At 39.7% G+C, this 70,986-nt stretch overlaps 6 protein-coding genes and 1 non-coding gene across 8 annotated transcripts; 3 read left to right on the top strand and 4 right to left on the bottom strand.

Moving 5' to 3' along the window:
- The first annotated feature begins 3,478 nt into the window (after positions 1-3,478).
- Positions 3,479-4,876, top strand: LOC122656299 (E3 ubiquitin-protein ligase ATL42). Its single transcript, XM_043850783.1, has one exon. It carries the CDS (start codon positions 3,485-3,487, stop codon positions 4,874-4,876), a length of 1,392 nt encoding a protein of 463 aa, XP_043706718.1. The 5' UTR covers positions 3,479-3,484.
- A 6,128-nt stretch (positions 4,877-11,004) lies between these two features.
- On the bottom strand, positions 11,005-13,878 carry LOC122656509 (ankyrin repeat-containing protein ITN1-like). Its single transcript, XM_043851062.1, has 3 exons — positions 13,428-13,878; positions 12,052-12,467; positions 11,005-11,961 (listed from the first exon to the last, which is right to left on the bottom strand). The coding sequence occupies exons 1-3, from the start codon at positions 13,876-13,878 to the stop codon at positions 11,005-11,007; spliced, it is 1,824 nt and encodes a 607-aa protein (XP_043706997.1).
- Positions 13,879-15,111: 1,233 nt separating this feature from the next.
- On the top strand, positions 15,112-19,049 carry LOC122656082 (photosynthetic NDH subunit of subcomplex B 3, chloroplastic). The gene is made up of 7 exons (XM_043850518.1): positions 15,112-15,116; positions 16,963-17,212; positions 17,351-17,461; positions 17,657-17,713; positions 17,856-17,918; positions 18,027-18,089; positions 18,889-19,049. The coding sequence occupies exons 2-7, from the start codon at positions 16,973-16,975 to the stop codon at positions 18,958-18,960; spliced, it is 606 nt and encodes a 201-aa protein (XP_043706453.1). The 5' UTR covers positions 15,112-15,116; positions 16,963-16,972; the 3' UTR covers positions 18,961-19,049.
- On the bottom strand, positions 17,523-17,594 carry TRNAC-GCA. The gene has a single exon. It is a non-coding gene; the product is annotated as a tRNA-Cys (tRNA).
- Positions 19,050-28,966: 9,917 nt separating the features above from the next.
- Positions 28,967-30,361, top strand: LOC122654023 (protein JINGUBANG-like). The gene has a single exon (XM_043847995.1). The coding sequence runs from the start codon at positions 29,018-29,020 to the stop codon at positions 30,350-30,352; it is 1,335 nt and encodes a 444-aa protein (XP_043703930.1). The 5' UTR covers positions 28,967-29,017; the 3' UTR covers positions 30,353-30,361.
- A 597-nt stretch (positions 30,362-30,958) lies between these two features.
- On the bottom strand, positions 30,959-51,041 carry LOC122656107 (protein phosphatase 2C and cyclic nucleotide-binding/kinase domain-containing protein). Of its 2 annotated transcripts, XM_043850551.1 has the most exons (15): positions 49,812-51,032; positions 46,489-46,620; positions 46,169-46,393; positions 45,898-46,023; positions 41,333-41,395; positions 41,083-41,165; positions 40,475-40,706; positions 40,002-40,318; positions 39,702-39,789; positions 39,449-39,515; positions 38,971-39,248; positions 38,770-38,835; positions 38,463-38,584; positions 31,703-31,859; positions 30,959-31,605 (listed from the first exon to the last, which is right to left on the bottom strand). In XM_043850551.1, the coding sequence occupies exons 1-15, from the start codon at positions 50,844-50,846 to the stop codon at positions 31,360-31,362; spliced, it is 3,237 nt and encodes a 1,078-aa protein (XP_043706486.1). In that variant the 5' UTR covers positions 50,847-51,032; the 3' UTR covers positions 30,959-31,359. The 2 variants fall into 2 exon arrangements, with proteins under 2 accessions (XP_043706486.1, XP_043706487.1); XM_043850552.1 differs by lacking the exon at positions 30,959-31,605 and having other exon boundaries at positions 31,720-31,859; positions 38,760-38,835; positions 49,812-51,041.
- A 5,779-nt stretch (positions 51,042-56,820) lies between these two features.
- LOC122654897 lies at positions 56,821-70,291 on the bottom strand. Its single transcript, XM_043849160.1, has 11 exons — positions 70,183-70,291; positions 69,700-69,763; positions 69,354-69,501; positions 67,875-68,389; positions 62,704-63,040; positions 62,310-62,422; positions 62,170-62,235; positions 61,908-61,998; positions 61,687-61,754; positions 57,254-57,291; positions 56,821-57,122 (listed from the first exon to the last, which is right to left on the bottom strand). Exons 1-11 carry the CDS (start codon positions 70,212-70,214, stop codon positions 56,936-56,938), a joined length of 1,659 nt encoding a protein of 552 aa, XP_043705095.1. The 5' UTR covers positions 70,215-70,291; the 3' UTR covers positions 56,821-56,935.
- Between the last annotated feature and the right edge of the window lie 695 nt (positions 70,292-70,986).

The raw sequence follows: 70,986 nt of genomic DNA, 5'->3' as shown, positions 1-70,986 counted from the left end.
GGACGTCTAGTAGTCAAGCTACTTTTATAGGCAGGCTTATCCATAGGGTACTGCCCACATAGCAAAGGGAAATTATAATTTTGAAAAGAGGTAGATCCAAAGGTCTTCTATTTACAGGTAAAGTTTTGGCCTAATTAGGGTTGACCAGGCCGCAAAATAAAGCTTTCAATAATGCAAGGCTGCCCAGATTGGGTGTATGGCAATAAATGATAGATATATGATCAAGTTTAAATATGGAATTTGGCAAGTGATTGATCCAAATGATTCTCTAGATATCCAATACATAGAATTGCCGCATCATCATCCACATCATGGGTGTTGTATGGTGTGACCATCCATAACCTTCTGATCTTTTTAAAGAAAAGAGGATTATTTTGGCATAGTAGTCCTTTTATTTTGGCATCATACACACCCAAAGCGGGAGGAGAGAGGCTTCTGTGGGTGTTAAACCACATATAGTATAGAGGTTCACATCAAATGAGGAGAGGGGTTATGTGAAGGGGAATGTATACAGGCGGTCAAGTGCTCGCTTTTTCCCTAATTTTGGGGAAAGTTTTTCTCCACACATAAACGACGATTCACCTACCATCCTAGGTTTCACAAACCCTTATAGGGTTGTAGAATGTTTCCAAAATACCCTTCTGATGCCTTCCCCTGCCTTCTCCAATGGGTGAAGGAAAGCCCGATCCAATTTTATTTATGAATATTACAAATTAATTATGTTTAAATTGAGTTTTCTTCATCCATTAATCCTCTTACCATTACTAGGAAGAGATGTTTTGAATTTGTACAATAAGGGTGGAAGTTTATGATAACATATAGTTTGATCACAAGGCAAAATCACCGGGGGGTGTGGGGGAGATTTCTTCCTCCACAGATGAAGAAAAACTTTCACCATAATCCGTGTTGCAGGTACATGGGGGTGGGTGCAATGACCACCCTGCCCCCTTGCATAAACTGCCCATGTGCCTAGACACAAGTTGCGCAGCGGCATAGAGAACATTCCTCCTTTAAATATATTGGGAGTTGTTATATTCAAAAGCGTATAAGATAATCAACCTTGACTTTTGTGGACAACACACCTAAATGTCTCATTTGACATTTTAGGGTTGTAATAGAGTAGGGTCCAGAACTCCAGGCTAAGCTAAGATTGCCCTATTCCATGACCCAAAAGTCCAAAGCCTTTTTAATCTTTACCATTGGAAACTGAGCATCAATAGGATGATACCTCCACAGGTGGGGCAGGGCAAGGATTTAAATTATGGAATCGTGGATTGCATCTGATCATGGTTTGAGATAGTGACATCGTATCGTTCGTATCGGGTGATATGGTTTTGCAAGTGATCGATCCCAATATTGTGTCAATATCGTATTGATGATACAGTATGAACAAGAGGTAAAATGATAAAAAAAAAAAAAACCTATTTATAAAGGAGAATTAGGGGTAAATTTGTCTGATATGATTGATCCATGTTGATTCCAATCTAATACCATATCAGTTTTCGAGTTGACTGATACCATGCACTAAAACCATGGATCCGATCCAATCCCGATTAAAAGGCTGAGTTGATCTAGGACTAGTTGAGTTTGGGCATACCAACGATTATAAACAGGCCTTGTCAACCAATTTTTCGACGGATTTGTGTCGGATTCATTGATCGGACTTGCCTGATCCTAAGTTGACCTAGTGATATGCCACTTGGATTTAAAAAAAAAAAGCCTTTATTCAAACGCACGGTCACCCATAATTACATCAACATGTATATTTTTTGTCACTAAGAAAAATGATGTGGTAATTCTGATCATTGAATGTTTAAAAAATGATGTATATATAAAAAAATTGATGTAGATTAATTGCATTTTAATTCTAGAACAAAATTGAATTGGCATATCTTCAATTCTTCATGTGTATGTCATGCATCCTAGGGTAATTCATTTGTATTATTTTTCCTTGGGTTTCGTCACTCGACAATCTTAGATCAGATTGAAATTTTATATATGAATAGAAAACTTCAGAATCTATGTATAAAAAATTTTAGTCTCATCTGAATTGGAATGTAACAATGTTTAGTATATGATCGTGTCATATCAAAATATATCAACGCAAGTCAACTCTTTAGATTGTTGGAATAAAAAACTATGTAAGGACGTGGGCAGCTGTTATATGACCATGAAGGTCTTTAGATTGGAATCTGATCTGATATGTTCAACTTGTTTGTAATTTAGTCAATTGCTCCCGTAATCCTTACTAAAACTGGAAATTTTGAAAGCTTCGATGCGACCTCCCTAAGTCTTATTTTTCCCCCCTTTTTTCACGGAACCTCCTCAAGTCCATTGAAGGTTGCTTGTAGGGCACAAATGACAGCCAAAATCCGCAAGGAAATTTTTTTTTTTTTTTTCCTATTATCAATCCATAAACCACCCTCACCAGTTGGGTGTAGATGGGTAAGGTACATGTGGGAATATGCTCATATCCTTCCATACATGGATTGAAGTATTGGTATCATATTTCTACCAAAATAAAAAGTATCGATATCATATTGGTCGATATAAATTGATGTCGTTAGATCATTTCGGACACTCGAAAGTAATTATTCCATTTATATGATGTATTGTACATTATGTATTACTCTGTTACCACATACTCTGTTAGGTAGTTTTAGGTAAGGTGGACGAAAGGAACCCTTTCCATGGAAGATTGAGTAAAAGCAAAGCAACCTCAACATGTAAGCTCTAGAGAAGTGGTGGCCACAGTTTTAGAATCGTAACTTGATTAAAAATGGTGTTTTGATGTTGTATCATGTCAATATCGTTCAATATGGCCAAAACATATCAATTTTGATATTAGTATCATCGGTTATCAATACTGGTGTCGATATTGTGAACTACATCCATGGCGGTGGTCCTTTGTATTCCTTGTGGCCCCCACTAGATGCCTAAGTATCTTAGTAGGTGCCGTTTGGTTGTACTCCCACTGAGTGTTCCTATTGTTCTTTTGTTCCACAAGAACAGAAGTGTTGTCAAAGGAGAGTCCGGACATCTAAATCAAAATGGACAAGAGAGCAATCCCAATTCTGATTAATCCATGAACACAAGGGTTATGTGTGTAGATCCATAACCCTGACTCCCTGAGTCCGATCCTCTCCAACGCACCAATGAGTGCAGTGAGAATAGGGCAGTTAGAGCTGTCCTTGAGCACGTGTCAGACCCGGGATCCGGATCAGATTCCGGGTTTTAAATCCTGAATTCAATGTTCCATTGTTTTCCTTTTAATATTACAGTAATTTGTTGATTACTATGGTATTAGAGTTTTTAATTAAATTATTATGGTATTAGTCGGCTGCAAATATAAAACGTCAAAATCCAAAGCTTTTGAAATTCTCTACTAATCGCGTTCTTAAAAGTAATTCCCTGGCGATATGTTTTTAGCCAATTTATGTTAGAGAATTTCCGCGAAGTTTGATTCTTCTCTTCTCGAATCGCTATGGGTAATTTGGTTTCGATCACCACCATCATCAACATCTTGGTTCCTTTCTTCTTCCTCTTCATCGATGCTGAAGCGCAATCTCCGGGGAGCTACAACTACGACAACATGGAGAATGGGTTCCGGCCAAGTCTCGCCGTCGTCATTGGAATCCTCTCCATAATGTTCTCTTTGACCTTTCTCCTTTTAGTCTATGCCAAATTCTGTCACAGACCACTCCCTTCCGACCTTATCGTTGGCGGCGCTGATCAAGGTCGCTTTGGTAACCGTGGGATACTGAGGTCAAGCTCAAGCTCTCGCTTCTCCGGTATCGACAAGACGGTGATCGAATCGCTCCCTTACTTCCGCTTCTCTACTTTGGAAGGAGCAAGAGAAGGCCTAGAGTGCGCCGTTTGCCTTTCCAAATTCGAAGATATCGAGATTCTTAGATTGTTGCCTAAATGCAAGCATGCTTTCCACATCGATTGTGTCGATCGCTGGCTCGAGAATCACTCTAGCTGTCCTCTGTGCAGGCACAGGGTCGACCCTTCCGACATCACCATCTTCACCACTTCCAACAGTTTAAGAATCTCTCGGAATCCCTCTGATCTCACCGATGATCACAATATCGAACTCTTTGTACGGAGAGAGCAAGATCCTGATAATAATCAAGTGGGCTCATCGTCTTCCAGGTTTAGCATCGGTAGCAGCTTTCGAAGAATCGAAAAGGGCCAGAAAGGGGAAGAATTGCCAATCCAGGAAGAAAAACCCGTTATCAACGGCGAATATGGTGGGGATAACGATGCTGATGATCGTAACTTGCTGGTTAAATTCAATCGTAGTATTATAGTCTCCGACGTCGTCTTCAAGAATCGATGGAGCGATGTCAATTCTTCTGATCTCAGCCAGTTGAATTCTGAGATGTTGAGAGTGATGTCGAGCAGGGGATTCTCACCCTTGGCTTCGAGTAGCGAGCGATTCAGTACTCCTGTGACGGCATTATCCGACAATGGGTCTTCATCAAATGAGAGAATTCTGAAAATTAAGGAAGAGATAGAGAGGAAGAAGGTGTTCGAGAATAAGCTCAATAAGATCAAGACGAACTATTCGTTTTCTTCCAACTCAAACTTCCCTTCTACTTCGGGGTCCGAATCAAATCCAAGAGTTCCACCAGGTCTATTGGTTCCGTCAGAGGCCAGATCGGTGTCCGAGATTAACCTCTCGAGATTTCCAGATTACAGAGTGAAGAACAGAATTAGAGAGTCTTTGAATCATAACGGGAAAGACGAGAGGTTGAGGAAGGTTTGGATACCCATTGCGAGACGGACGGTTCAGTGGTTTGCGGGTCGGGAGAACAGGTCACAGCAGCAGCAGCAGCACCAATCTCATCCTCAGCACACATCTAACGTATAGACGAAATAGTAGAATGAAACGATCTCTCTGCAACTGCGAAGGTTAGTTTTTTTGACGCCATTAATGTTTTGTAGTTGGAACTCCCAAGTCCCAAGGCCTTGGTGGGTTGCTGCAATGGCGAATCTCAGACAGACCCAGTGAAGTGACCAGGGAATATACTCAGATTGGAGGTGGGGAAAAAGGTTTCGTTTGTCGAGTACGTAGATTCTACTTAGATACAGACCCAAGGCGAAAATTATGAAGGAGATTAGAAACAGAGAGAGAGAGAGAGAACAAATTTTCATTTTATCCATTAAAAAACTGTTCTTATACATTTTATCAACTCTGTGTCTTACGAATTGTGCCTGAAAGTGAAACTGAATCACTACTACTCACAAATTGGGTTGTGAATTCGACTGTGCCGTTGCCATTTCCCTGCACAAGAGAAGAGAGAAGAAGAGGGTAGACCTCGGAGTTCGGAGAATGCGATCGGGTATTTCTGATTGCAGGAGTTGTTGGGGAATGTATGATTGATTGTGTGTACGTCGAGTGGGCTTTCGTGTTCGGCAGATGAAATTCTTGCAAGACATGTGGCAAGCAGGTAAACAACTTCAGTTGAGGTCCCCCAAAGAAGAAGAAGAAGTCTACAAAATCCATTAAAGCTGGAAGTCTTAACTGCTTGTCTGCCATGTTTTTGCTTGTAGGTCCATAAGAGAATTGGGGTTTAGAGTTTTGTGAGCTGAAAACATTATTCCTGTAAAGGAGTATTGTTCAAATTAGGGTTGTAATCGGGATTGATTTTGTAATTTGTACTGTAATTAGGATTAAAATAGAAAGTTATACTGGCAAGCATTTTTTTATTTTTAAAAAAAGAAATCTGTCCGGGAGCCAACACTCCCATGAGTCTATCTCTCTCATCTTTATGTGAAAAGACATTTCTCTACTTTTGTTTTGAGGAGAGAGATAGACACATGGGAGTGATTGGTTCCATATGGCATCACTAATATCCGATATCATCTTGATATTGGATACAAATAGATATAGTATTGGGAAAAAGTTGGTTTTGTTCTTGAATTGGCGCATGATATGGGTAAATGTTAGCTGATCTATATAGTTACCGTATCAATATCGACGGTCACCAATACGAGCACCGATACTAATACCTAAAACCATGCTCCCTCTATATGTTGAAGATCCAAAATGTCATTTACTCCCTAACATCCATCCAAGTACAATGATGGTCTCTACCAAAAAAAAGAAGTACAATGATGGTCATTGGTTAAAGTTTCTGATACGAGTTTGAGAGAACTCAATCCTATAAACCGGTTTACAAAGTGAAGAAGGAACCCAAGAACTTATCAACCCAATTGATGTGAGACAGATAAATGTGATCGTAATATTCCACCACGCTTTGCAAGCTCGGCGCCCATGCTGGCTAGCTTTGCACTAACTATTAGTCTTGGCCGAACACTGCAACATCGACGTCGTCATCCGCGCTGCATGTTTGCACCTGAGAGATATGGTGCTTGCTCTAATACCATTGATATGAGTTTGGGAGAACTCAATCCTCTAAACCGACTTATAAGGTAAGGGAACCCAAGAACTTATCAATCCAATCGATGTGAGATAGATAAATGTGACTGTAAGAGTTTCTCCTTCATTGTTATTTAAGGAAAAATATTATCAAATTGGATCCTAAAAATTATGTCAATGTTCTCTTTTCCCGTTTTGGCTAAGCTAGAAAAGACTTCAATATTCACTACATAGTTTCAATACCAAAATGCATTTATTACAAACTTTAGACATAAGTAGCCATTGGTGGGAAGATACGAATCATAGGGTTTCTCATATTGCAAACTTCCATGTATAAAATTTAATAGTGCATATTGATATGCATCCTACGTATATCATGCATACTTGCGATTCTTCGACTATTATTTTAACTTTAGATTTTCAAAGCTATATTTTGTCATATGGCGAATTCTAATGGATCCGAAACTTAACAGTCTATTTGTCCATAAAATTTTGATCCATACGTGAACTACAACATGGCAATTGTTGACATTCAAAGTAAACGTATAAGAAAGAATCCTACCATGGGTTTGTAGATAGTAGGCTCTCTATGAGCCTCTATTTAATTACTTGACTGTTCAAATTAACTGGAATCATCCATTCATAGAGCTATTAGTTGTAGGGTTTTAAGAATCGAATTGTTATTGGTTGATCCTCCCTTATCTAGTACAGGAAAACCCTAGATACCTGAAATATACTGATTCCAAGGTCAATCGAAACCAATTCAGGCCGATTCCAATCTCATTCAATTTGAATCAGAATTGACCAAAATAATCCGGATCCCGATTCCGGGTTGAAAGACCAGAGGCATTGACTCCAATACTTCCATAGCACCATTTATTTCATTTTTTTTTTGAGCGGTGGTGGTGGGTGGTGGTAGTTGTAGTGACGTAGTGATGCAAAGAAACATATAAAATAAAGAAAGTGACAATTAGAAAAACGAAGGGGTTGAGAAATTAATGGATTAGAGAAACTTTCTTTGCCGTCCTAATAATGTTATTAAATCAGTTAATAATTGATTTTTTTTCTCATTTGAATTCTCACGTGGGAGGCAAACACATCCACAGAATAATCTCCTTGTGACCGTTGCAATTGTATATAACAAATTGATTGGTAGTTGATGGGAAAAGAAAACCATAAATAATTAACATCATAATTTAGATTAAAAACTTTCATCTCTCATTGCTCATGTAGTCAATTTTATATGGTAGAGGGATTCTCACGTTGGTATATATTATTAGAAAGAATCTTCTACGCCACACCAATGACAGTATATAGAATGGGTATCTTTCATAAGAATCCACAATGATCAGAGACGTAAGAAAATTTGATAATTTTGTCATCATCATATATATATGAGAAAAGATTCTTTGAACCGTTAGGGTAGGTGCGTTAGCACCTCTGTGTTTACCTATCTCCCAGTCATATGAATCACTTCGCTGCCTTTTAATGTACGATACTATTTTGTCTCACCTCATTGGTGTGCTACTCTATGCCACTTGCTCGTAGAACCCTCTCCATATATATGTTAGTTATTCATTTTTTCGTCCTAGTTCCAATCTGTCTCCATCTACCGTATACGACTCATCAAGTAGAGAATGGGAAATAAAAATAACAGAAAACAATTTTAACATGTTAAACAAATGGAGCAAAGGATTCCATGGACCCAATTCATCATTAGAGAAGCTTAATTTCTATCATTTTTTGAGATGCTTCATTAGTTAATTAATTACAAGAAAAAGACGGATTAATAATCACTGTTGATCGGTTGGCGATGTCCATAGTGGGTAGAGCCCAGCTAGGGTGTCACTCTCACCTCTCTCTTTCTTTCATGAAGAATAAAACTACCTTGTGATTAGGACCTCATTTATTTTTCGGGGTTTGTTGGGAGAGAAAATTGAGGAATTAGGCCCCACATGTTGGAAGGATGAATGTCAGGGATAGCAAAAGACAGCGACATAGTAGTGCCATGCAAAAAATGTCAAATTTATACTAAAAAATCAGATGGGAAATTAGCTTCTTTAAGGAATTACGAAAGTATGGATTACTGACCATGGCTAAGGCAGAAGAGATTGACAATCCTTGAGTAGTGCTTGTAGAATTAGATTGAAGGAATATATTTCTGAATCCATTGCAATTTTTATAAGTCCGAATATTATCTGGGACTCGGAGAAGTTCCTAAATTTTTTAAGATATAAAGTCAATAAGAACATATGTCCCGCCTTATCCCAACCAATGAAAAAATAATCACTCTCAACTCGAAACCAAATCACCTCACCCTTTCCCACCACGAAATAAGGGGCACGCAGTTTGAAAGGCCCATAGGTCAGCTTGTAGGTTGGTATTGTGATGGAGGCCTACATATATAAGCCCAAGCAAAGGTTTCCTTGATATTTTGGATTAGACCACTGGCACCCAGTGGGCATGGTTTCCAGTGGAAGCACTACTTGTTTTTAGGTTAAACCAGCGAGGTAGAGGGGGTTTTCATTTAATCCAACTAATTAACTAATGGAATGTTTTGTATTATAGAAACCACTCTGGTAATCCTTAGGGAGATTAATATAAAAGGAAAAAAAATTAAAACTAGTATTAAACTGATGTTCATGGAAAACAAATTTGTTTGTCACTACCAAAACCTAAAATTGGCTCACGATGTTTTCATTAGGAGTTTTAGGACTTTAGGATAACAAAATAACATGGTAGGTTTAATTTTAGAAGATATGACTTATCCATAAATCAATCGTCATAATTACCTACCCCCATATGTAGGAGGTCTGTGTTGGAAGTGTGTCCATCAAATCCAATAATTAATATATGTATTAACGAGCTATGATTGTCCTTAGGTTTTTACCTATAAGTACTCACAACTAGAGATGAAATTGGGCATTCCATTCATACAACTGTCATACAGTGTGATCTCTAAAATGAGGATTTCAAGGCACAAGTGTGAATGTACATATTTGTGTACATTGGACTGATCACTTGAAAATTTTGAATGAAATACTACCGAATCTTTAAGCAATAAGATTCTAATAGGTAGCTTACGATTAGTCCCCTAACTTAAGAGGTCCTTATCTTAGTAATTAGGCATTTGAGTTTTGGTGTACCAACAATTGATGTCTCTTGACCTATATATTGATGCTTTGGATTCATGGTGTCGAGCTCTGTACAAAAGAGATGTTGAACTCAAAATCCACTTCTTGTAATAGAGAATATTAGAGAGAAAAAAAGTCTATACATGATTAGCTGAAATCCTAATCCAACGGCATGTTTTGTAAATAATTTACAAAATTAATTAGTATTAATTTATTTTGTAAATATTTTTTGAATTATTTTAGTGGTCCAATCAAGAATACAGATTCTCTATACATGGAATTAAGATAGTCTAGATTGGTGACAATGTATATTATCATATCCCAAGGACTATTCTGTGATATTGTGAGAGAACGTGGAGGAACATAGCCGTATTTATCTATTATCCTGGGAGAAATAAGAGTTATTTTACCTTTGATATGGAGGTTTGACTAGGAGTGTCAACCGATCGGGTTCAGTCGGGTTCGGTCAGGCCTAGCTAGGCCTCACAGTGCTTATAACTTGCACCGTGACCGCCCATTTTAAGTATTTGAGCCTGGCCTGGTCGGGTTAGGTCGGGCTTCGGGCTATAATCGGGCCTTAATCGGACCTTAAACGGTGCAGAACCGGGTTATGGGCCTATTTAAATATAATCAGGCTTTAAATGGTATAGCCCATCAAAACTGAATATTTTAATTTTACAAAGAAGTTACCATCTTACTACCTCTTTTCTGTCTTTTCCCATCAAATTGAATATTCCAACCGTTTGAACATGACTAATTTGTTAGACATATGCTGAAATAGTGTAACTCGTGCTGGCTCATGTACCATGATATAAATTTAAGCTAAAAAAATATCATAAAAATATACCCAATACATTAGGCCCAGCCCAACAGAAAGTTAATATCATAAATAGATTTGGACCAATAAATAAACAGGGCCCAAGCCTATAGGAAAATTTACAAGTTAAAAGGTCGGGTTGTAACCGATTGGGTTAGGTCGAGCCTGGCATCGGTAGGTCTGGTTGGGCGCCTGACGGGCTAGGACCCTACACCTGGACCACCTGGTTAGTAAACATTCTGGGGCCAGGCTTTAGTCTGGCAAGCTCGATCGTGTCTACTGGGCCGGGCCTGGAATTGATGCCCCTAGACTTGACGTTAAGTTTCGTTTCTTGAAAAAAAAATACAGTTTTGTCATGAAGATAAACAATTTGGATCCTCTACTGCCGGTCATTTCTCGCATTGCTTTGTCTGCACAGCACAGTCCTGTCGGGCAGCTCGGCAGTAGAGGATCTGGATCCGAAAATATACAGGAAAATTCGTTACAAACCATGGGGAGCCAATCCAAACTCCTATTATATAGTTACAAACTTACAACTAACAATTTCATCAAAAACTTACAACTAACAACCGAGAGTGGTTACACAGAGTAAAATTAAAAGTAGAACTGTAAAACCTAATAGTAAATTAATGGATCTGCTGATGGAGTCTCAAGCACTTGAGAATTTAAAATGGGTGTATACCTTCCTTCTCCGAGCTCTCAATGTCAGAGTTACTGGAGTAATAGGTACCTTTCCTACTGAAGTAACTCAACTCCTCTTCTACCCGACTTAAGCTACTATTAGGGCTCTCCTTCCTCCTCCTCTCTCTCTCCTTCCTCCATTCCACCTTCCTCAACCAATGCCTTGTTAATGTAACCATAAGTCCCACAAATATGGACATCACACACCCTCCTCCAATCGATAGTAAAGCCACTAGAAGCCACCTCGTTCCCTTACCATTTGGTGTCTCCACCCACATAGCTGCTATGTAGGCTGCCGCCATGAATGACACCGAAACCCACATTACCTTGTGTGTGGCCACCAGAAGATTCATCATCGATTTCCTTCGAAAAGGAATGACACTTACCAAGACGATCACTATTCCCAGTGAAGAGAACAATGCCACGTTGTTGCACACCACAAACACCTTAAAAGCAGTTTTCTTTCCGACCGCGTACTTACCAATCAGTGGTCCTTCTTCACCTTGGTGAACGCCGCCGGGAGGGTTGACACCGGCGGCGAATGTCACGGTGGCTATTAGAACAGACACAATTGTTATGGTATTCCGAGCATTTTTCAGGCCTTCGATGTGGAGCTCGTGTTGCTTTTCTCGGTGGTCACTGTGGTGTCGCCGCCGCCGGCGGTGATGCAGGTTGGTAGGAGAACCCATAGCCATGGTTGTGGTTGGCCATGAAGAAGGAGGACCTCTTCTTTCATCTAATATTGATATTTCATGATTGTTATTTGGTGAACACGGTGGCAATTGGTCGGATCTTTTACCGCCGGCATCCTTTAATGTGGGTACAATCTGGAGAGCACCGGAGCTGCTACCACTGGCTTCCACAACGTCAAGTGCCGTGAAACCTTTCCGATTCAAAGCGTTGATGTCGAGATTTGCCTTGTTGACTAGGCATGTAACCATCTGTAATGATGAAATGGTAGTAAAATTTTAGGGCCAAACAGAGCTTTATTAAGCAAAGAAGAAACTTGATTTCCGTTCAAGAGGTCTTACCGCCGTGAGTTTTCCGGCGGTTGCGAGATGCAAGATGGTGTTGCCGTCTTTGTCGGGTAAGTTTAGGAGGTTGGTGATGTTGAACGTATCCATCAAGTACCTAACGGCTTCGTATTGATTGTTCTTGACGGCGAGATGTAGAACCGTCTCTCCTTGTAAGGTTACTATCTCGGCGGAAGAGAGGCTTGTGGAGAGGATCTCGTCGAGGATGTTGACCCTTCCTTTGATTGCCGCCGAATGAAGCGGTGTCTTACCATCGTTGTCTTGTAAGGAACACAGGTCTGGGTCTAACCTTAGAAGCTCTCTCGTTATCTCTAAGTGTCCTTTGCTACAAGCAAAATGCAAGGGAGAGCATCCATGACTGTCCTTTCTCCATGCAAAGTCTGGGCGTCCTTTCACTATTTCCTTAACAATCTCTGATACATAATTAATTGCAGTAACCTTGCATGTGTTAAGAATTAACAACGCAACAGAACAATGATTACCAAACGAAAAAAATGAAAAAAAATCGCACACAGAGAACACAGATTTATGTAGGTCACCCGAGAAACTCCATTGATAATGATTGAAAAAAAAGAAAAAAGGATCACACACAATGATTAACAAAAGAAAAAATGAAAAAGAGATCTCACACAAATCTAATAACCTGGGCCTAGCGTCTAATGATTACCAGAGCTTCCACTATTTTGATGTAGAAATTATAAAAACCTTCAAGGGTGTGGGAGACCCACGCCCCATGGAGGGGTTAGATCTGTCCCCACCCGTCTCCATGTGGGTAGCTGATCTGAATTTGTGTTGAGTTTAGATCTGAACTCTCCATAGGGGCGTGGGACAAGCCTCTTGGGTGTGGGATCCACGCCCCATGGAGGGGTCAGATCTGTCCCCATCCGCCCCCATGTGGGTAGCTGGTTCAGATTCGTGTTGAGTTCAGATTTGAACCCTCCATGGATAGCAAATCTAAACTCAACACCAGAAACTTTAATCCTTGAAAGTACAAAATTGTCCCCAATATAAACGACTCTCAAAAACAATACTAAGAAGTTACAACAGTACTTCCTCAATTAAACCGAGATCAGCCTTCACCAATAACAATTTTAATATGTGTGTGTGACCTGAGGCCAGGCTTAGTCGAAGAAAGGGAAATTAAAAATTAAGAAGAAAGTTCTTTGTAGGGGAAGTGTACTGCCCATGCCCAAACACAGAGGGGTGAAATGAGCGCCCTGCCTTATAAAAGGCCAAAATCCTGCCCCCATGATACCATCACGCACGCTCTCATTAGCCCTTGTACACTCCCCCCCCCCCCCCCGCGGCACCCCCACCCACACACACACAGAGAACACCGACCCTAAAAGGTAATAAGAAGAGATGGTAGTTACCTAAATGGCCTCCAGAGGCAGCGACATGAAGGGAAGTAGTGAGTTTGTCATCCTCCAACATGAGCAGCCATAAATGGTGAGGCAATAGCAACTCAACTACATGGAACTGCCCACGACAACAGGCCACAAAGAGAACACTCTCGTTGTGAAGATTAAGCTTATAAACAACTCGAGGGTCAGTTCTAAACAACAACTCTATCACCTCCACATGCCCTTCTCTACATGCTTCGTGCAATGGAGTTTCCATCTTCTCGTTCACCCTCAACACCATCTCCGGTTGAAGTTTGACGATCTCAGTAGCCAAGTCAAGATGCCCAAACTTTGCAGCTATGTTTAAGACAGAATTGAATGTTTGAAAGGTGTGCTTAATGAGTTCTTCATCTTCTTTAATCAGATCGAGGAAGGCAGAAACGTCGCCTCGTAGACATGCCTCATGAAGTTTCCGGTCCATATTATATATGTCCAGAGCAGCTCCGGCGAGATTAATTAGGTTCAAAGAAGAAGAGGGATTCACAGGGCAGGGCAGAGGAGGAGATGGGTGGTCACTGGTTAATGTGGAGAAGAGGAGGAGGGAAGCTCCTTGTATAGATAAGGAGAGAGGAGAGCTACAATTTTCCACAACTGTGGCCGCCAAGGAGTTTCATGAAAGCGCGTGTGAAATTATGTGGGCTTTGATTTTTTGTCTCTTTGCCATTGAGAAGTCAAGCACGGACCGCACGGTATGTTCCCTTTCTTCCCTAACTAAACGTTGCAAAAATTCATTTATGGAAAGATTTATGTAGTAATCATATTCAATTTTGACGCAAAGGGGTCTTATGTTGGAGTTTCTGATTGGTGTTCTCTTCTCTTATTAGGTAAAAACTATATCTTTGGGGTTGTTTCCCTATATATATATTTGCAATCTCTGTTTAAGCTTAGCCTTTTATTGTGGCTTTTATTGTATCTGGTCAAGGTCATCCTCCTTATTTCTTCTCTATTTCTCTAATAAATTCTCTTTGGTTCTGTAACTTCTGTTCGTTTTCATGTGAAAAACGAAGAAAATATATGGGGCAATTACTATCACTACCCTACACTTAACTTATATTTATGAAAACTATCCTACCTAAAACTTCTTTTCTGATACCACCCTATTTTTAAACTTTTATATCTCCTTTTACCCTCATATTTTTAAATACCCAGATTACCCTTCCTTGTCACTTGGTGAACTGCTAATCTATTTAACCTACCATTCATCTTCTATTTTTTATTTTTTTGTGTCATTAAAATAGTAAAAAATGAAACCACCCACCCACTTCTCTCTCTCGTTTTATTTATTTTTGTATTTTTTCTTCAATTTTTCTATTTAATTATTTTTTTATTTAACATTTCATAATCATCGTTCTTCTTCAAAGTTCGAACAGATTATGGTTCTAAGTATTGGTATTGTATCGCCTGTGTTGGGCGATACGTACTTATTTTGCTAGTCATTGATACCGATACCGTGCCAATACCATATCGATAGCACGGTACGGACAAAGGCTAAAATGGTCAAAAAACTTATTTTTACCCAATACAGCCAATCCAGGCTGATACCGTAACGGTATCATATTGGTTTTGTAGGTTACCAATACCCGTTCCAATATCGTGCATTAAAACCATGGAATAAATTGAAGAAAAAACAAAAAAATAATAAAACGGGAGAGAGAAGAAGTGGGTGGGTGCTTTCATTTTTCACTATTTTAATGACACAAAAAGTAAAAAGTAGAAGATGAATGGTAGGTTAAATAGATTAGCAGGTTACTAGGTGAAAAGGAAGGGCAATCTGGGTATTTAAAAATATGAGGGTATAAGGAGATGTAAAAATTTAAAAGCAGGGTAGTATCAGAAAAGAAGTTTAAGGTAGGCTAGTTTTAATAAATATAGGCTAAGTGTAGGGTAGTGATAGTAATTGCCCCAAAATACATCCATTTTTCTGTTCGTTTACATGTGAAAAAACTACTAGAAAGACCAACACGTAGTACAGTACTTTTAAAGAAAAGTAAGGAAGAAAAAAAAAAAATTATACTGCAGGAGTTGCAAGTTTGGCCCTGTCGCCTGAGCCCACCCTGAGCCTGAATAGGCCCTAGACTGAGACAATTTGGATCGTATATGGCGCAATCGCCTTACCCCTGCTCGAGCGCCTTGCCCGAGTGGAGATAAAGCAGTCTTTGCGCGCGGCCCTATGTCTATGAGGCACAGGTAGGACGGGCAGCTGCGCCGTAGACAATCTGGATCCAGACTGAGATACGCTTGTCCTGAGGGGGTTATGCAGGCTTGAGAATTTCTGTCCACGGTTAGTGCTAGGGTTGAGCGAGCCCGGTCCAACCTAGCCCTATTTTTTTTTTTTTTGCCTTTTCTTCTTCTTCTCCATGGCCTGGCCAGACCTTGCACATCTCCCTTTCCTCTCCCAAGGGTCAAGGCTAATCAAGATCAGCCCGGTCCGACCGTAAGGGGGGGGGGTCAGGTTAGACCTTGAGTTAGGATTGAGTCGGGCGACTCGGGCCTTGGCCCAGCTAAGGGGGCTTAGGGTTGAGTTGGGGTTTTAAAGCCCAGCTCAACCTAAACTTGTTGCAGCACTAGTACTGCACAATACAGAATGATTATTGTTGGGCAGACCATGGTTTAAGGTATCGGTATTGACACCTTTACTGGCCTCAGTCAATATTGATACCGATGCCAATATCGATATGTATCAATTTTTATCAAAAATTGATAAAAAGATAGCTTATGCTTTGAAGTGGCTCTCAACCTTACGACCTGTGCGCAAGACAATCAGGATGTATTTTCTCAAAATATATAAGCAGGTTTCTTTTCTTCCATCAGAAAAAAAAAAAATGATACGGCTGGTATAAGTCATTTTTTGGGATTAAACATTGTATCGGTTACTGCATTGGCTGTAAAATAACAAAAACCTTAAATTCCAAAAATTTATAAGAATATATGTATCGGCCAATACGCTCGATATGATACGCATACTTTCAACCATGAATTGTAGGTTTTTACCCATATCGGGTCAACATGGCTGATCTGACCGATACGCCCGTGATCAACCATGCAGGTATCGACTGGGTGCTGGCAATATCGTAGGGGCCGATATGATACCGATACTTAAAACAATGGTGTGGCAGGCTAGAGGGTTGCTTTGAGCGGGATTTGGGGAGGGTTACCCCTGCTTTCGCAAAGAGGCTATTTTCAGACTCAACCCACGTGACCACTTGATCACAATGGAGCAACCTTTACCCTTGCACCTATGAGCGCAACTTCGTCATGGTTCTTAATTATACAGTTACATACTGATATACCCTATATTCCCACTTATCTGTGAAATTAGGAAATGACCAATATGTACACTACACAATACCACCTGACCTTTACAATATCGGATAAGAGAAAATGAGGGCCACAGAAGAGAAAACACAATCATCATAAACAGAAGAACAAGAACAACAACACAGTCCGAAGCTACAAAGGCTCTAAACCCTTCTTTCCAAGTTGAAACCTTACTTTTTAGCCAAAGAAAAAAGGAAATGAGAATTCTTCACTTGAACTCCCATGCTCTATCTTCTCTCTCACTCTCTTCTTCCAGCTGCAACTTCATTCAAGACTCTAAAGCCCACAAAGCCAGCCTTAAAGCCTGTGAGCATCTAAACTTCCGTCGAGGGAAGATCAGAGCTGTAGAGACGGTAGTCTCCTCCTCCGGCGCCGGTGAATCAGAAGCTATCGTTTCATCAGAAGAACCTCCTTCCGTCGATTTTGCATTCGTCAGTGTAAGTTACAACAGATGCCTTCTCAATTCTTACTTTTAATTATAAATACTGAAAGAAGCCAAGATTAATCCATTAATTACTTAGGTGATGAGGTGAATGACCTCTGATTTTGAAGGTGCATTGTGACGTTTCTTGCAGTCCGTATTATTTCCCGATGGAACGCCGGATTTACACATTCGTTCAGCCCGTGGTGGCCAGAAACTTAGAGATATAATGCTCGACAACCATATTGACCTCTATGGACCTTCTGTAAGACTCTCTCTCTCTAGAACAAAATTGTAAATAAGTTGCAAAAAACGAGAAGAAAAATAGGGCCCAACCGGGTTCGAACCGGTGACCTCTTGATCTGCAGTCAAATGCTCTACCACTGAGCTATGGACCCGTGTGGCGTTGTCTTATTATTTTTTAAATACTAATTAATGTTTTAATTGAAAAAATTATCAGGCTAGGCCTCTTTTAAACTGTGCCGGAGGAGGAACATGTGGAACATGTATCGTGGAGGTGATATGATTTTATTTCTTAAAGTATAGTTTGGTAATTTTTATCACATATATAAGCATCACCATTATCTACATGTTGATTCGAAATCAACGGCTAGAAAGAATTGGCCTTTGTAAATCTTTGCTTCAATCATCTCTGACAGGTTGTTGAGGGGAAGGAACTACTTAACCCTCGTACAGACAAAGAGAAGCAACTCCTCAAGAGGGTACCTCTATTCCCCTACAAGATCATCTCTTCCCAGATTCATCTTTTTCTGGAAATTTATATGTTCAATTTCTTAATCTTGCTTATGGCATGAAACTGCTAATTGCAGAATCCAAAGAACTGGAGACTTGCTTGCCAAACCATAGTTGGGAAAGAAGATTCAAGGGGAGAGGTCTGTAATCTCCTTTTTTTGTTTCCCCTGTACTCTCCTCAAAAGACAATTACTAGTGCAGGGGCCACGCAGCCCGGCAGGGATCCCCTCCCATACCTATATAACTATATTATACAACCCACCCCTCCTCCCCAACAAAAAAAAAAAAAAAAGAGTCATTACAAGAGATGATAAGAGAGACATAGAGGTGCTAGCAAACCCTATCCCAATGGCTTTGAGAACATTTTCCCTATTTTCATTTTAAGAGCGAAAACTTTTCCCATGATGCTAGGGTACTATATCCTTCTCACATGCATGGGGTTCTTTATTGTTTTTTCTCTCCTACACTGATCATGTAAACCTCGATCATGTGGACGATACTATTCTTTACACCACCATTGGTGTAACGTGTAGATCCTTCCCCCCCCCCCCCACCCCACCTGACCCCACCCCACCCCACAAACTAGGAAACCCTCTCTCATATATTGAAGTCTGTTGAATCATCTGTCATTAAATGTTTTAAGGGTATTGCTCAAACAGTTGTGGAATCATCTCCTCTAAGATCTTTATCCTCTCAGGGTCCCTGTCCGGTACAGTTCATCTGGTTCCTCTCATAGGGGGACAGAAATAACCACCTTATCCCTTGCCCAGGTTGGGGGCCACCCCTTCTTATTAGAGGCACCAGGAAACTGTACCAGGCAGAGAACCTGAGAGGATAATTTTACACCATACAATGCCTCTTAATTTCTTCCTCACCTCAAATAATTGGGTAGGGTCTTTCCTCTTGATTCTCACCCTTCTCTCTCTCAAAAATTTGCAGGTGGTCATTCAACAGTTGCCGGAGTGGAAGGCTCATGAATGGTCGTACCCTCGTGCTGATAAACCAAGCTGAGGCAAGCATTGGTTTAGATTAGACACATTCAAATTCAAAGCTAAGCCCAGTGACAAACATCCTCATCAGAGATGTTTTGATTGCTTTGTAACTGAGGAGTTTCTACTGGTAATAAGTTTCTTTTGTACTTTCTTATACAAGGCTGGCCTGGAAGCCCATCAGCTAATTCAACCATTAAACGGTGTGAAAATTGTTAATTTTCTTTTAGACCTAGTTCTTTAACCCATGGTGAAGAGAAAATCTCTTCATCCATATGGGATCTGACCCACTGATTATACTGGAAAAAGGGTATCTCAAATCACCATGGGTGAAGAGATTCTGTCTGTCTTCACCTATGACGAACAAAAACTATATCCTTTGTGTTTTTTTTTTTTTTTTTTCAAGTAGCATGAAAAGTTTTTTGAAGGAATGGGCTTGGATTGGCTGGCAAGTATCACTTGCGAAAATCCAATGTTGGAGAAGAAAATCATCAATGTAAGCAATTCTCCTGTTTAAGGCTAGCTAGTATGAAAAATGTAAATCTAATTAAATTAGTATAGGGCCCTAATTATGGACCTAGAACAACTATAACCCAAATTCAGCTTAGTTACTGTCGAGCTACGCTTGGGTTTCTTGTTTGGGCCGTAAATATTTAACATGTATTTAACTTGGGCCTAACTCATATATGCTGGCCATGGGCTACATTGGGTAAGCTAAGAGTTCATTAGTGTAGAGTGTCATGGGAAACTCAATTTAATTTGAAGTCACCGGAATTGCCTCAAAAAAATGAAATCTACCAACCAAAAAAATGGCCTAATCAACTTTATAATGAAAAATATCTAGTACGCCTCTCTTTATAATCAATATGTTACAAACTTTGATAGGTTATAGCAATTGCTTGACTAAAATTAATTAGGGAGAAAGAATGCTACCTGGTCGTGTGCGCTGTGAGCCCTTGTGCCTATATACAGGGCATGTAAAATTACTGTCACTCCCCCAGGAATTTCCACTTTTCCATGGGCTCGTCTGACGAAGAGGCCGTGCCGCATGTGACCAGGTAGTATTCTCTTTCCCAATTAATTGTAAGAAGGCCTACTTTTATGTGGGTTTAATCATAACATGCCTGATGCCTCCTGTGACTGCCTTAAGAGAGGAAAGAAGCAACGATGGAACTAACTAGATAGCTGAGCAATCTAGTAGAAGATACCTCTGAGGATCAGGGTTGTAGTAATTAGTATCAGGATCGGTTCATATCGATTTGAATCGGACAGATATAGCTTTGTTTTCATCAAAAAATTGGATTTTTTTTTTTACAATTTTACCCTTGATCTGTACTGATCTATAGATACAGGATTGGCCAGGAATCCGCAGATCCAATTGATCCAATACCAATTACTCAAAATGTGGTGAGTATGGTGACCTACCCACCAAGAGCCCAATTTAGCTCGTCTCTCCAGGGAGCCCAACATGCCCATGGTGCATCCAGTCGTTGGGCTGTGCCGCCCACATCCCTAGGCATGAGTTGAGATGTGTGCGGCACAGCTCAACCGCTGGATGCCCCCTGGGCGCTGGGCTCCCTGGAGACGATCCTAATCCCCAAGAGCCAACCTGAAAGTCACAACCAGGTTGTAGTGCACGGTATCGGTAGTTGACAGTTGCCGTCGAATCACCAATGTGTTTTTTTAAAGGATATCACCGATACATATTAGTTAAGTACAAATAATAGTCACGGTCGATACTCATATGAATAGGCCGATACACCCCATCAGATACCAATACCAAAAACCATGATGTGGCCCGCCACTGCTAGAGTTGTTAGCTCCCATAGGTATCATCAATGTATACATCAACACTCCCCCACACATGTAGGACAAGATTCCATGGTCCTTGCACATGGAACAGCACCAAATGGGAAGAAATATGGGAAAAACTCTCTTTCGAATATTTGACATCCCTCTTCTAATACCATGTTTGCTACCATTTAGTATAAAAACTTGACCCGTTAGGGAAAGACAGTGGAAGTGCATACATCATCAAATTCGAACGCTGCATTGGATGTCGATCAACTTGTCTGCAATAACACACACCAGTACCAAAGCACATTCAATTCTATCATCAATTCTCAACTGGGGTCTAACCACCAGTACTTGTATAAGAACAATCTACCCATCCATCCATCCATCCATCCATGTAGGCCTATGAATTAAAGACCGTAGGCATGCTTTGCATGCACTTTATGAATTCTAACTAACTACCCATCAAGGGATCGATGAGAGCTAGCCAAGGCTGAAGGAGTCATCGAAGTGCCTGAAAGCGATTCCAACCATATATAGCCTCTGTGAGAAAGAGGTGATGAAGGAAGGAACTCTTATACTGTACACGACAGGGCCGGGTCATCAGATGGACACACTAGGTAGGGTTCACCACCTGTCATGATTCGTGACAAATGAATTTACTTGAGAAGATGATACATAGGGGCCCCTAATATTGTTGAGACATGGAGGGTCGGACTGACTAGATGAGGAATATATATCATGTGCATGAACAATCCAGTCAGGTTCTTCGCAAACCTGGCTGTTGTCGATCTCCACGGATTGCTTGTAGCTTTGATGGAAATGTCTCCAACTTCAATTTTTTTTATACAAACCACCCTGACCCATACTCACAACATGCACCCCTCACGTTTATGAAAAAGGATCCAGATCCTCTACGGTGCACTTTGCTCGTAGCGGCCTGAGTGGTGCTGACTAAGCTGTGTGTGCAAAGATTGTCTTACCTCTATCCAAACGTCTTGTCCGAATGGGGGTAAGACGGTCATTGCGTACATGGCCTAGTTTGCACCGCACAAACCGCAACAGGCAACTGCAACGTAAACGATCTGAATTGTATGAAAAATCAGCTCTAGCCTCCCTTATTAAAGTGGTTTATTTATAAAATGGTCCACTACATTAAGTTATCTGCGGTTAAGTGATGATGTCATCAAGTTAATTTTTTTAAAAACCCAAACTACTCTCAAACCATGGTGAACTTATTGTTTTACCCTTGTATCAAAAACCCCAAAGTGAAGACTGGCTTATTGCTTCATTCTCTAACCGACCTGCAGCATCAATCTCTGCATACACTATTCCAATAGAGGCAGAGGATAGGGGACGGAGTGAAGAAGAAGAAGACGAGTCCTGCAACCTCACTCCGACGATTTGCAATCCTTTCTGAATGCTTTATCGGCGATTCCAATAGTTGAAGAGGAGCCACCTTAGATGGATATTACTTGTTATTAAAAACCTATGGATGAGTTATATGTGGGAATGGGTTGAAGTCAAAATTGTATTTTCATTTTTATTTTATTATTTTAAGTTAACACCGTCACTCTAAAAGAGGGTGGAAGTGATTTTTGATAATCCAGAGGATGTTGCGAGTATGGTCAAAATACAAGGGTGGTCCATGTAATTTATTCTTTTTAATAATACGACCATAGCTGAAAAGATGGAGAGAGAGAGAGAGAGAGAGAGAGAGAGAGAGCGGATGGGCAACAAATTAATTGCTCTGATCATGTCCACGGCCAAACAGAATTGACAGACTGCACGGTGGCAGAAGGAGTGATGGGTAAGACGGCCCTCCAAGGATGCGGATTTCAACGATAGGGGCAGGAGCTAAACGGCTATTAGCGAGAGTCGTTTTCATGCCTCATTTAAAGTTAGAAAACGGGTGACAAAGCCGGCCAAGCATGGATGGATAGAACAAAGTTAGGAAGTAGGAGTGCTTTGGTTTGTACGGACGCTTTATAGATAGCTGGGTTTACCTTCTGTTTTATTTTATTTTTTTAAATTTTACTTTGCCCTGTGAAGAATAATGCTTCACTATTTGTCATTTTGCTGCACATTGATTAGTCAAATGTGATAGAGGTGTAGACATCACATTTTGTTGAATTTTTAATTATTTTAAAATTAAAGATTTAAAATACGATTTTGTTGGAGGGTTGAGTGCTTTCCTAATAGACACCTAAATAGCCAACAGGTGCCTATTGGAAGACTTGTTTGAATGGCTAACAAACAAGCCTTATGGGAAAAGACATGAGTTGGGACATATCTCTTGGAGACATCCCTTAGGGTTCTGCTCATTCTCCAACAATTGCTTTTGAAAATAGTTTTAGAAGTATTTTTAGTTCTTTTCCACTGTAATCGATCAGTGTCGATGAATTAGTGAATATAGCCTTTGGACACCCTTTGTAATCACATTTGGAACTGCAACCTATGTGATTAGACAGTTGTTTCATCTTGGAGGTATAGATGCATGGTTAACTCGGATTGCAGAATTGGGGCATCTAAAAACCTTAAGGAGAGCATCGTTTGATGCGACTCAACTCTACCATTTATTGTTCGGATTACACAAGAGAACGTGTAATGTTGATGCGGTGCGATACTATTTGCCCTACCAATCAGATAAGTTTTGTTTTTATTATTTATTTATTGTTTCTAGTCTTATACTTGCTGCCCATGATATTTTACTCTTACACATTTTGACATCTTGAAAGTGTCTCGATGATGATCAAAATCCAACTGGCTCGCGTGATAACCAAATTAATAAAAATTACCAATTTATCTTATCTCACGTTTTGTAACCAAACTGTTCCAAATAGAGCCTAAATCCATAGAATAGCTTTATTTAACCATTTTAAACCCACATATGAAGTTTTACCAAAATCCAAAAATCTTTTGTAAAATGACCGTTGTACCCCTAACATGTTCCTCAATATTCGGCCTGTTCAATTTGGCCCGAAACACTTCAGATAACCTTATTAGGTCATATTGAGCATGCACGTGAAGTTTCGTAAAATAAATAAATGACTCTTGATTACAAAAAAAACATAGGTTTCGTCTGGTTTGAGGAATCGAAATTGATATCAATGGAGAGTGGAGACCGATACCGATTCTTGGTCGCTCCTATATCGGTGGATTGGTACGAACACGGATAAAATGTAAAATATCACAAATTTTTTTTAAAGAAAAAATGATCGATACGGATCGATCTGGACTGATTCTGATTGGTATCGACAGAGATCGGTACTGATTACTAAAGTCCAAGACTCCACCTTGCATCCTTTTGTATTTGAAGATCTAAATGTTAATCTCACAAATCTTTGACTTCAAACTTAAATCAGATCTTTGAAAATTAATTGTTATATGGGAAAAAGGTCTCTACTTGGTGGTGCTTCCTACGCCCTCTCACAGGGGCATCATTTTACTGTGCCATGTGAGAGGGTGTAGGGGATGCCACCAAGCAGGGATCTTTTTTCCTTTAAAAAGTTATCAAAACGCCATCAGTGGAAATGAATATAAAATGTAAAATGGTATCTTTTGTAATTTTATCTACTTTCTCCACTAATTTTAAATTAAAATAGTACCAATGAGATGCTTGTCTAGTCCTCCATGTACTGTCATGTGACAAATAGTGAAGCGTTAATACTTCATCACACATAATAATGAATAAGAAAGCCCAAAAAAAAAATTATAATAAAAATGACAAAAAAAAAAAATTATAAATTTTTTTCGCAAACTTTGATTACAAGGTTTACCAAATTAAAAAAAAAAAAAATTTTGATTACAAGTTCTTTTTTCCATAATTAAAACTCTTAAGCCATAATGCTCTTTGCATCGATAGTGCCACAATACAAGGTGTTTGAGTACCACCGTACTACATGCATAAACGGTAACTGGTCCCACTCTCTTAGTGTAAGCATTTCCTTGCTCCAATTAAAGTGGCCCCCGAATGATTTCTAGGATGAGAAACATGAATGAGAGAATTCATTCAATCCATTGGGCTCCTCTCTTGGAAGGGCATCACCCAATGAGAGCTCAATGAGGCATTCAATGGCTGCACTGCACCGCACACATCCCAGCGCATGTTCAGTCATCGGAATATGTGCAACACAGCCAACCTTTGGATACCTCATTGGGCATTCATTGGGCAATGCCCTCCAAGAAGAGGAGCCGAATCCTCATTCAATATGGGGCTTCAGATATGCACAAGAAGGTATTTTGATAAACATACTAAGACTCTGTAAGAGATTGTGAACCCTAAGATGATGTGGTGAAGGAAAATTTTCTTTTTTATTTTACTTCTTGCAAAACATAGTTTTAATGAATATATATTTTAGGAAAGGATTCTCTTACCAATTGGCATAGAAGACTACATTAATGAGATGCAGTGAAATAGTTTTGTACATAGAAGGGCAGTGCGTAATTTCATGATGAGAGAGAGAAAGAGAGCTATTGTACCCTTTCCGTGTGGGGTGGCTTTAAGAACCTCTTCCCATATAGAAATAAATCCTTTCCAACGCCCCCATAGTGAGGTTTAGTGAGGGTCTGGGAGCTCGACACGTGGAAGGTGCGACATCCAATGGCACCGAGCTCGATTGACCCTTTTTTTTTGCCTTCTTCTCGAGCTCAACACTGTTGAATGTTGCACCTTCCACGTGTCGAGTTCCCAGGCCCTCACTACAGAATTTTTTTCATGTGCGGTTCCCTAGTGCCTCTCACAAGAGGAGGGTGGGCCCTACCCGGGCAGACTGTTGGGTCAGGTGTCCTGGGTGGGTCCCACCCTCTCTTGTGAGAGGCACTAGGGAACCGCACCGGTCAGGGAACCATAGACGATATGAACTCCGTCACTACATCTCACTGGCAGATGAGGGTGCTGGAGAGGATTAAAATACCTTCCCATATATATATAATATGGTTGAAACCTTAAATGAATATAGATTTCTCTATAAATGTAAGTGAATGTGTGTACAGACACTATTAATGAATACTACAGAAAAACTCTAATACGAAAGTGAATGTTTATGTAGGCCTATTTAGCAACGTTACCTAATACTATAGAATGTGGTCCCTGGATGATCGATCACTTCCCCAAAACTTTTCTATTTTGAAGAACTACACAACAGTAATGAGCAAAAGTTGTGCCTCTCCAATTCAAACTAATAAGAAGAGACTAGCTAGAAATTAAGGATGTGATTTGGACAGTGCCGACTGCCGAGTCTAATTGCTGGCATACAGTAGTCTCTTAAGAACTATAAATAGCGATACAGATTACAGAGAGTGAAGTCAGATTACCCTTCCACTGTCTCATTTCTGATTGTACATAATTTTCAACCACATCCTTCAATCTGGATCTGTTCAATTCATTGCATGATTTTCAACCACTTCCTTCAATTTGGATCTGTTCTTTGCATTCTTTTCAAGATTTATTACTCTTAGATGAATAAATGGAAAGATGAGAAATTTGGTCCACGGCTGTGCATGTTACACAATCAATCTTTTAACCACCGTTTATATATAGTATATGGCGCGCCCCTCATTTTTGGGTTGATTTTGAAGGGTCGTTAAGAGGTGATAGGTTTTGCTATAAATTTTAAGGATTATATGGGTATTTCGGTAAAATTGTTGTATATGGTTTGATAATAAATTTGTAACAAGGGTTCTTTCTCCATAATGCAATCTAAGAGAGGTGGTGTGGGGACGAGCATTTGTAACCCATTTCTCCATTGATAGTGAAACAGATCTCATCTCACCGTAGACGTAGATAATCTTATCGAACCACGTAAATCCTTGTGTCCATTGTATGATTATTGTTTGCAATTTCCAATTTTTTTTTTCTGCATCATGTTAGGAATGTTGTTGGACTTGTTTTTTTTGGTTTGACCCTGATTGTTTCATAGGGTGGAAATAAAAGGGTGAGGAAACAAAGCCAAAACCTTTCCAATAAACAGTATATTTTGTACGTGTTTGAACTTTGGAGTAGTTTAAAAATAATCATGTCAAGTAAAAGGTCCATGAATTTTCCTCTAGATAATTAAGGGTAAAACTTCTTGTCAATAAAATGGTGAATTAAGAAATTGTATTTTTCTTCTAAATTGCATTTAAAAAAGGAAGTAGTTTTCTATCTGGGAGTTTGGCATACACCAGCACTCCCATGAGTCTATCTCTCTCCTCCTCAAAATAAGGAGGCAGAGGTATCTTTTCATTTGGGGAGGAGAGAGATAAACGCATGGGAGTGTTGGAGTAGGCCACACTCCCGGACAAAGTTCTTATTCCCAATTAGAAAATAAGAAAAAAGAAGAATTCTATTTAGGAGTGTAGCCTACGCTAGCACTCCCATGAGTCTCTCTCTCTCTCTCTCTCCTCCTCATATGAAAAGACACGTATGTCCATTTGTTTTGCGGAGGAAAGAGATAGACATATGGGAGTGTTGGCCTAGGCTACAATTCTGGATAGAAAACTACTTCCTTAAAAATTATTTATAAAAATTAAAAGTTATTTATCTGAAATAATAGAATTTACTCTATTTAGAAAAAAAATATATGTAATCTTATCAAGGAAAAAAAAAAAGACACGATGTTCTTTGTCCGAGAGCGCACAGGGTGCATGCACCCACACATGGAACAGGACACAACGATCATTTTGGCCATTAAAGGAGGCAAGACAGTCATTTCGCTCAACCCCATGTGTCTGGGCACATCCTGTGCCCCCAGTGCAGAGAACATTCCCCCCACCCTAGGATTTGGCACAAATTTGTATGTATGATTGTGCACATCATGCGAAAAAATTTACGCATCTTCATGGGCGTTGGATGGGGACAAACGGACCGAAATGACTAAACGTCCCCTATTTTACCATCTTTGTCCGTTTCTAAAAAAAGGATCATTCAAGAAAACTTTCCCGCTAAGATTTTCCCAACCACGTAACTCCATATTCTGTCCCAAAGAAGTAAAGCTAGAGTTTCTACAAGAAAAATGAAGAGATAAAAGTAAAAACTGCAATTGTGAGGAACACAGCCTACACAGGCCACAGAGTACAGTACAGACGATTTTATGCTCTCTTTTCTCCAACTCTATATAGTCAATGGTAATGAAACTGAGCCACATGCATGGGTGATGGGTGCATCCATAATTAGGACACTCACCCTTAAATTGGGGGTGGGGTGGGGTTAATTCTCCTTACCCATTTCACCCATATAACTGAGCTAAATGTACAAGTACTGAGGCCATCACAACCATCCAATTGATAGGCATTGATGGTACAATTCAGATCCTCTATGGCACGCTCCTGCCCATAGCGGCTTGAGTGGCCAGACACTAAGGCATGCGCAATGATCGCCTTACCCTCGCTCAGGCAAGGTGCTCGGGCAAGAGTAAGGCAGTTAATGCGTGCACCTCAGTGTCTGGCCGCTCAGGCCACTACGGGCAACATGCCGTAAAAGATCTGGATCCATCATTGTATCATTGTTTACATTAACATTTTCAAATCACAAAACGCATCACTTCCTTCTCATGAAAATGACAAATGGAATCTAAGAAAGTAGTCTCAAGATCCACTCATAGACACATGAACCACTCAAGGTAAATGTATACATTGAAAGAAAGAAACCCTAGCATCTAAAATTGTAAAGAATTAACAATGTAGCAGAATAGCAATTTGTAAAAGAAAAACGAAAGTTTTACCAAAAAATAAATAAATAAATAAATAAAAGAAAACTAAAGAGAATCACATATACAAAACCTCACACATCTCCTTACAAGATAACACCTATATATAACATCTCGCATAGTATAATATAAAGGAACCCTAATCCCTGAAAGTACAAAACTACCCCCTAATATAAATGATTCCCAAAATTTTGATATGGGAACTCCATCCCCCCTATCCCGTGGCCACTCAACGGTGAATAGGACTACCGATATCGAGGAAGAATCACTAGTACTTCTTGGATTAAGTTGAGATCAGGTTTCACCAATAACAAAAATTTCAAATTAGTTTTGCTCAAAATTTCAAAACTCAAACCCATGCCATTTCCATTTTCCAACCCACCCTCATCTTCTCCGATTAATGTCATAAATGGTTCCAAGCTAACCCCTTAGCAGGAATGAATTCCAAACGATACAGTTCTACAGCTAGCTATGTTATTAGAGGCCAAATCATTTAACCCCCACTCCTCTCCCCCTATCTCCTTCGTACATCAACCCACTCTCTCCCTTTTCTTCACAACCACCATAAATCCCCCTCTTCTCTTCTGTGTCATCATCATGGACTACTATGGTAGCAAGAGAAAGCTCTGGGGCTTCATTGACGAAGACGAAAGACACCCAGCAAGAACCCACGATCAAATGTCAGAACCCGATCCCCAATTCAGTCCCTCCAGACCTTCCTCAGCTTCCATGATCCAACTTTCACCTCCAAGCCCTGACTCACCATGGACTCTCTCTCCTCTCCATCCTTCCCCTTCCCCTTCCCTACTCTACCATTGTGTCGCAGCCCTCCATCGCCACGAAGGCACCATCTTATCCATCGCCGTCCTTCGTGGTAATGTCTTCACAGGCTCCGAAAGCAACCGCATTCGCGTGTGGCGACAACCGGAATGCGTCGAACGCGGCTACATCAAGGCCAAGTCCGGCGAAGTCCGTGCCCTCTTATCCTATGGTAATATGCTGTTCACCACACATAGAGACTGCAAGGTTCGAGTCTGGAGAGTTTCGGTATCGGAAAATTTCCGATACAAGAAGATCACTAGCTTGCCTAGACGAAGCTCTTTCTCTCTGTTTTCCAGAACGAGCTCTCACCAACACAAGGATTGCATCTCCTGCCTAGCTTACTACCATGCAGAGGGGCTTATCTACACGGGTTCCTGGGACAAAACCGTCAAAACTTGGCGTGTCTCGGATAAGAGATGTGTTGACTCGTTCGTGGCTCATGAGGACAATGTGAATGCCATTGTGGTCAACCAAGAAGATGGCTGTGTTTTCACTTGCTCTTCTGATGGATCTGTCAAGATATGGAGAAGGGTTTATGGGGAAAGTTCTCATACTCTAACCATGACACTCAAATTCCAACCTTCCCCAGTGAATGCCTTGGCTTTGAGCTGGTCACCCAACTCTTGCTTTCTTTATTCCGGTTCGTCTGATGGGTTCATTAATTTTTGGGAGAAAGAGAACGGGTCAGGCCGGTTCAACCATGGTGGGTTTCTGCAAGGGCATAGATTTGGGGTTTTATGTTTGGTGGCAGTGGAGAGGTTGGTGTTCAGTGGTTCAGAGGATACGACAATAAGGGTGTGGAGAAGGGAGGAAGGGAGCTGTTTCCATGCGTGTTTAGCGGTTTTGGATGGTCACACAGGGCCTGTGAGATGCTTGGCTGCTTGTTTGGAGATGGAGAAGGTGGTGATGGGGTTTTTGGTTTATAGTGCAAGTTTAGATCGAAGTTTTAGGGTGTGGAGGGTGAAGGTGTTCCCTGGAGAGACGAAGGTGAATTTGGGGGAGAATGAGAGGATGGATCGGAAGAGCAAGATCATGGAGTATGATACCAGTCCAGTGTTATCGCCGTCCTGGGTTGAAAGGAAGCTTCAAGGTGGTGATCCTTTACATTAGAAATTGGAACAAAGATTGAGAATGGATCCTCTGCACGCACGTTCATTCATATCCCTGTTAGGTGTTAATACATGCATGAGACTGGATCCTCTGCACACTCGCTGCTTACCCAGATTGCAGGAATGTTCCTAGGATTTCAACCAAAGAAATGGAATAATTCACAAATACCCTCTTAGGTTTTGTATTTTCCAAAATATTCTTGTGATGATATGCAACTGTCATATTTTATTTTGATATTTAATTTGACCTTATCTATTGCCCTTTTATTTCTGCTTAAATCTAAATTCTCAACCCTTCTCTCTCTCTCTCTCTCTCTCAAAACAAGGAAATGGAGATAGAATCAGTCCCAAAAAATAGAATCGGCCTTCAAATCTGAAAACTCATCGATTCAAAGGTTTCTTGGCATGAATCGACCGTATCAGATTGGCAGCAATCAAGATCGGTCACAGTCAATTTCGATCCGAATCCACATGTAATAGGTGGTCGATTTTGAAGTAACTATCTTTTTGACCTGTAAACAATATATGCAAATCCAATACAGAACCTAGTAAAATCAGTTTTTCCTTGATAAACCAAAATAGAATCATTACATATATCTTTCTCAAGTATACAAGAAAGAATGAGGCCGTGGCTCAGCCATGCCAATCTGGTGCACAATTAACTGTCACTGACAATATTTGACATGGAACAGAACTTCGCTCAGGACAAAAATACATGTGTACATATATCTGTATATATTTACAGAAAAGAATTCTCACTGACCTGCATAACTGAGCTCTAAATGCTGTTGATGGGGCTACAAGCACCCCAAAAACCAATTTTCTCCAGTGTTATGGTCAAGAAGGAAGATAGTAGTGCAAGCAAATCCTGGTCCAAAAACTGTCCACCCGTTTTTTCATTCGATTTGTTGAATCCCAGATTGAAAACTTCAATTAACCCTTGGGTCAATACCATCAGAGAGCTCAAGCAAATGATAAAACACGGCCAACACCATACAAAAATACTTTTCACCAGTCTTCAAGCCATTCGTGAGTGTTGAGTTCCGCTGTGTCTTCACATGGACAAATATCCGGAATTGAGCAGTCCTCTATGTGATTTTCCAAATGTAGAGCTATACGAGAAGTAATCTCATGAGGAACAGGGAAGTCACCCTCTGCAAATTTCTTCCAGTCAACACCATCAAACCACTGGTGACTTTTGATGGGATCAGAACCTTGGCTTCCAAGTCTTGCATTCCCATCAACCTCAAGCAACTGTCAAATTTACAAAAGGGAATGCAGACAAGTTATTGATACTTCACGTTACTTAGGCATCACTAAATAAGACAGAAAAGAGTAAGAATAGTCGTACCTTTGTTATAAGATCAACTGCTTCGGGGCTTAAAGTCTGTGGAAGAGTAAGATGCCCTTTTGCAATCTTTGCAAATGTATCAAGTTCACTTTCTCTCCATGATCCAAATGGCAATTCAGCTTGTAGCATGAAATATATCAAAACTCCTAATGCCCACCTGCAAATTTTCTTTTGATTAGTTTAAAAATGTATCAATAATATCGAATGAAAAACTATAACCAAATCAAGAACCAGAAACACAATTTTGTGCCAAGGGTGTTGAAAAACTTTGCATTACTATGTAAGCATATCTCGGTATTTCCATTTCTGCTTATGCATGAGTACTTCAGGATCTTGTTTAAATGAGTGCAATTCTTTTTTCTTTTTCCAATTTTTTTTTCTTCTTTTAAGGCAGACTGCAACATGACAATCAGAAACCTAAAGCAGATAACAAGATCTGGTGAGAAAGTTGGAAAGTAGTAAACCATGAACCAGACATTCACCCTGAAGAATGTAAACCCACAGGAACAGAACTTCAAAAAGCAGCCAGGAAAACTAATTTGAAACTAGCATATTTTGCAACTTCTTATGAATATTGATAAGATTAAGCAAGCAAAAAATATATTTTAGTTTGCTTATTCACCCTCTTCTCACCCTGACAAGTCTTCGTGAAATAACTTGATGAGAACAAAAGGGCAGGCATTAAGTGGCCCTTCCAGACCAATTGGTATAGATGGGGTCCTGTTCAGTTTGAGAGTTACAACTCTACTTCTTCACTGCCATTGGGCTTGTCCCTACAGCTCCTTATATGATGAATTGATGCACTAGCTGATTTTCTTTCATCAATCATTATTCATTAATACAAACTTTATCAGAAAAAAGCCTCCTTGTGGAGATGCATTAGATATTTTGTTTCCTGAGATTTAATATCAAAATCTGGTGAACCCAATAGCATGGTTCTTGTACTACAATATCTCAAAGAAATTTGAGTCCACAGATAAGATCCAGAGGAAGGTGGGAACTTAGGAATAAACCCAGCTAAATGTTTTCATGTTTTTTCTACACAGGCACTGCTGAACAAGTGAACCACATCTATGGAACCTTTCCTAGGTCTGGAGAGAGATTATGGACTGTTATTCAAAATCCCTTCTTCTAGCCAACACCTGTAACATGTAAACATCATGGCCAGAGATATCGCACTTACAGACAGGAGAGAAAAGCAGACCCACAATAGGCTCCACCAATGATACCCCCTGCATCAGACACATCCCAAATAGGTACTCGCAGCCATTTCATCATCTAATCTTCGACCGACAAATAATATGCTTTTGGATAGTTAAGGAGATGTTTACACAGAAAAAACTGATCTATCTTCTTTATATGCAGCATTCTATTTCTGTCCATACACATTAATCCAATCTAGGACAAGCAACCTGGAAAAAGATCAGATTTATCAAAGAAAAAAAAAAGGGAAAAAGATGAGAAAGAGAGAGAGAGATCAAAATTGTTAAAGTTACCGATGTATATTATTGTAAGGGGTACATGACCTATATGTACCGTGGGGGTACATATGAGTCAGTCATGTACACTGCGGACGGTAGCTTGCTCTACTGCTCTACTGTCTTCTTTAATTAGTCTTCTAGATAGATTTTGTTTCTAATTCTATGACTACATTATTTTCCTATTGTAACTAGAATTAGAATTGGAAGGAGGGTGGGGACCTTGGTGCAACGGTAAAGTTGCTCCACTGTGACCAAGTGGTCACGGGTTCTCGTCTCTGGAAACAGCCTCTCCATGAAGTGGGGGTAAGACTCTGTACATTATGACCCTCTCAAGACCTCGCAATGGCGGGAGCCTTGTGCACTGGGTAAGCATTTATTAATTAACTAGAATTGGAAGCTTCTAGCTTCTCTTTTGGCTGTAACTTTACAGTATATAAGTTAACAGGGGGTGGGGTACATACCTCACCGATTCTGCTTTTCTCCTACAGCAGAGTTCTCATCTCCCTCCATCGATCTCTCTCATCTTCTTTTTCCTTTGTGTTATTGCTGGTTTATTAAGCTTAATACTGTTACATGGTATCAGAGGTTAAATAAACCAGAATTCGATCTTCCAATCATGCTGTTTGAAGGTCTATTCAGGACAGGAATCGATACTGGTTGCAGCACACCTTATGCTGCCTATCTACTGCAGCAAGCCCTAGCTATTAATGATACAAATCTGAAACTAGGTTCCTCTGCCAATCTACTTGATGCACATGACGATATATTGATTCAGCAGATCAGATTTAATCTCTACCATGGCTGTGGTTACTATTTCTGGGAGTTTTCTTCAAGTTCTGCAATCTGAAAGTTCTTTCTTATCAGCCATCTGATGGTTCTAATTTTTTGAGGATTATTTGGTCTTCAACCGAGTATACTTGATCCAAACTTGAGGATATTTTGGTGGCCTGATGTTCTGCAATCAGATTTCTCTCAGTTATCTGTGGATGCTCTGTTTTTAGGTCTATTTTCAGACCTCTTGTTGCTACAATTACTTTTGTTCTAACCATCTGATTTGGTAGAATTTTTGGGATCTTATTCCCCTATACTAGACCCCCTTCGATCACTGCTTCAGGCCATTCAGACCTGCTGGTTTTTCTGTAAACTGAAATCACTCAAATCAAGGTATTTACTACTTTGTTTTGGACTATCATCACAGCTGGCTACTATTTTTCCTCGAGATACACTGCTGCTGCCTCTTCTAACCTGATTGAATTGTTTGGTTGAGGTTCATACTCCTGATTTTACAACTTGGCACTGATTATTTATCCTGATGGCAAATCCTAAACCACCTTACGAAAATGTTCAGGTTCAGATTACTACTATTAGACTCCCCAGAGTTTCTAACTATCTCTTGTGGGCCCAAGCTGTGCAGGCATATATCTATACCAAGCAAAAGATTAAATATATTACCGATGATCCTCCCACTATTTATTCTAAAGATCTTGCCATGCTCACTGCCTATGAAGATTGGATGCGTGAGAATTCCACTATCAAGATATAGTTATGGAACAGTATAGAACCATCTATTGCTGCTAATGTCATGTTCCATACCATTGCCAAGGGTGTCTAGGAAGATTTATGAGAAAGATTCTCTCAGGAGAACAATATTTCCCAGATATATGAACTATATGAGAAGATGTTCAACTTCAAACAGGAGGATATGTCATTGAAAGAATACTTCAGTGTACAAGGGTATTATTGAAGAACTCCAGATCCATCAGCCTCTAACTACTAATTTGGAGCAATTGAAGCATCAAAGGGCTGAATTTCATCTTGCAAAGTTTTTGGCTGGCCTCCATCCTGACTGGTGAAAAGGTACCCTCATTAAATGAAACTTTGTTTTGCCTTAAGAGCCTGATAACCGCACCAGAGGTTGATCCTTCTCCTACTCCTCAAGAAGGTTCAGCTCTTCTTGCTAGCAAGGGAAGAGGTTCCTCTTAATCCGGTAGAGGCCATGGTACTAGTGGACAGCCAACTGACAAGTCTTCTCGATATTGTACCTTCTGCAACTAGTGATGCAGATTTATCACCAAACTGGGCTTCTTTACTTAGGAATAAGTCTAGGGTTGGATTGTGTATATGTTGGGCCTTTGATCCCATGGGTTTTCAATGTAATTGGCCACTTTTATGGGCCTATACTATGAGGTATTTAGGTTGTATACGGGATTAGTTCCATACTCAATTTTATTTTGGTGATTTTGTTCATAAATTGAACCGGTTCAACTAATGGTTCAATTTAAGTGATTTTAGTAGTTTTCTGTTAAGAATTTAAGTTGGGCTGGATTAGGACTCTGTTTTGAGTCTATTTCAGTTTCCTAGTCAATTTAAGTTACCTAATAGGTTAAGAATTGGCTTAGGCCTTTCCTTCTTAGTGTAGGAGTCTATTTTTGAGTCTTTTATATAAGGTTGTAAGGGGGGGCAAACATTGAACACGAATTTTGATATTAATGAAAGCTTTTGTTGCACTTCTTCTACATTGAAGATTTTTGTCTTGTGTTTAATCAAGGCTGGTGGGATCGGTGTTAGATTCGATTGACACCTTGCGGTATGAAGCCCGTGTGGTTCTTTTGAAGCTCTCCTTCAAGTTCTTTGAAGAACTCCTTCAATTTCAAAATCAAGACTCAAGAATTATTCAAGATCCTCTAACCAACTGAGCTGCGCTTGCAACAATAGTAAGTTTGAATCATCCCATCAATACCCATTCTTCTCCTCATCCTCCAAACCACCCCCAAACCCTAATTTTCCTACTCATCTCCCAAAATTCTTAACAAACCATTCAGCTAACAACACCTTCACATAATTGGTTCGAGTATTCTCCTGCCCAATTGGAATACTCAAACCAAGCTGTTTTCCCATTACCCCATTCAAACCACAACATCCCACCTATTTTTGGAGATCATCCCATTACCCAAATTCTTCACAAATCAATCCAACCATCAGAAACACACAATACCTTAATCGAATTTCATTCCCTACACTAGGAATGATCAATCCAAACCTTAGCCCCAAATTTCACCAAAAAACCTATTTTTGACCTAGCCAATTTACCTATTCATAACAGATCCCGGTTTACTGGCTCCTAGTGGTCTTCTACCAATCTAGGACTACATTAACTAGTCAAATCACACCATTAACACCTATTGGGCCAAACATGGTTGACCAAACTGGGCATATGAGTTAGCCATTATTGCGATGATTGATGGTTCTCTTGACAGAATGACATTGAGTGACACCACATATGAATCTGCATCTAGGGCTTTGTCCACTACTTTTGTGTCTCGGGATGATTACGCTCAGATTCTCAAGTGTCTCCAACAGCTTGAGACTTCTGCCTCTAGCAACTGAACGTGACTCATTTCTATTGTTGTGAATTTAAATTGGCCTCTTTATCAGATGGATATAAAAAATGCCTTTCTATATGAACTTGATGAGGAGGTATACATTGAACAACCTCCAGGGTATGTTGCTCAGGAGGAGAATTCTGCCAGAGTTTGCAAACTACATAAAGCTATCTATGGTTTGAAGCAATCACCTAGAGCCTGGTTCGACAAGTTCAGCTCTATAGTTACTCGTTGAGGGATTTCACAATGCTATTGTAATCATTCTGTGTATGTACAACACCAAGGATCTAAGGTGGTTGTAATGGTTATTTATATTGACGATATCATAATATCTGAAAATGATGCATCTAGAATTGCAAAAGTAAAAGCTTATCTACACCAGCATTTTCAGATGAAAGACTAGGGTAACCCTAAGGTATTTTCTGGGTATTGAAGTTCTACAAAGTAAGAAAGGGATTAGTCTATCGTAACGGCAGTATGTGTTAGTTAGACCTATTATCTGAAACTGGTATGCTTGCCTCCAAACCAGTTGATTCTCCTTTGGATCCCCATCAAAAATTTGGCACTACTATTGGGGAAGAAATCGATTATCCACACCAGTCAGAAGACTTGTAGGGAATTTGATTTATTTGACTATTACTCGACCTGACATATCTTTTGCAGTTGGGGTTATTAGCCAATTTATGCAGTCACCGAAAAAGGTCCATTTGGAGGCAACGTGTCGGATCTTGAGATATTTGAAAGGGGGATCCGGGCAAGGGGCTCATTTATCATCTTCATCAGAGTGTTGATCTGGTAGGATATTCTAATGCTGACTAGGCTGGTGCTGATGGTGACAGAAAGTCTACTACAAGGTTTTGCACCTTTGCTTGTGGTAATGTAGTCACATGGCGTAGCAAGAAGCAGACCACTGTGGCTAGGTCTAGTGTTGAGACTAAGTATAGAGTTATGGCTCATATTGCAACTAACTGACTAAGTTGATGTGGTTAAAGTTTCTACTTCAAGAGTTGGGTTTTCCAGTCACTCAACCTATGAAGATGTTCTATGACAACAAAGTTACTACTATCTACATCGCCAGCAACCCGGTGTTTCATAAGAGGACAAAACACATTGAGGTTGAATGTCATTTTGTGCTGAGTGCCGTCATGAAGAAGCTTATTGTTACATCCTTTGTTTCCTGCTGATCAGCTTGGTGATATATTTACCAAGCCTTTGATTGGACTTGCTTTCCATAAGAACTGTTCCAAGCTGGGCATGGGTGACCTATATCCTCCAGCTCGAGGAGGTGTTAAAGTTACCAATGGATGTTGTTGTAAGGGGTTCATGATCCATATGCACCATGGGGGTACATATGAGTCGTACACTGCTCGCAGCAGCTTGCTCTACTGATCTGGTATCTTTCTTCTTTAATTAGTATTCTAAATAGATTTTGTTTCTAATTCTATGACTACATTAGTTTCCTATTGTAACTAGAATTGGAAGCTTCTAGCTTCTCTTTTGGCTGCAACTTTACATTATATAAGTTAACAAGGGATGGGTAACATACCTCACCGATTCTGCTTTTCTCCTACAGCAGAGTTCTCATCTCCCTCCATCAATCTCTCTCTTCTTCTTTTTCCTTTGTGTTATTGCTGGTTTATTAAGCTTAATACTGTTACAAAAATCAAGCTGAGGGAGATTGATAGGGAGTATCTAACTATACTCAGCGTATGGTCATATTGTTTAGAATATATATAACAATATCCAAAATACTGTCGTTATTAATTCTATTTGAAGTAAAATGACAAAAGTAGCCCTCAGGATATGATTACATTTGATTCATTCCAAATTATATAGAAGACATGAAAGATCAGCATGTACTCTCACTGTCTCACATATTCATGAAGAGCAACTTACCAGTCAGCAGTCAGACCATGACCTTTCCCCTGGACTATCTCAGGAGCTAAATAGTCTGCCATCCCGCATATGGTGAAAGTACGTTCGCTGGTCAATTTTTTTCCATATCTGAAGTCTACTAGCTATAGTACAAAAAAGGACACAATTAGCTCATTGAGATGAAAGTATCAATTTATCCAACAGTATCAATACTGTTGGATAAATATTCACATTTCTTTTGAAATGACCGAGTTCCATTTAAGATGACTTTCAGAAAAAACACAACCCATGTAATGCAATGCAGTTTAAATTAGGTAACTAGACCAACCTGTAGATGACCAGTCCGGTCTAACATTAGAACATCCGAAGACACACCCCTATAGAGAACCCCTCCCTACAATTAAAATAACATGAGAAAATCAGTCAAGCTGTATCTAACCACTAGATAATTTGGAAAGGAGAGAAATTCTTGCAAATGCTCTCGAAGAAAAAGAGAACAAGTAAAAATTCCTACATCAAGACATCAGACCTTGTGCAATTCTTCTAATGCGACGACGACAGAAGCAGCACAAAACCGTGCTGATGTTTCATCCAGAGGGCTGTGAAGTATCGAAGCCAATGGGCAAGCCAGGCTTGCATTTAGCAATATGCCTGCATGTACTTGATTGGCACAAGTACAAAGGATTTGTGGGACATGCGGCGATGGGCTCAAACTTTTCATCAGATCTTTCTCTTTGAAGACCTGTTGTTCCTTCCCAAGTTGTTTGATCCTCTGATTCAAGAACCTTTTCAAGCTCAGCATTTTTTCTGATAATCAATCAGGTCCAGAGAGAAGCATCCATCACCACATGCATGCAAATTAGACGAATAAAAGTGTGTTGCTAACATGTCACATACAGCATGAAATATACATGAACCCACTTCCATGGATGTGAAGGAACTACAGAAGGGAAAGTACACAACCAGCTAAAAAGAAGAAACCATCATATTATACAACAAAAACCAACCTGAACCTCTCAGAAGGACAAGTCCAATCTCGCTGCAATCGGTGGCATATACACACCTCTGCCACTCCTAGACAGGCAAAAACCATCATATGAAGTTACAACTTACTCTTTTTAACAATAACATAATGGAGATATAAATTAACCGGGGTTTTGACCAATAGGGTCCTGGCAATATAAATTCCCATTGGTTTCAAATAAAAAAAATTACCAGGGGGATGAACATTCAATAACATAACATTTGCAACTCGCTTACCAAGTCAGCAAATGTAATGTTAGCAAAACTGGCTGCATCAATATCTTTAGAAGATTCCATATACGTACTCAAAGATAAATTTTTTGACCTGATAGCAACAAGTTAGTTATATTAAGAAGATAAAAGTATTTAGGTCAATAGAATGAACATGGGCAACAGAAGGGCAACTCCAATAATGACTCAAAAATTCCCAAGAAGAAAGGAAAATTAGGTGATTTGAATGTCATGAATTCACAACAAGAAAGGAAAACTAGATTTTTTGAATCATTGCAACACCACCTGAGAAAGATTGTAACACACCTATGATCATCTTGCGAAAGCTTTTTCAAAGGTCCAACCACAGAATCAAACTTCTCTTTTGATAAAACAGCACATACTACGTCACCAACTGCAATTGCACTTAAGGATCCAATGTGTTCACCAAGAAGGGCCCATTCCCCAAAATAACTTCCCTCTGGCTTCTCCACTGATAGTTCTTTATTGACTTCAGCACTATCTTGTTGATCTGGATTACCGGAGAAGAGGCTGCAGACATTTGGACTTCTGGTTAGGTCCATGTCATAAGTGATTCTCACTTGACCCTTCTGGATAATATACAATGCAGAGAGACATTGATTCTGCAGAGACATGCAAATTACTCTTTAAGACTAAAAATGCAAGCAAAGAGAAAAAGAAATGGTATATAGTGGAGAATGTTGGACTGGTGGCAACCCAAGAGGGGGTGAATTGGGTAAAGCGGAAGAAGAAGAAGACTTCTACAGAGAACATAGTACCTTATCAACTATCGGTTGGCCATCTGAGAAGTAAACTTCAGAAAGAGAATCAGCAATGTGGCTCAGCTGTAAGATTGTCAGTCTGGAAAGAAGCTCTACTGATCGGAGTAACCTCAACGATGATAGGTTTGAGAACTCGGACATAAGTATTCCCCGAAAATCTTCTCTCTTCAATGCCCAGAGTGTCCCATTTGTCACAGCACGAACAGATGCCTGGAGTGGTTTGTTATACCTGTTTAATCATCAACACCCAAGAGAACCACTGATGATATTACCATTGGTTGATAGCAATAAGATAGACCATCAAAAGCAGAGCTCAAAAATATCCTTTTCAAAACATTGTAAAACTCAATCGGTTTTCAAGTAAGGGTACCAAAACAAGAAAGTCACGTGAGAAGTGCACACACACAAACAATCTGCTAAACATGTGCTTTAGCAATTATGTTGAACATATCTATTTACTTATATTTTCTTTTGTTTTCAGATATTTTCATACGTTTTCAGTTCCAATAATTCTCAATATACAAGGATATAACCAGCTGTTCTCTTGTACCAGTGTCAATTTTCCCAACAGGAAGAATGTCATAGTAGTGGAAAGAAAATCTCACATTAGAGCCAGCTCTCCAAACGATGACAACTTTTCAGCAGTATATCTTTGAAAAACCCTAGGCACCTCTCCATTTTTCTCTTCCTGCCATTTAACTTATCTGATTAGCATTGGAACAAAAGTCACTAGGAAATTAGAAGAAATTAAACTCAAGTACAAAGATTATAATAAGGCCGTTGAGATGATTCATTAAGAGAAAGCTGAAACCTTGAGACTATCTGATTACTATATGCCTGCACTAAAATAAGCACCTGAGTAGCTAAGACCTCAAATTCCCCGCTGCCAACAACATAAAAGCAGTCACCCTCTCCACCCTGCAACATCCAATAAGTTACACTTTTAAGAAACTAAAAATTGTAAATCTCACAGTTCAAAACAAACACGGTGATGATTTTTATGAGGGTTGTTACTAGGATCACATCCTATCTTTACATTTATGCTGCCAGAGCCTTGGACATGTTCCCAGGGCTCCAATATGAACAAAAATACTCTGCCCATGGGCCTTCCCCCCTTGCACAACTGTTCCACAAGTTGGATCCAGAAAAGAATACACATTAATAAAGCACCCCCCCCTCCCACAAAAAAAAAAAAAAAAAAAACCTCCCACTTCCTTTTCACGAGGACATGTGTGAGGAGCTAGAGCTTGTCATAGGACCCTTACAGAGATTACTTACTGCATGATCATGTTCAGTTGATGAAATATTTGGCATTCCCATGGGCAGTCCGTCAATCAGGTTCATTTCCATCATATGGGGATGAGAGTTCCTTTCTCAATATCTCAAGCAAGCCCCAACCCCTCCCCCACCCCCCGGGATTGCACTTGATGGTTCAAGGTGATTCATACAAATGGTTGTCACTACTCATAGATGGGCATCTCTAGCTGCAAAGGCCTTGAAGGCTAGCTAAACCAACCAAGTATGGGATCAAGCAATTAGAATGAACATCTTGCTCCACTGGATGCTGAAATTGGCTAACAGTGGTGAGTGGTCAGTGGTGGACGAGTTGGCTAAACAGGGAGGACATGAATTCTATGTATGTTGGTTTGTTATCGAAGAAAAAAAGAGGATGCATTAATAATGCCGTATTTGGGGGGCCAACCTCCTCTTATTATAACTTTGCTATTTTTTTTATCATTAAAATTGACATTATCCACAAAATTTTCATATTTCATAAAAATATAAATACCATTGGGTCCGTTTGACACGAATAAACATCAAAAAATAAAAACTCCAGACAGCTAGGCACACCGTTAAGCTGTCACAACTATATTACCATTTAATTTTACCTTAATTCCGGTTGGGCCATTCATACATACAGTCCCTTTATTGTTGCTAACCATGTTCTCATGGTTTGCATGAAAAATGTAAAAATTGGCCAGTGAGGTGCAGCATTGACCCCCTTCTAGAGTCTTTGACCCTGTGAGTTGTCCAGTTGATGTAGATCCCAGCCCCATGCATGGGCTGACATACAATCGAAGGAAGAAGATCCAGTCAGCTCGAGCCTAACCAGTCCCTAACTTTGGGACAGAATTGGACCAGCCAATTTGTCTTCATCAAGCCATTCCCTTAGCAGTTTCTACCAGCTTCTAAGCAGCTTCTCATCAGCAGCTTCTCGTCAGTAGCTTCTCATCAGCAGCTTCTAAGCAGCTTCTCAGCAAGTATCTACTACTATTTTCTTAGCTAAGCCCTCACTATATATAGAGGCCATATTGTAAGTTTTTTTTTTAAAATAGAATGACTGAAAAATGAAGGTTGCTTTTGCAAACCATTGTCCTGAGAAAGGCTGAGAGATCAACTGAGAGAGTTGAGGGTGAGAGGCCCACGGCTGAGACAGCCCTCTATCCCCATTACCCTTCTATCCCTCCATCTTCTCTTCTATCTTCTGTTTTATTTGCTGATTTGTTCCCTTAATCTGAAGTTTATTGATTGAGATCAAGATCCTGCCTGGGGTTAGATCATTTGTGATTTAACCTTACATTACCAGTTCCAGTCTAACTAGGTTAAACTGGACAGTCTGGTCAAATTTTTTTAAAACCGCCATGCCATACCAAGCATGAAAGAGCGTCCCAGTGAACCAGGCTCCCACTACTGCAAGGTCTGGGAGGGGTAAATGTATGCAGTCTTACCTCCACTTCGTGGGGAGGCTGTTTCAATGCCATACCATGCACGTTGAAGGAAATGAGTTGGTCACTGCTTCACAATTAACAATTCCAAAAATCTGCCACAATGGCCAATGCCAAAGGTTTATGATGTAGATCACATCGATGGCTCTATTGTGGTGGGTTTTCTTTTAAGATAGAATGAAAAAGACCACTAGAAATGGAGCAGCAAGGATAGGGAAGAAAGGGAATCGGCGGTAAGGAGAAGGGAGAGGGGAGAGAGGAGAGAGAGGGATAGAGAGAAACCTGGGGAAGAGAGAAGGAGATCTCAATCTCAATTCAAAAAAAGAGCTTCTATTCCATCATCAAATCGGGGGGGGTGTTTAAGCCTTGCATATATTTATAAGAATCAAACTAACCTTATCTAAAAAGCAAAATAAAAGATGAAAAGACAAACTATGAATCTGAGAATTCCAACTGTAGGTGATGTGGTCCCGGGTTCTGAAACCCTTAAATTGGATCCATGGTTCGAGGTCTCGCGAGATCTCGGTAATTGTCTTGGTTTCGACAAGAATTGTGTCGAGATAGGGTGCAAAATAAAAGAATGCATTTTCTCGGCCGAAATCTCAGTATTTCGCTGAAATGTGACAAAGTCAGTTATATAAATACCATGTTTCGACTTTTCTCGGTCAAAATTTCGACCTATACTCAGTAAACTCAACTGGCTTCGCCAGTTTGTGAAGAAAAGAGCTCCAAATTTTACCCAAAAAAAGTTTGGAACACTTGGATTTGATGCTCAAGAGCAACATTTGGAGGAGATTTGCTGCCCAACAACCTTCTTTGGAGGAGATTTGAACTTGAAGGCCCGGCACTCGTTCAACATTAGGATGAGCATATAGGGATAGGGGTGACTTGGTAGTTGTTGGCTTGTATTGTTAAATGTTGACTCAAAATATATTGAACTCTATATAAAAAACAATGTTATATGTATGATTTATGAAATGGTTCATAATTTTATGTCTTTTCATTCCTATTGCTTATTTAAGCCGTTATACTTGAATTATATGTGTTTAAATACTAAAGATTGTGTGGAATAGCCGAATAGGTCATATTAGTGTGTGTGTTTATATATACAGCGTACACTACCAACCTAGGATCCTAAGTGAAACTACCATTTTGGGTGTGTTTTTTTTAAAAAAAATAAGGGTTCCACCATGTTTATAGGACCTAAAATAGGCTGTCCTGCAAGTTTCATGACCTAATTAGATCATATGGCCATTGAAACCAAGGGCCGAAATTTGAAGAAAAAAATGCACAAACTCGGCCAAGATCTCGTCAAGTTACCGAGACAAATTACATAATTAACTCTAATTATCCTTACACCTAACTGCATCAGTAGGTTGTGTTCGAAGTCCTTGATTGACTCAAACATCCTAAAAACAAGGATGACTGATAACAGCCAAACTCTCCCATATACATGCTATGCAGAGTATCCTAAACAGACCATAGAACAAAATAAAATAAAACTACTTAAATCATGGCTACAAGTTTTTTTCGAACACCAGGGGAATTGATTCAGATAACAGTTTCCAATCTAGGCAATTGGACTTTGGAAGACTTTATTTTGGCCCATGGTTGGGTTCTATGGGCCTTGAGCTTCTTATTTTGGATTTAATGTAATGGACCTCTTTTATAAGTCCAAAAATGGGGATCTAAGGGGGTACACGAAATTAAGTATAGGGATAAGGTTGTGTGAGTCTTTAAGTAGTCAAATATTGAAAGAGTCCTATTTAATTTAAGTTAGTTTAAAATTATTAGGAAGGTTAAGAGTCATTAGTGAACTCAATATTGTTTTTTGGTCTTTATATACATAACAACCCCCTTTCGCTTTGGATTGATTGGAATGGATTAGTTTCCTTGGTACTCTCTCTCTCTCTCTCTCAAACCATGATTTTCTTTTCCCTTTTCCATCATCGACCACCATTTTTTCTGTCCTTTATTCCAGCTCATTGATCTAAGTTATTTACCTTATTGATCTCAGATTTATCTTAGAAATTAATCATTAGAGCTGGTGGTTATTCTTTTGAAATCTGAACGTTAGATTTGACATCAGATTTGATCCAAATCTAGCCTTCGGATTAGAATCTCCTGCCTCCAATCCTTAAGGGCCCGTTCGTTTGCCGGATAAAAGTGGGATAGGCAAAAAGGGGTGGGTAAAGTGTACTATTTCCCCACAAAATACCAAGGATGAATGTGTTTGGATACATGGGGTGGGAAACTTCCAGACAAGCTCATTAATTGCATTTATTCTTGCCTGGTGAGGTGGCACCCCTCTTTTTCCCATCCCATTCACTTTTCAAATTTGACACTATTCATGAAAAAGTTACTTTTGAGTCTATCTCTCTCTTCCTAATTCCTTTCTTTCCCATGGAATCCCACCCCATGTCCATTTCCTCTCTCTCCCACTAAATCCAACCCCACTACAAAATGCATACTCCATTATTTCCTTTCCTTTCCTTGGCAACCCAACCCACAACATGTGGGACCCACCCTCACAAGTTTCCCACCCCTTTTTATCCGGCAAACAAACGGGGCCTAAGTGAGCCCATCACCTGCAGATCTATCAATCGATTTGCATATGATCTGATTGATCTGCACCATTTTATAGAACAGTGCAAAATCTCTAGTTGACATAAAATGGACAATAGATGAAATAACCTGCTGCACAACAATATCGCCAGCCTGAACCTCAACTCTTTGCATGCAATCCAACAAAACATGGCATTGAGAATCAGTAAGTTTCCTGAAGAGAAAATGATCGTGCAAAGCCCGTTCAATATGAGCCTGCAGTAAGAGGTGGATATTAGACAACTAAACACCCCACACACACAGATTAAGGACTCAATGTAACTTTAAAACTGTTTGGATACAATCTCATCTATATTTTGTGCAAAACTCAGAAATGACAAATATAAGAGAGAAGATCTACTTCTTCTTCCCAGGTCTTCCTATGGGATGGAGATGGGGGAACCCAAACTTGTCCATTCTCCAGAGAAGATTCAATGGCCCGGAGACGTGCCCGTGACAGATCATGCCTTGTGCGATGATTCCTAGTGTTCCAGCTTACAGTGGAAGGAGATTCAGACCCAGTCACCTCCACAACTTGAGGCAGATGTTTTACAACATCTGGGTTTGCTGATTGAACCACACCAGTCTGGGAAACAACGAAAAAAGTTAAGGAAAAACAATAAATCCATGTAGACACAGAAGTATATCATGAGTCAGGTCATGGACCAGAAATTCCCTTACATCTGTGAGCCCATTAATATGCACAACTATGACAGTGATGTCATCCGTTCGAGTTTCATACTGCAGCCAAAGTCGATAAGATTCAGCAACAATAGCCGCACAAGCATCACGAGGATCCTTGAATTTCACAACCTGAAAAATCAGTAATGGATTAACGAATGTAGCAAAAAATGCACAAGCATAAAAAAAAAAAAAAGAAGTAAAACTTGAAGTGTAATTTCAGAATGTGAGGATTGGAGCCTGAAAAGAAGATAATTCATTTCAGTAAAGCAAATACAAAATGACTTTGATACAAGCCCAGGAGAAATGAAATTCAAGAAAATCTTTATTATATCTCCTGTAGATTGTTTCTAATTAGACGTATAAACTTTCATTTATAACAGTTTTGTCATAAAGTACAGAATAGAGAAAACCATGGTTTAAGTAAATGCCTCAAGATGCCATAATTATAACTAACATAATATAATTTCTAAGCAGGTAACTGAGTACTATATTCACCAAGAAAAAGTTCTATTGCTTCCCAAACAACTTTTTATATTAAAGATTATACTTTTTTCTTTGGTATTAGAATGTAAAATTACACTAAAATATGAAAATAAATGGAATAAAGGGAGAAATAAGCAGCAGGTAACAAATCTTGACAACCTTTCAGCTTATCAAGAAATTTACTTACAAGGCAAGTAAAAAGTGAACATAATGCAAATCAGCACCTACAAATTCAAACAGCTCAACTTACATGATATATACGACGTGTTCATTAATTATAAGTTTAAAAAAGGTTAACCTTAATGTAAATCCTAAAGCCAACTCAGACCCCAAAACAAACATATCCAAGCCCACGCTCAACAATGAGTTTAGACAACACTCATGTTGGGTGAAAACCAGGGAGACTGAGTCAACCAGGATTCGCCTGATCAGCACTAGATTGTGACCATATGTTCCTGGTGTGTTGACCTAGACCCCTTCTAAGTTCAGAGAACTGTTGGCAAACTCTCTTTTTTTAACCCCTTGGGTTCAGTTCAAAAGTATGTTCTTCAGCATTTTCATGCTTTTATAACTCGGTATCAGATTGTTTAGATCACCCAATCCTTATAGGTATCATGAGAGTGATCCGGATTGCTAAAAGCCCAGAACATTACGTCCTCTGATACTGATCCTAAATCATGGCTACAGAACCAGCTCTATAAGTCACTTCGATGAGTTTTGATTAATCAATTTGCAATCCAATTGAAATTCAGGAGTCAGGACACATCAAAGTACAAACCTTAGTTAATGCACATTACGAAACCTCTTTTTTTTTTTGGCGGCGGGAGGGGGGGGGGGAGGGGTAAGTTGTCTATCTGTAATTTGACTATCCAATAAGGTCTTTGTTGCCTTAAATAATCTAGGGTTGATGAGCTGGGACAACCAAGGGGATATAAGTTTAGATCAAATTAATGAAAGAAAAAAACAAATAAGAGACGGGGATTAGGTTTTCATCAAACAATTGCGGTCTTGACTTTGCTCAATGGAGTTCGCAGGCTTGAAAAAATTCAATACTCATCAAAATTAATCAAAAGGATGTCTACCAAATGCTAAAGTTCCTCATATTTTCTGAACCAATATCAAGTTAAAAGAGTTTTCCACAAGGCATCCTCACACACTTGATATTCCTGCCTCTCCTAAAACCAAATAGATAATTCCCCTCTGGACTCAGTTCCCCTTTTCTTTATATACTTTTTGGTAATTAAAGCAGGTTCCTTTTGCCTTTTTGGTTTTGTGTGTTCTCTGGTTTACCCCTTTATTGCTTATGCAAAGGTTCTGCTTGTTTTATTCTCAATAAAATCTTTTCTGGTTGTTTCTTGTGAAAACAATAAAAACCTCAAAAGAACAACTGACCTGCTAAATACAAGAGACTATCAAATGATTCTTAACATAACAAGTACTTGCATTGCTACAAGTGAAATCTGACTGGGAAGAAATTTTAGAAATTTAAGAGGTTGAAGACATAATACTGTCTGGACCAAGATAATTAGTCGGATTCACGAACTGCAGTTCTGATATCTCATTCTTCTGATCGTTCTTTACTAGAGTTACTCTCCCTATGTTTCCTGAAAGTCAAAATAAACTCCCCAAAGGTCCAAAGACCAATTTTAACCAGATGGCTAAATCAAAGGTAGTCTTTCTACAATTTAACATGGATGATGCTGGTAGAGGCAATTTGGCAATCTAGACCCAGTGGAGGTGGGGGATGTATCTCAATTAACTGTGAATTCCTGGCTGGTTCTTATATTACCATTTACCAAGGATTGATTTTAAATGATGCAAAGTACTGTTTCATTCATTGTTGGATGGACTGAACTATTGCCAAGCTACAGATACATCTAATATTAATATCAGAAGTTACTCAATGGTTCCTGTCAAGAACCTTTGACCATAATAGCAAGTTCCTTTCATCTACATGGTATTGGTGGAGGTACATCAAAGGTTGCAAAATGGTTTTTACTACTCTCTATCCCATCTGTACAGAAAGCATAATAATAGTGTCTGAGGGCTTCAAATGAGGTTTTCCATAGATTGAGCACTTGCCAAAGACCAGTATTTTTTTTTTTTTTATATTTTGTTGGTGGGAGTAGGAGGACAAGAAGAGTAAGCCTCAGAACTTGTTTCACTCAATTCTGGATCTGGAAGAGTAAAATTTGTTCTCCTTATGTATTCCGCAATTTGCTTTTCTTTAAGGAGTAAAATCATTATGTTCCCATGGTCAGGACCACTATGTTTACTTCTTATTTTATCAAGAATATTGCATCCATACCTTACACAACACACATTTCCATTTTTTAAGGGAAAATTATAAAAATTAAATAAAAAAGGTCAGACAATATCTTTATTTCTTACAAATAAAAAAGCTTCATGATCAATCAGGTAATAAGGACCAGCTAACTGATACCATCACCAACTTTCCAAACACAACTATTTGAGTATTATAACATGCTATCACATATAGTTAGTATAAAAATACTTATTTAATATGAAGTAGAATGTTGATATGGGTATCAACATGTGGGGTTGTATTTCAGTGATGACCATGTTTCTAATAAATAATTTATGTTCACTTCTTATATTTTTTTTTTCTTTTTCTTTTTTCTTTTCAGTAGGAACTTATTTTAAAATACTACATATTGCTTACAAGCAAATGTATAGAGAATTAGGAAGAAAAAACAATAAGGCACTAGAGAAAGCTCCGGCAATAAAGAAGGCAAACTGCTCAAGCATTCAAGCAACCAACTTCCCAGAAAAACTAACAGCCATAATTAACAAAAGATAAACAAGGAATCCCTTACCATGTCAACCACAGCTTGGCTAGAAAGGAACTCGAACACGCCATCACTAGCAATCACAAAGAATGGATGATCTGGTGTGAGCTCCAAAACAACAATCTCCGGGGTAGCAACAACACCAATACTCTCAGCAATGGAATCACCTATGCTTCTTGTGAAAGCCGTACCAGGATACATTCCATTTTGCACCCAAAGTCTCGGTGGATCACCATCATCACCTTCTTCAGTGCCCCAACACTGCACATCTGGGTTCTTCAGACCTTCTATTTGATCCAAAGTGAGAACCCTAGCTCCACAAAGCTTGACCCTTTCCAGCTCGTCAGCTCGAAAAGGAGTCTGATCGATTGATAGGTCCACAGCCACAATGTCCTTCCCTCTCCTCTCTGCAATAACAGCCCTGGAATCACCTGAATTCGCAACATATAACGTCCTTCCCTTAACTAATATCGTGATTGCAGTAGTCCCACTCATGCTGTCATCTAAACTATCCGAATGCATCTGTGAATTAGTCGCTAAGAAGGAGGCATGACAAGCCTCAATGGCGTCCATATGAAACCGACTATTTTTAAGCAAATTCTCACATAATTTCCTCTTCACAAACTGGGAGCACTGAGCTCCGAATTCCCCATGCCCATCAAACACCCCGAAGAAGTGGTCGTCAGGGTTAGACCCAAATGGGGTGTAAATGCAGAAACTGTCCTGGTTTGCTTTTTCAAGAGCTTCTGGGTAGTACCCTCTCTGGGACAGAAAAGAATACCTCAATTCGTAGTTTCCCGAAGGAATCTTAACTGTACGGGACCCATCAGGAGGTAGAAACTGCGAAGAAACCCTCGACAGCCGAGCTATACCCATTTCAGAATCCCTACTGATACTCAGCTGATTCAATTGATCCCCGCTTTCTTCTCCTTGAACATCAGAAGAAACGGGAGAGTGAAAGGAACCCGCAGCTCCTCTCACATTTTCACCTTCTTCAATCCGAGGATCCCTCGGAGTATGGGGTACTGCCCCGATGCAAGCCGTCGAGTATAAGCACCCCATTACTGATGCCCCCCAAACGAAACAAACCCAGATCTCAGAGATGTGAGTAACTTCATCCGGTTCCTAGAGAATTAGATTTCCATCGCTCGCTACCGGTTGAAGACGAAATCAAACCCCATCTTCCCAGCTTCTCAGGTAGCAAAATGCATCAGACTGCTTCAGCTTCAGCAACTTCCGTCAATTCCAATCAACTGGATTTGCAAACTCAGTTTACACTGGATTCCACTCAAACCTTATCTCAAGGAAGTGGCCACTGACACGGCAGTTCTTCAGAAAAACTGATCAAATCCCATGTAAAATCCGAACCCACCTGAACAATTTGATGAATTTCAATCAAGACCCACCTGCAGTTTCCTACTTTCCAGAGTATATACACAAACACACATGTTTAAAAGAACGGTTAGAACTCAGAAAAACAGTGAGAGATGAAACGGAGACAAGCTAAAACAGTTAAGAGACCGTACCCTCAACCCAAAAAAAAAAAAAACTGATCTAAACCATTAACTATTCAAGGAAACCGAAGAACAAACACATACACACACACACACACCCAGTCAGTACTCAGTACTTTCAGTAGGTACAGAATTAAGCCGAAACTCTTCAGTGGGATTCAAGATTTCATAAATCCTAATTCCTGATTTCTCTGCTTTCCCTCTTCTCCTCTCCAATGGGTATTTTTGCTCCCAAAAAAAATATGACGCTATGGTGCGTACTACGCATACATCATTGTTTGTTTCTGTTTGGAAGAAATCTGGAATGCAATTGGGATTAGGTGTAAAGAAACTGTACAGCACACCACGTGCGTAACGTAGAGAGCCGACCCAGTATTTTTCTTTTCTTTTTTTTGTGGTGGGAGTTGGTGTGCCGTGCTGGGCTCCGAAGGGTTTGTTATACTGTTCCAAGTGGAAGACGCCGAGTGGAGCAAGTGTGGAAAGCTCTCTCTCTCTCTCTCACACATATCTCCGTCGCCCCACTCTTACCAAACTTATCTTCTTCTTTCTGCATCAACATAACCAAATCCAAATTATTCCTCCCCTTTAATGGCTACACAATGCTCTCATCTCACCCCTCCATTAAAACCGAACCAGAAAGGAAGTAATAGCTACTGTGGGCTCTGTCTCAAAAGCAATGACACTTTGTTGTTCAAGCCTGAGCTTATCCAAACGTCAAAGTTACTATCTTATATTCATAAAACGCACACTAATGGGTGGATGACACGTGGTAGAAGAAATTGAATTAAACCACGTATGTGTATCTCTTACTATTCAGAACTCCTACTAAGACTCACCTTCCCCCAGGATCTTCAATCAAGAATCGCACTACTCTATCGACTATTCTATAAATAGAAAGGTAGAACATTAGGCACATTATGTTCAATTCTATACACGAACTCTCCCAAGTCAAGCTATTGTTCTTGAATTCTGACTTAGCATTAGGACAGCATCAAAGAGTCCCCACTGCTATTGGAATCCACTCTGACTCTCTCTCTTGTCTAAATTCTGATTTACTCTGTGCAGATCTCCTTATCAAGAGAGATTCCAACAACAATACTACCTATCCAAAAAAAAAAATCAAAGTAAAATTTTCTAACTCTTTTGACTCAGCAGATTCAATTATTTTCTTTCAGGAAATGCTACAATGTGTTGGTTTTGTTGGTTTTGTTAGAGGTGAAACATGTAAATTTTATGGATCGAGTTTTTCTTTGCCCATAGTGAAAAGTTTGGCCATAGGATTTGAGTTGGGTTTAAAAAATCGAGATAGGCTGAATTAGACAATTTAGATTGGAATCATTGGTGGCCAATCTCAATTCTAGTCGATCTGGCTCAACCAATACCCTTTCAAAAATTAGGATTAGGGCCTATTTGGGTTGATTCTTACCGATACCTCATTGATGTTGATAAAAAAAAATCAATTGGACCGATGCGAATCCTGATTCCAGATTTTAAACCATAGATTTGACCCTCTACTTTACTGAGAAAAAAGTATTTTGGATCTTGGTCAATAAACGATAGAAATTAAAAACTTTCCATGTCCTCACAAAAAAAAATCTAAACCTCTATTTTGACTAAGAAAAATTATTTTGAATCTTGATCAATAGAGAATGGGAATTAATAATGAAACTTACTATTCCAAACGCTCAATCACGGCGCAAATCACTGTAGATGGACTCGGGGAAAATTTCAAGAGCATGGCCCCTATGCCCAAACACAGGATGGGGCAAAATGACTATCCCACCCCAAAAAAGGCAGAAATTATGTCCATATTGATGCTCCCATTGGCCCCTGCACAGGCGCAGAGACAAGTTTTTATGCACCATGTATATGGGCATTAGATATTGGCAAATGAACATAAATGTCAATCCGAAATTACTATAACACTCCCTATTTGACGAATCTCATGTGCATCCCTTCCCCATAATTAATTACCCAATTACTCGATGGCCCAGCCCAAGATTTGTAGGGCTAATAATCACATCCATATTTTGACAACTCGTCTAAATGTGTGGGTATGGTTTGTTGTCTGTGAACAACTCTGTGAGCATCCATCAACTATGCCAGGTTCGATAGAGACATGACAGTAAGGTTGTGCCTCAACTAAAGAACTCATCGCTCTCTTTAATGGTTAGCTCTAGTTGTTTGGTGTTGAGGATCTACCTCAGATTTGAAGAGTTAAGCCCAGCCATGATTGATCCCATTTGGCCATGGAGCATTTTGGGTTATTCTAATATTGATGGGTGTTAGAGGGCAGAACAAGCAATGATATGGTTGCCCATTGTGACCTAGTGATTAGGGCTTTGAATTGAGAGTTAGTAAAATTACGTACATTATGACCCTTCTCAGATCCCGCATGGTTAAAACTTCTGCATTAGATACGTTTTTTTTGTTTGTAATATTTTATGTACTAAAAAGCTGGAGACCCTTCTCAGACCCCAATTTTTTAAACCATGACCTTGAGAGAGAGAGAGAGAAAATGGCTAAACATATTGGCCAGTTAAAAAGCTGGAGAATTGTTTTGAAATAAAACATGTGGAGGGACTTCAATAAATGATAATGCGAGATCTTTATTATTCTCTGATCTTCTCGACTCGTTTAATTTGTGTATGGATGTCAACTCTATGTCCTAGTTGCCCACCTTATTCTTGTATGTAGAAATAGAAATATTTATTTGGTTAGCCCATAGAATCTGCCACATGGCATGTTGAGCTGGTGGATCCCATTGTCATGCTCACATGTCAATTTCTAATCTAACATGGAAATGGCCAAGGTTGTATTTTATTTCACTGCAAAATATTTTATGAATTTTTTTTATTATTTTTATTTTTAGATTCTACCATTTGATTTTTATATTTGAATATGATTTAAATGAGGGAAAGAATCTAACCATATGATAAAACAGTGTTCATCATTGGTGTCCAGAGTACCAATGATCAAGATACCATCGCTATCTTGGAATAACAACATCCTGAATTTGGAAATAATTCTTAATTTTCAACCTTCTTTTTATAAATTCAATTTTTAAAAAAAAAAATTTCTTTTTTAATGCATATCAAAATTTTTATTGATTTTCAATAAATCCCATATTCCTAAAAAAAAAAAATTTTATTTTTTATTGAGGACGAACAAGAAACACATTTGAACATGATAGAGTGTGCCATAGGGTTGGAGTCCTCCATGGGATCCAAGAGTACCCATGATTAAGAAGATATCATCACTACTTTGGGAAAACTTCCTCAATATTAAATGAATGTTGTTTTCCAATTTCTTATTATATTTCAGCAAAATATTGGGTCCTTGCACATGTCAAGTAGTTCACTTCACTATATTTTTATCTACTCTTTTAAATCATTTTGGTGAGTTGATGTGGAGGGGTATAAATTGTAAATTCACCCCGAATGGAATCTTATAGGGAGAGCTCTGCATTTCCTTCTCCCTCTCCCTCTCCCTCCCCCTCCCCCTCTCGTTGAGCCTCCAATCCATGTCAAGATCTGGTGTTGTTGCACCTACCCCACTCTCTTCTCTACTTTCTCCCAATAGCCACTACCCCCCCGCCATTTGCATCTAACCTACCCTTTCCCCTGTATCTCCCTGCCCTCTGCTCCCCCACCCCATCCCTTGCTTATATTTCCCTCCCCCACCCTCCCTCTACAACTCCACGACCCTTACCCCAACTGTGAACCCCTCCCAACCAGATCTCACTTCCCTCTCCCTCTATCACTCTCCTCACTTTGCAACCCAAGCCCAACCCTAGCCCCCCATGCAAACCGACTTTTCACCCGAAACCTCTCTACCCCAAAACTTGGCAGTCATGCCCTTATTCCATAGAAACCATCCTCATCATCCTTCTCCTTTGCTACTCCTAGGCCACAATTTCTCTTTGTGTGGGGGCTAGCATCTTTGTCAGAGAGGGAGAAGGATTTGGTGTAGATAAAGAAGATTGTATAAGAATTATCCCTTCACTCCAACTCAGCAAAAGTATTGGTAAGGTAGTCATAGTGCAGTGAACTAAGCATAGGGAGAAAGAGTAGAGTTTTGAAGATCTAAGACTTGCAAAAGGGTACATTCAAGATGGATTTTTATCTGCTGCTGTGCCATCATGTGGTGCAGCAGCGGACATGTGTGCACAGCAAGCCCCACTGTGCACACATGACCGCTGTTGCGCCGCACGATGCAGAAGCAGCACCTCTAATACTCGAACGGATAAAAATCCACTCAAGACATGGACCATGGAGAGGATGCATGCCTATACATTGAAGGGGTGTGTATATGACTGTAGACAAAATTTGGCATGTTCAGACCGTGTTACCTGTCCAAAATTCGGAAGTATCACATTATCGTACCACATGGCAAAACTAGGTGGGCCACGAAGACAAATATTTCCTAGTTTTTTGTGTTTCTTTTATTAAAAAAATTGCTGCTAGGATTAAGGACATTCGCCAAGCAACCTTCAGCTCTATTCCTAGGAGCCTTGTAAGTGGTCTCTTCAACTATTTCCTCCGGATTGGCCTATAGTCTATTGTACAAGAGTTTTTTTTTTATTTATTTTATTGAATCGAGGTATGTGCTAACAGGTCATCTAGCAGACCACGGAATGGCTGATATACACAACACACACCACACTTACACACCCGATGTGAGACTAAACCCATGCACCCAACACAATGTTTTTTTGTCTTTCCATAATCTTATTTCTCTTATGAAGTGTATGGCCAAAATGGTCATGAAGGAGAAAGTTGAATTTATCAATGCTAGTAAATATTGTTAGTGAGTTCTTTGTTTTTCATAAGAGAATGGTTGGATATGCTAGTGGTATGCCTTATGATAGCACCTTATGTGTCTATCTCTTTCTTCCCCCTTTGAAGGGTAAGGGAGTCAATTTAAAGAAGGAAAGAGAGAGATAGACACATAGGGTGCTAGCATATGGTATACCGCTAGCATACCCATCCCTCTCTCTTTTCATAATTAAAAAAAAATGGTCAGTTTAATTATAACCCCACCCCACCCTACCCCACCGAAAAAAAGAAAAACAAGCGGGTGAAGGACCCATTTAATAATGAATCCCAATACTCTATGCTGACACATCACATTTCAGCAGTAGGGAGTAGGGACCAGCTTGATAAGATCAGCATATCACTGATCTTCAAGGAAGGTAAAGGGCAACTGTAGTGCCTAGGTTCTATGTCCTATTCAGAAATAGAAAATTGGAATTTTAATAAACTAACCAACAGCCCAACCTCTAGAATATTATTCTCATCAGGAAAAAATGAATAAACCATGGAATAATTGAATAACCCCCCCCCCCACCTCAGACCCCTAGAAAAAGAGAGGAAAAAAATGGTGCAATCAGAAAATTTACTCTGCACATCGGAGACTTAAGTTGAACCAACAGCCACTTGTTAAGGCTGCGGATTATGTGACAACTGTATATTATCGTATGCAGCAAGGAACATAATAACAATATCAACTAATAACATCCCTAAACAATGCACATAAACATAAAATGTTTATTAAAAAAATCCAGATAAACCCTTCTCTGGTTTTCTACATACTGAATGAAAAACAGAACCTCCAGATTCCTTCCAAGGTGGAAAATCATTCTATTTGCATGTTCTCAGGAAAGGGAATTGAAGCACAGCAGTGATAATATCCATTTTCATCAAACACAAACCTTTGCGACAGATGTGCTTCACGGATAAGATACTCCCCCCATTCCTCAGACCCATGTTGTTTGACAATGCCCCGTGCATCGAATGAATCAAACTTTTTTGTCCTTGTCTTCCTGAATATTTCAATTCCCATAGAATAGCCATTCTTAGAAAGCATCCGAGGGGGGCCTCAAACCCCAATATCATGAGTATAAAATTTCAGAACTAAAAAGAAAATAAAGAAACATTAACACTGTAAAAATACCTTTTCCTATGTCTTGCATTCATCACTGTAGCATGCAACTGCCATTCAACAGCACAACACAAGTTATTTGTAAATGGAGGTAGAGTTTTCATGCATTGAGGTAAACCAGTAAACATACTAACAAGATAAATGTAATCCAACTATCCAGCAACAATCCATTATCTCATAACATGGCAATCACTAAAAATTTCTGAAACTAAATGGCAAATTAAACTTTTGAGAGTGACAAGATATTCCATCCCTGCATATTGAGGGCACTGGTTCACAGGTGTAAGCGATCTATAGAATATGGAGGGAAGAATATGACTCATTGTTGAAAGCCATTGAGATGTTTCATGAGGCACCAAACAGCAGAAATTAAATGACTGCCACTAGCAAATACAGAAACAAAAACATTGGTAGCCATCCCTTGTCCACCCGTTCTTTATTTTTTTCCCCCTTTCAAATATAGGTAAACATTATGTACAACATGCACTGTTATTCAATGGATGTGTAAATGTCAAAGACCTCTGATTCTTACGGCATTCTGCAACATCAATGCAAATATCAATGTCCTCGAAAGAAAAACAATGAGAAAAAGAAAGAAGTTGTCTCCTCAGGGGCCTCATTCTTCTGTATATATAGAAAAATTGATAGAACTTAGGCATGAATAGTGTCTCAGTGCCAGAGATAACATCACTTGGATACATGCCAAGGATGCTGCAAACTAGAGTATCTCCAGGTAGGTAATGAACAAATATTGCATGGAACAGGCGAACAGCACTTCTGAAACAATTAAATCAGCCCCCAATAAGCGACGCGCCGTGTTGGCACCGGATGCTGTGTCAAGTAGGCAAGGGTTCTCGTGCTGTGGACAAGTGCAGGTAAAGAAGCTAGTCCATAAGCATAGGGTTAGACTAGCATCTTGAAGCATTATGGATTAGTGCAAGGTTTTAGTCAAGGAGAAAGGATTATTCTTGGGGGTGATCTAAACGGACATGTGGGGAGAGATCATAGAGGCTATGAAGGTGTACATGAAGATTATGGTCTTGGAGAGAGGAATGAGGAGGGGATCTCAGTTTTAGATTTTGTTGTGGCTTATGATTAATCTATTGTGAACACTTTGAAAAAGTTACCTACAAAAGTGGGCATCATATCAACCAAATAAATTTCTTCCTAACTAGAATGTCTGATAGATTTTTTTGTAAGATCTGTAAGGTTATACCTAGGGAGAGCTTGACCACTCAACATAGATTGGCGGTCATGGATATGTGTATTATTATGCAGAATCGTAAGTTAAGGGAGCCTATTTGCCCTAAGATAAGGTGGTGGATTTAAAAAGAGATTACTTGAATTCATTTACTGATAAAGTGATCAAACAAGGAAAGTGGGACTTTGAGGGAGACACTAATACGATGTGGAACAAGATGACAAATTGTATTAAGAAGGTTGGTAAAGAGGACCTAGGGGAATCAAAAGGAAACAATCAATCCCCTAGGGAGACTTAGTGGTGGGATGACGAGGTTCAACCAGCCATTAAGACTAAGAAAGCTAGTTTTAAGACATGCAAAGGACTAAGGAGGTAGAGATCTAAAAAAGTATAAACTTGCAAAAAATGAGGCTAAGAAGATTGTGAGGAAAGCAAGGGCGAAGAAATATGAAGATCTTTATAACAATCTGAACACAAAGGAAGGGAAAAAAGCTATCTATAAGATAGCTAGAATGAGGGAAAGGAAGAGTAGAGATTTCGACTATGTTAGATGTATTAAAAGTAATGATGGTAGAGTACTAATAAAAAGAGATGAGGACATTAAGGCGAGATAGAAAGAGTATTTCTACAGCCTACTAACTGAAGTCATTTCGAGTAATAGTGCACCAGAAAACTGAATTACTCATTTAGATACCACATGTCGTAGATATATACGCAAAATTAGGGTGTTTGAGGTAACAAAAAAGTTTTAAGAAAGACGAAGGTAGGCAAGGCACCAAGTCCAAACAGGGTCACAATAGAAGTGTGGAAGAGCTTAGGAATTTGTGGTTATCTTGGCTAACCAAGTTGTTTAATAAGATTATGAGCACAAAGAAAATGATGGATAAATGGAGAAGCATTGTGGTTTCGACTTACAAAAATAAAGGTGATATTCAAAGCTGCAATAACTAATATGAGAGAGGGTTATTGAAACCCACCCTGAGACAAGAAACTACTATTTCGGAGAACCAATTTTTATACCAGGAAGATCCACAATGGAAGCTCTCTTTAGGAGGCTCATGGAAAGATTTAGAGAGGCCAAGAAAGATCCTCCATGTGGTTTTTATTGACCTAGAAAAAGCATACGACATAGTCCCTAGAGAGTTAATCTGGCATACACTAGAGAAGAGAAGAGTTTCAAGTAAATATGTGGACATACTTAAAGATATGTATGATAGCGTGGTGATTAGCATAAGAACTATGGGGGGGTCAAGGTGATGATTTCCCAATTACAATTGATTTACATACTTACATCAAGGATCAGCCTTAAGCCCTTATTTGTTTACGCTTATCATGAATGATTTAACCAGAGACATTCAAGACAAGGTTCCTTGGTGTGCTTTTTGCTGATGATATTGTTTTGGTGGACAAGACAAAAATAGGGATTAACGCCAAGTTGGAGTTATGGAGATTGACCTTGGAATCAAAAGGTTTTAAGATAAGTAGAAATGGGCGAAAATTGAGTTATTTAGGTCCTGGAGGATTAATAGGGAGAACATGGAGTATATGATGTGTAACTTTAGTTACACTAAGACGTTTAATGGGGTAGTGGACAAGACTTGGCGCAACGATTAAGTTATGCTAGTGTAACCTATTGGTTACTGGTTCAAAACTTGGAAAACAGCCTCTCTCCTACGAAGCAGGGGGTAAGGCTGGGTATATTAACCCCTCCCAGACCCTGCAGTACCAGGAGCCTCATGCATTGGGATGCTCCTAGGACGGTTAATAAGGTGGTGAAAATTGATGAGAGGGAGATTCCACAAAGTGATTATTTAAGGTATCTAGGCTCAATCATAAGTAAAGAATGTGATATAGAGGATGATGTTGCTAATAGAATTAAAATAGGATGGATGAATTGGAGAGGTGTGTCTGCAGTTATGTGATCGGTGTTATTCCTTTAAAGCTTAAAGGAAAATTTTATAGGACTGTCATACGACCGGCTATGATGTATGGTGCGGAATGTTGGGCAATTAAGAAGCGTCAAATAGATAAACTTGTGGAAATGAGAATGTTGAGATGGATGAGTGGCAAAACTAGGAAGGATAAGTATGGAATGACCATATTAGAGATTATTTGAGAGTAGCTCCGATACATGATAAGCTACGAGAATGTCTTTTGAGGTGGCATGGCCATGTGCACCGGAGGCCTCAGATGCTACAGTACAGAGGAGTGACTTGATACAGATTGAAGGAACTAAAAGAGCAAGGGGGAAGCCTAAAATAACCATAGGAGAAGTGGTGAGAAAAGACATGCATAGCGTAGGTCTTGTATCAGGTATGACTTCGAATAGAGAGCTAGGATCCATGTAACCGACCCCATTTAGTTGGGATAAGGTTACGTTGTTGTTATTGTTGTTGAATCTTATAAAGAAGAGGGAGGAAGGATACTGAACATATGCTAATATAAGAAATACCTTCCACTCAGATCAAAAATACCATCAAACAAAACAAACTGGAAATATTGTTGACATTAACTAATGAATATTGAAGAACGACTATTTCATACAGTAACCTAGTAAAAAGACAATTAGGAACATCAATTTCTCTCACAGGATACAGAAATCTATGACCATAAGACACCTCGGTTGAGGAAAAAAAATGTTTGGGAGAAAGTGACAAACAGTATCTTTTTGCCTACGATGGCAATTAGGAATGTTAAGCAGGCGCCACCCCCTGCCCCACGGTTTGGGTGTTGTATGACCATTACCTGCTTAGGGTTGGGTATGGTATTCAACAAACCCATGCACCTGCCCGACCCCACCTCACTCCACTGGTGCCCACCCTGGTTACCATGTAAAATTGCTGTGCTCCATGCAAGTCTCTAAAGGTGGATAGGTTAAGGATTTAGCAATTATTTATAAAGGTCATGTGAGGTATCAGTGAAATACACCCTAAGCCCCTCCAGTTGCCATCCCTACCCACACTGATGAGCATCAGGGCTGCTGTCTCTAACAGTATAGGGTGTCCACGCCATAAATACAACAGTTGCAGTTGGAAGGGAAGACATTTTAGAAAGGTGTGACTGTTTGGTTGTGGAATAGAAGAGGCAGATGCAAGCATCTATGGTAGAGAAAGTAAAGACACTGGCAATTGGGCTCCAAACAAACCATTCCATCACCATCAAAGCAAAATCACAGCCAAATATTATCAAACCAGACTAAAGGATACAAGGACAAAGAGAATGCTGTAAGTCTGTAACATCATACCTTTAACTTCTGCTGCGCATCCTTCTCAAGAACAAGATCAGCTTCAACATAGGCATCAATAATGACTTCTAAGAAAGCTCAGGAATTCCAAAGAAATAGAACAGAGTAACATTTACAACCACAACTAGATAATAGCCAAATTTGTATGCTTCGTACTTGTACGTGCATTCTAAGTGAAAAATCAAGAACAGAAAGATATGCTTTGAGAATTATTTGGATACGACAAGCACGGAGGAGGCGGTCTTCGCCTCCAATTTCTTCAACTGGAGCATATAGAACTCGAGCCTTTGCCGGTGAACCCCTCATACACTCCTACTTGATCATAAAAGCCAAAAGCCTTCTAGTTTATATATGAAGAAATCACATACATAATAATAAGGGAGAAAAAGGATCTCTCTCTCTCTCTCTCTCTCTGGAAACAGTCTAGAATGCAAATCAAACCTTGATCTACACGATACAAATCAGCAAAGCAAAGGATCTTACCAGCCCTTTAAGCCTCACAGAAATGGGCCGGCCATCCAAGGCATCCAATACTTTAGGAGAGACTCTCTGCAGAGGAAATATACAATGTTGTATCATTTAGTGATCCACTTTGGTCAATCTTTTTTTAAACAGATCTTTACCTGCAAAACTTCACTAGCTGCAGCAACACGCTCCTTGTTCCACAATTTCAGCATTAGTACAGTTAGGTGAAATGTTTTTGGCTTAATAAATATGGATTTGTCGATTCCTGAATCTGTCAGGTGACAAAGGTTCTTTGGTAATTAAACCATAATAAAAAGGGACAATGAAATAATTGCAATGCGAACTCTAAAAATGGAAAAGAAAACAAGCCCCTCACTAACACAAAGTGTTAACAGATGGATGAACATTGCAAAACTACAAAACACACACCCTACCCCAAGAAGACATAAACTGCTAACATCCTAAATATTACATATACACATACACATTAACAAATGAAACATTAAGCATTCTAAACATCTAATTTTAAATTATTAGGACTCATAAGTATACCAGTTAAGATAGAAGATTTTGATGCTTTAGGCGGATAACTAACGAAAGGAATTTTATTTATCTGCACTTTAACATGTTCACTAGCATCTTCAACTTTAAGATTAATAGCAACATCGCGTCCTGCATCTAATGGATCATCCTTATCTTCTCCGTCTTCTGAAGTATCCCCATTTGAATCACTCTTCAGATTTTCGTCTTGTTTAGTACTGCAATTTCCCAGCACAGAGTTCTGAAAATTAATAAGCTTATCTACCAGTACAGGATGAATAGCCAACGGAAGTGACACAAAGTGAGAGTAATCAAGACTTGGGCTCTTAATTGCCTGCATTTCACACATGCATACAGAAAAGAATTAGCCTTTTTGTTAAAGAAAAGATAGAGGAAAAAATTGCATTAAAACTTCGAATTAGCAACCTGAACACTCAGGAGTAAGGATGCTGTACAAATGACCTCAAAAGAATAACATCTAATTAAGGATAATGCAGTACATGAGACAATGAATAACATCTGATTAACATGCATTCAATATTCAGTGTAATCAATACTATGTTCACATAAACATTTTTATAGAACAGATGTGGAATTCTTTCCCCTTTGGCAAATATAGTTGAATCTAAAGAACAATGTATGTCTATTTTCAAAACTTCCCCCGAGGATCAACGAAAGTCAAGCATTTTACTAATTGTGTGAATGACAGAATTGTCCTGGAAGTGGTGAAATTGGTCGTTGCTACTGCACCAAATTAAATGCACTACAAGAAGGAAGAAAAAGAGTCTACGTTTGAGGCTGTAAATTTAGTCCAAAACCCATTTCGTGGAAATCTTGTCTCAAAGATTAATAGGATAAACTGTATAAATGTAGGACTTGATCCTTAAAAAATAATGGATTGGAACATTAGTACAGGTATTTTCAACATCAATTTCAGCAAAATCTTGATAAACTATGGAAGCGGAACTAATAAGTGAAAGTTCATGAAAATATTCTAAAATGTGAACGATTATGAAAAATATGAAATTTGTGTAAACATCAAGATTTTTTACTAGGGTCTTATGCTTCAGTGGGAAAAAAATTTCCAGGAAATTGATTTTCATTCATAAAATTTGCTTTATAGTTCTTGCCATTTGTTTGTTTAAGCATATTTAAGCACAAGCAATGCTAGGAGGACCCTGGGTCGGCTATCTGGTGAAACCCTCCCCATTGCATTGCATTACATGGTGTCTCGTATTTCATTGCTTTTTTTAGGGAATATTTCATTCCATGAGGCCCCAGTAAAAATTTGGGGGTCGTCTAAGTGGCTGACCCTGTGGTCCCCAGGACAGTTCCCTTTAAGCATCATTGAATTAGGAAAAGAGTCAATCAATATGATGGTGTTGTGTTGTCCATTGCTACTTGTATCATGGACACAGATGCCACTACTTTTTTCTGGAAATCAACATCCAAATAAGTCAACATTTAAACAATGATCAAGAACAAAACATGTATCTTTTTGGTATGGGAGGTCTAAATGACACCTCTATAGGTGTATTTAGAACTTGAAACTTTCTTTCAATTGCCCCTTGTCTTATTCTCAAAAGTTCTTTAAGTTAGGGGTATAAAAGGATTTTCAAAAATTATTTGAAAGTGACACGTCATTATGTCACTATAAAAAGGGGTCATTGTCATCCACACGGGTCGGTTGGCTATCTCCACCTGTACTACCAGGGCGTCCTCATGTGGAAAGCTCACACCTTCCAAGTCATCATCCGAGAAGGAGATCACCGTCTCAGTCTTCGCTATCTTGCTTGGCTTCTCTGCTATTCCCACAAACCTGGCATGGGCTTTAGCCTTCCTGGTTGATTCTTGCCCCGGTCCTCCAAGTATGGTGAGGATGGGGGCTCCCTTGGTGCTGCTGGGTTCTGCTACATCTCTTCTTTCATCAGTGCGGTCTCTCTCCCTATCGTGGTCCACTCTTCTTTCTTCCTTCCTTGGTTCTCTTTCTCGGTCACGTCCTCGATCTCCTTGGCCCGAATGGCCATCACGTCTCCCCTTCACGTACTTGTTCAAACTCCCTGCTCTCCCAAGATTTTCTATCTCTTTCTTGAGTTGATAGCATTCCTCTGTGTCATGCTCATAGTCCTTGTGGAAGAGGCAGTACTTGTGTGGGTTACGCTTCTCAGGTCCTACCAGCATGGGTCGTGGCCATTTGATTAGGTCACGGTCCTGTATCTGCATGAGGATCTGTGACCTGGTGGTGTTGAGGGGTGTGAACTCTGGGCTGCTTGCCGTCTCACCTCTCTCTGATCGACGATTACTTTTTCCCGATGGGCGATTGCCTTTCTCCTGTCGTCGCTCAGTCCTTAATCTTTTATTCTCCTTGCGGTCATCTGGTGCTGACCTCTTGTTGTCTTAGGTCTTGCCTTCAATAGCCTTCGTCCGTAACAGCACTATTTCGGCCATGTTGGCGAACTCATTACATCGCTCTAGGAGCTCTTTCATGGTCTTGGTCTCATGACGTGCCAAGTCCTTGATTAGTTCCATGCCTCTGATGCCCCCTGCTAGGGCTGCATGTTGGGTCTGATCATCTAGGTCGCGGACTTCCAGGGATTCCTTGGTGAACCTGCTAACATACTCCCTGAGGGACTTCCCAAGGTTTTGGATCACGTTCAACAAATAACCGTGGTCTTCTTCTGTTTGACGCTACTCTGGAAGCGGGTCACGAACTGTTCACATAGCTCTGCAAACGATCCGATCGACCGTGGTTGTAGTCTAGAAAACCATGAGGTTGCCGCACCCTTGAGGGATGCTAGGAATGCTCGACAGGATACCACGTCCGATCCACCATATAGCGTCATCATGCCATTGAAATTGTTGATATGGTCATTAGGGTCGGTGGTGCCACTGTAGAGTTCAAAGGTAGGCAACCTGAACCTGGATGGCAGTGAGGCTAACATGACCTCTTCTGAGAAGGGGTGTTGCCCAGGGATTGAGTGTGTCTCACCCTTGGTTTGCTTCTTCAACCCTTCCAGTTTCTCGTCCAACTCTCGGAGTCTCTTGTCTAACTCTTCATCCCGTGCTTGTTCATCACGCCTTATTGGTCGTTCACTGTGAGCTCGTCCTCTCTTAGAGGTCCCCTCCCGCCTTGACTGTTGGCAGGACAGTGAAGGGTCACGCCGTAATGAATCTTGCCTTGAACGCGAGGGGCTTTCTTCACGGTAAGTCCGGCTTCACTCTGGTACATGACTTCCTTCTAGTCGACCATTAAACACCGACCTCCGAATGGACCCTTCAGGGTTAGGTACCACGGATCGATGTGATGGTGTTCTCCCCCTGTCCGACCATGCTGGGAGGTCCGCCATTCTCCTTGGATGTTGGGAGAGTTCTCCCTATTGCCTAGTGTGCCTCTCGGACCTATCACCCCTGGGAGGTGATCTCCTAGGGCTTTGCTCCCGCCTCTGCTCCTGCCTACGACGGTGGGTCACCGCCTTCTGCCTGAGGTATTCGCAGAAGAGTCGTTGGTCGTCAAGGATCTGATGCTGCAGGTCGTTGATCTGACCCACAGTGGCTGGTGCATTAGGATCAGGTACTAGCTCCATGGGGGCTTCAATGGCTACTTTTGGGTTGAGGTTGACTCCCCCAACCTGCTGGTTCTCTGGGACCTCCCTCTCCTGAGAGACACGATCTGTGGCTCTGCGACGTGAACTCTCTGGAGGAGGTGATCCGTTCCCCTCCCTCAGGGCATTATTGGTGGAGGGAGCGGTCTTCCTGCGTGCCATGCTTAATCAGATATGGAAACAAGCTAGTAGAGGTGATGGCTAGCGTCATTCCCACAGACGGCGCCAATCTGTTGCATCAAGAAATCACTCAGCGGTCTTTCGAGTGCCGTAACCTAGCCCATCCCCAATCTTCTTCTCCTAATCCTCTACATCCCCAAGGTTTTCTTAATCAACCAAGGAAAGCTCGTAGTGACATGACTATTGAGGAAAGAATTGGAATTGCAGATATATAGAAGGGAATGCTCTTTTTAAAGATGAGAAACTTGAGAATACCCATTCTTCTCCTAATCCTCCAAACCACCCCAAAACCCTAATTTTCCCACCCATCTCCCAAAATTCTTAACAAACCATTCTACTAACAACACCTTCATATAATTCAATCGAGTATTCTTCTGCCCAATTGGAATACTCGAACCAAGCTGTTTTCCCATTACCTCATTCAAACCACAACATCCCACCTATTTCTGGAGATCATCCCATTACCCAAATTCTTCACAAACCAATCCAACCATCAGAACCATACCAAACTAGAATCGAATTACCATCACAGCCCCATTAGCAACCGATCCAAACCCTAGTACCATCCACTCATCCTAAACCCTAAAACTCCATTGATTTCTTTTCAAGCAACCCAAAACCCTAACCCTAATTTCACCAAAAACCCTATTTTGACCTACCCGAACTACCCTATTCATAGCAGATCCTGGTTTACTGGCTCGTAGTTGGTCTTCTACCAATCTAGGACTACATTACTTCATGGGTAATGCAGTCTTCCGGAACATTATTATTCAAAGTGTCTTCATTTACTAGGCTGCAGAAATAACATTCCCAGCTCTTCTTAATGTCCTCATCCCTTGTTAGTAATTTACCATCTTCACTGTTAAAATATCTAGCACGGTCGAGATCTCCACTCTTCCTTTCCCGCTCTTTAGCTATCTTATAAATAGCTAAAGTGGGAAAATACTCAAAATATTGACCATAACTAGACTACCAATGTGGTCTTCAATTAATAAAGCCCAGTAACAAATAATAGCCCCAACAAACCAATAGAAACCCACGACTACACCTACTAAACTGCTTCATTCTTGTCCAACCTTCTCTCCTAAGATGCAAACCATTATTCCCGGTTAGGAACCTTCATATAAGGATCAGTATAATACAGTTACCCCTTCTAAGCCCTCTGCATCATCCAAGTTGTCTTCAAATATCATTAGCAGTAAACAAAATCAACATTGCAAGTTTTAAAACAGATTTTGCATTGCAATAAATGCATTGTGCCTTTTCAGATAGACAAACAATGGAATCGGTTTACGAAAGAATTCCTTTACTAGAAGTGATCGGGGACAGGAATAACTAGGCAGATACTAAAGTGCCACATAATTACATCTCCTGGAAATCAACCCAAACTCATCAGTGCACAGAAGACACAACAAGAGAAAAAAAAAAAAAGGGAAATGTAAACTCTGCACAACTTAATGAACTTACCTCAACTGTAACTGAATGCCTTTCACTCTCCACCAAATTAATACTCTCTTCTAAATCTGACTTGAGAGCTCTGTCCTCTTTAACTTGTTCTTTGTTTGTAGTCTCACCAGGTTCTGTATCATGAGGATTAAACAGACTCGGGTACAATGACTCTACTCTTACATTTGCAGAAGGCGTTGTATTGTCTTCCTCCAGAGCTACAAGCTCCACCTTTACAGTTGTAGAAGGTGTTGCTGTGTCTTCCTCTGGAGCTACATCCTGATCATAACACAACTTAGAAGTCAATGATTCAACAAGTTCATGTATTGTTTCACCTTCAGTCTTTAAAACTTTAACATTCGGCACAGGAGTAGAACTGCAACAATCCAATTTTTGAACTTGAGCACCAACTTCTAACTTTTCACCATAATGAGCTCCCGTCTCGATATTCACATCCTTTGCTGAGCATCCTGAGAATTCACATCAGCTAACTTAGTTGTAGCAGTGAACGTAACCATAGACACTATATGCCTACTATCTACACCAATAGTATAATGCTTTGTAAAGTCAACCAATAGCAAGGCCAATGAACATAAATAAATATTTTAAATCATATGCTGACGATGTACGGGGTCATACAATTATTTTCTTTTGCTCTAAAATTGACATTAAGATAAGTGCAAGCTGACTCTCAAAATTATTTTCAAATCTTCAATTGATTAAGATACAATTAGAGGGACACTCTGTGTGCAATGGTTACAATGGGTAGCAAGTTCTTGTCACATTGAGACAAAATCTAAGCCAACAATAGAATAAATAAACAAATAAATTAAATCCAGGGCAATAGTTGTAATGTGCAGGAAAGCATAAAGGAAATTCATTGATACAAACATGGCTTTGATTGAAGGGAGGGGGGTTCAGAAAATACGGTACAAATTTATCTCTGTTTCAGGTACAAATGGATCTGTCCTGTGTGCTTTAGAACCTCTGAAGAGGCTAGTCTACTAATCCTTCGGTACTTTCTCCACCAAGAAACCCCATCCCATAAGCTGGATTTTCAGTTTGTAGTACTCCAAGTGCTGATTGGAGAATTTTCTGTCAGCAACAGTGAGAATCTGATGTATGAATGGACTAGGTTCTAACTTAATGATTGCTTAGAACCCAAGCAAAGACAAAAAGCAACAGCTTTCATGCTTCTCGCTCAAGATGGTGATTCTTCGCTTTGAAGCTCGTTATGGGCCCGGGTTGGGAGCGAGAAGTATTGGATATGTTTATTCCTTAGAACAAAAAGAAATAGCAGTGCCTCTAGTTAACACATGATAAGGAAATTAAATGCTCCTAACCAAACACCTCTCAAAAAAATTTACAACTAAAAATGCTCTAATCCAACAAACCTTCATAGGCATAGTACTGAGTACAGAGTGGGTGACAGACCTTCAAAAGGAATTGATTGAGTAGAGACTGGCCTCCACACAGCAGTCACTCCTTTCCGCTTCTTATGCGGGTCCATAACATTTCTTCCATCATTTCGCCCACCCATCTTCCTAGTATAATAAGTCAACCCAGAAAAGGTATTGCACCTCTGTCACATATATCCAATAAACAGATCAAAAAGAAATGTCTATATAATGCTCGCAACAGAAAGCTATTAGAATGAAAATAAAATCTCGGGTTCTTGAATATATTTAGCATTAATCTACAGTTTCTTTGACGTACACAAAATTTTCTTAGTCCACATGAAACTACAATTTGACACATAAATGAGAAACATACAGAGAACCTGAAAGGAGTCTAAGGGCCTAGACAGAACATACGTATTTGCAGCTTTCCAAACACGATCAACTCTGCAAATAGAATAGAATATGAGATGGGGCATTAAAATCTAACACGAAGGAATGTAAATTTATGAAAAGGAAACAATAAAGTAAGCAACAACAATTAATACAAACATCATTTCGATTCGCAGGAAAAAAATAAATACGATAAAATTGCAGGTGAGTCCACTACATGAGTTTGTGTTCACTAGACATTATCAACTGTTCTTGGTAGTGCTCATATTGGTCCGAAATCTCTTTCTCTTCTTTATTCGGTAAATAAAAGAAAATGAAACTACTGTCTCAAACACCGGGAACAGTTGGAAGATGCCAGTGTTTCCGCCCTAGTTGCATATAAAACTTTGGACAGAACGAAGCAAACCAATTATGATGCATTCAAAAATATGTACAGACAAGTAGAGTAAAATTTAAGAGAGTTTGAATATTGCCTGCTGAAGCTCCTGCAACTGCAAGTAATCATCTGTACCCTTTCTTCCGGACGAAAGAAAGGATAGTTCGTAGACCAGGGTCGATTCAGTGGCGCAAGTATTAGCGATTTTATTTCTGGAAAAAAAAAATTTCTATTTTTCATAACAAATCCATTTAAAAATGAAGGGCAAATATTACAGTTTAATGGACCAGATCCTCAACTGAACCAGACTAAGGCTGCTGAGTCAAAGTGTGAATTGGTTCGGTTTCTGTTTGGTTCAAAGTGTGAAGCGTAGAAACCAAAAGCGAATCGTTTGTTAAATGGTCCTATTATCCTAAATTGAAATCAATTAATAAACCATTTTTTGTTAGATGGATAAAACGATTCCAGTTGAATTGTTTTATCGGTTTTGCTATTAAAATCAATTCTAGTTAATAATTTTGGGCCCAATTGGAACGAACCTGTTCTGTAAATCCAACAAAGAACAGGTTGGGCTTAGCCTGAAGCCTCAACCCTGGATCAGGGTTGGGCTCGACCAGGGTTGAGGCCTCGGACTAAGCCCAGCTCGGACCGGCCCTATGTTAGATTATGTTTTACAATTTATTGTTTACATTTAGCAAATTTTATTTAATATCCAATTATCTATTGATTTACCAAAACAATCAAGATTACTTATCTATTGAACGTAAAAATTTACAATTTTAAGATTAAGCTAAGTTTTTTACCCAAAATAAAATCTAACAGTCAATTGATTATGAAACAAACCAATACTAATCACATGTGTCTCATTTTTTAAATGCATAGGACGACGTAAATGGTAAAA

The sequence above is a fragment of the Telopea speciosissima genome, chromosome 3 (genome assembly GCF_018873765.1).
Source record: "Telopea speciosissima isolate NSW1024214 ecotype Mountain lineage chromosome 3, Tspe_v1, whole genome shotgun sequence".
Classification (NCBI taxonomy): Eukaryota; Viridiplantae; Streptophyta; class Magnoliopsida; order Proteales; family Proteaceae; genus Telopea; species Telopea speciosissima.
The sequence above is the reverse complement of the archived record's forward strand: the minus strand, read 5'-3'. Positions and strand labels throughout refer to the sequence as shown.

What these genes read in the sequence shown, in the direction of transcription:
- LOC122654023 (XM_043847995.1), top strand. Translation starts at nt 29,018, where the DNA reads ATGGACTACTATGGTAGCAAGAGAAAGCTCTGGGGCTTCATTGACGAA.
- LOC122654897 (XM_043849160.1), bottom strand. Translation starts at nt 70,214, where the DNA reads ATGATTACTTGCAGTTGCAGGAGCTTCAGCAG. An exon ending in GGCCCTTAGACTCCTTTCAG is followed by an intron (nt 69,502 to 69,699) that starts GTTCTCTGTATG and finishes TATATGTGACAG; the next exon opens with AGGTGCAATACCTTTTCTGG. An exon ending in CCGCCTCCTCCGTGCTTGTC is followed by an intron (nt 61,755 to 61,907) that starts GTATCCAAATAA and finishes GAGCTTTCTTAG; the next exon opens with AAGTCATTATTGATGCCTAT.
- LOC122656107 (XM_043850551.1), bottom strand. Translation starts at nt 50,846, where the DNA reads ATGGGGTGCTTATACTCGACGGCTTGCATCGGGGCAGTACCCCATACT. An exon ending in GCCAAGCTGTGGTTGACATG is followed by an intron (nt 46,621 to 49,811) that starts GTAAGGGATTCC and finishes CTGATTTTTCAG; the next exon opens with GTTGTGAAATTCAAGGATCC. An exon ending in TTTGGAGAGCTGGCTCTAAT is followed by an intron (nt 40,707 to 41,082) that starts GTGAGATTTTCT and finishes ATGATTAAACAG; the next exon opens with GTATAACAAACCACTCCAGG.
- LOC122656509 (XM_043851062.1), bottom strand. Translation starts at nt 13,878, where the DNA reads ATGGACCGGAAACTTCATGAGGCATGTCTACGAGGCGACGTTTCTGCC. An exon ending in TGCCTCTGGAGGCCATTTAG is followed by an intron (nt 12,468 to 13,427) that starts GTAACTACCATC and finishes ATTATGTATCAG; the next exon opens with AGATTGTTAAGGAAATAGTG. An exon ending in CCGCCGGAAAACTCACGGCG is followed by an intron (nt 11,962 to 12,051) that starts GTAAGACCTCTT and finishes TCATCATTACAG; the next exon opens with ATGGTTACATGCCTAGTCAA.
- LOC122656299 (XM_043850783.1), top strand. Translation starts at nt 3,485, where the DNA reads ATGGGTAATTTGGTTTCGATCACCACCATCATCAACATCTTGGTTCCT.
- LOC122656082 (XM_043850518.1), top strand. Translation starts at nt 16,973, where the DNA reads ATGAGAATTCTTCACTTGAACTCCCATGCTCTATCTTCTCTCTCACTC. An exon ending in TTGACCTCTATGGACCTTCT is followed by an intron (nt 17,462 to 17,656) that starts GTAAGACTCTCT and finishes AAAAATTATCAG; the next exon opens with GCTAGGCCTCTTTTAAACTG. An exon ending in AAGAAGATTCAAGGGGAGAG is followed by an intron (nt 18,090 to 18,888) that starts GTCTGTAATCTC and finishes AAAAATTTGCAG; the next exon opens with GTGGTCATTCAACAGTTGCC.